Source organism: Gossypium hirsutum, chromosome D07 (assembly GCF_007990345.1).
Source record: "Gossypium hirsutum isolate 1008001.06 chromosome D07, Gossypium_hirsutum_v2.1, whole genome shotgun sequence".
Taxonomy (NCBI): domain Eukaryota; kingdom Viridiplantae; phylum Streptophyta; class Magnoliopsida; order Malvales; family Malvaceae; genus Gossypium; species Gossypium hirsutum.
Window position 1 is genome coordinate 47,903,720 of NC_053443.1, and position 72,089 is coordinate 47,975,808.

Below are 72,089 nucleotides of genomic sequence, written 5' to 3' on the forward strand. Positions count from 1 at the left end.
TTTTAAACAATTACATATTAACTTACCTTTTTTGAAGCTCTTTCACAGATGCCCAAATATGCAAAAGTTTTAGCTGTAAATGAATAAAATGAAGTTAGAAGAGCTATCTACTATGGCACTAAATAAGGAGTGTTCGACCATTCTCCAAAATAAACTGGTCATTAAGTTGAAAGATCCGTGAAGTTTTACTATCCTTTGTTTTATTGGTAGTTTAAACGTTGAAAAAGCATTGGCTGATTTGAATGCTAATATAAATTTAATGTCTTATAAAATGTTAAAGCAACTTAGTCTCGGGGAACCAAAACCTACTAGGATGAGTATTCAATTAGCTAACAGATCTATTAAGTATCCTAAGGGCATTGTTGAAGATGTACTTGTGAAAGTAGATAAATTCATATTCTCTGTTGATTTTATTAAACTTGACATGGATGAGGATATTGAGGTGCCTTCAATTTTAGATCAACCCTATTTAGTCACTACTAGAGCTACTATTAATGTAGGTAATAGTAAACTTGTGCTTAGGGTAGGTGATGATGAGATCATTTTTCAAATATTTGATGCCATGCGAGTTTCTAGTGAGCAAGATGATTCCTATTATTTTATCGATTGTATTGGTCATGCTATTCAAGATTCATTGTAGGAAATTATTCATAGGAACACATTGGAATCGTGTATTGTTCGATGTGAGGAGTTAGATGGAAATAACTTGCAGGAAATTAATCTGGATGCTAATGCGTCTCCATTGAGACAAAAAGATTTTGAGACCACTGAAGTAAATAAAAAATTAAAAGTAAAACCCTCTATTGAAGAACCTTCCAAACTGGAGTTGAAGCAATTATCGAATAACTTGGAATACGCATTCCTAGGAGACAATACTACACTACCAGTGATTATCACTTTAGATTTAAAACTGAATGAGAAAGATGAGTTATTGCAAGTCCTGAAGGAACATAAAAGAGCTATAGCCTGGAGAATTTCTAACATAAGAGGGACCAGTCCTTCTTTTCGCACCGATAAGATTTTAATGGAAGACGAGTATAAGACATGTGTTCAAGCTCAAAGGAGGTTAAATCCTAACATGAAGGAAGTTGTCAAAGTTGAGGTAATTAAACTTCTAGATCCTAGAGTTATTTACCCTGTAATAGCCCATTTTTAGTAGTGTTGAAAATAGTGGTTTCAGGACTACGATTCTGACAAGTGAGTCAATATTTTATTATTTATTTAATTTTTATAGAGTTATTATAAAGTCGTGTTAAAATATATTTAAGAAATTTTAATGTTTAGTTAGTTAATTAAATAAAAGGGATTAAATCGTAAAAGCTGCAAAAGTTAGTTTCTATTAATTAAATGTGCTAAATAGCTATTGAAAGGTGAGTTAATGGACTTATTTAGTAAATAAACCATGTAGATAGATAGTGGACAATTATGGACAATGTTTTGTTAATGATTAAGTTAAGTTTAAAATGGTAAATTAGTAATATAAAAATAGTAAACAAAATATGAATTAGCTATCATCTTTTCCAAAATTTCCTCCCACCACCAAAACACCATGGTTATGCATGCTTAAGGTTCAACCAAGCTCTTAAGTGTGCATGTAAGTGACATTTTAGTCCGTTTTAGTGATTTTTATGTTTTTGAGCTCGTATTAGCTTAATGTAGCTACATCGGGAGTTAATTCCTAAAACTGTTAAATGTTTTAGATTATGCCATTGATGATTTTTGGTGTTTGTGAAGTTTTATGGTAGATTATTCAGCTTGGTTGATAAATATGACTGTTTTGTTTAGTGGTTTTTAGTAATTTTAACGTTAAAGGATTAAATTGTTAAAAGAGTAAAACTTCTTGGATTTATTGTAAAATTTTGATAAATGTGGGCTGATTAGGGACTATATAGAAATTGGCTAGCTTTTATTTTTCTTAAATGTGGTTAATTCGTACGTTTCGGGATTATGTACTAAATTGCATAAAGAGTAAAACATTGGGGGTAATTTTGTAAATTTACAATAGAAGGATTTATTAGCTTAAGTTTAATTATTTGAGATATTTGAATAGATTAATTGAATGTAAACTATTATTTAGATCAATAAACAAATCAACCGGACATTAATCGTGGAAAGACGAAGTTAGTGGAATAGCTGTCGGCATTGTGTCTGTAACCATTTTTGTTCAGGTAAGTTCGTAATTTGGTTAAATTAATTAGTTTTTCTTTTGTGATTTAATAAGTATCTATGTATGTGGTGATTGGGTTCATTGGCTTGGAACACGAGTAAAACCATAGTTGAAAGACGCTATGGCATCATGATGGAAATGAATAAGACCATAGTTGAAAGACACTATGGCAACATGACGAAAATGAATAAGACCATAGTTGAAAGACACTATGGCATCATGTCAGAAATAAATAAGACTGTAGTTGAAAGAAACTATAACATCATTTCTGAAGTGAGTAAGACCGTGGCCAAAAGACGCTATGGCATCCTTTGAACAATTGTTTATTAGGTAATATGTATTGGATGATAAATGTGTTTTAAAATATGAACATGAGATGAATGTTTTGAATTTCATATGTTATTGATGAATGTTAAATGACATGGTGTGATTACAAGTGTTATATATATATGAACTCACTAACTTGTGAGATTTGTGGTGTGTATAGGAATTGAATGAATTCATGAACTTATTAATAAAAATTATGCATGATTTGTATAAATTGATTCTTATTTGGTAAGTTACGTTTAAGTTTTATTTGAACTTACTAAGCATTAATTGCTTATGTTAGTTGCATTCTTTTCTTGTAGATTATCGGAAAGCTCGGTCGGTTGGAAGTTTAAGTCGGAACACATACACTATTCATCCCTCATCTTGGTAAAAGTTTGGTCATTTTGATGTTGAGTTATAGATGGCATGTACTAGGAGGTTTTAAGTTCTTTTGTTATACTGATGATGTTTAAACTTGGTTTAAGCATACTTGTGTATAAATCTTGATTTTGGCTTGAATATGTCTATATATGTTTGTGACTTTAGATGTTTGGTTGGTACTTCTTGAAAGTGGTTGAATTATGGTAGAAATGAATATGAATGGGATGGATGAATTAGTATGTTTGGCGTGTGTCTTAGGTAAACACTTATGATATTTGTATGTGAGTTAGATTTGTGTATAAAATGTGGTGCCAATGTAGGCATATTGGTTAGACACTTAGGTTGAATATTTGGTATGTTTTAATCTTGTTTGAACGTGTTTTGAAGGTATGAGAATGATTGATTTTGGTTTTGCTTGGCACCTAAGAAATGGGTATTGATTTGGCTTGTTTTGAAAGTCAATTTAGGTGCACACGGTCGTGTGCCACACACAGTTGCTCCACATGGCCATGCGGCTTATTTAATTTTGGTCCAAGTTTGTCCCACATGGTCACAGTTTGTTACATGACCTGAAGATACAGCCATGTGACCTTATTTCAAATTGCATATGGTCTGTGACACGCCGTGTGACCCTATTTTCTAACTGTACACCGTTTGGCCACATAGCCACATGGCCGTGTGACCCCTATTTTTAATTTTTCTTACATTTTTCTGTTTTGTTTCAAATGAGTCCCTGATTGTTTCTAAATTGGTTTTTAGGTTTCGTAAACTCGACATAAGGATTGTAATCATACTTATGCTATGAATGATAATTGGTTTTTAATATTGGATATTTTAATTATTAATTGAAAGGTTTTATGTTGTCATTTGATTTGATATGTGTCGTAATACTCCGTAACCCTAATCTGATGATGGATATAGGTTAGGGTTGTTACATACCCTATATTTGATAGTACTTGGGTGAGTCCTGTGTAGGTTGTTCCTAAGAAAGGAGGCATGACTGTTGTGGCTAATGAGAAAAATGAGTTGATTCCAACAAAAACAGTAATGGGATAGAGAGTTTGTATTAACTACAGGAAGCTAAATGATGCTACAAGGAAAGACCATTTTTCCTTGTCGTTCGTGGATCAAATGTTGGAGAGGTTATTTGGCCATATGTACTACTTATTTCTGGATAGACTTTCTGGTTACTTTCAAATCCCGATAGCTCCCAATGATCAAGAAAAGATGACATTTACATGTCCATATGGTATGTTTTCTTATCAAATAATTTTTTTAGATTATGTAATGCCCCTGCCACTTTTCAGCATTGCATGCTAGCCATCTTTGATGAACTCATGGAAGACATTATGAAGATATTTATGGATGACTTCTCGGTATTCGGTAATTATTTTCATCTATGCCTCAAAAATTTAAAATGAGTGTTAATGAGATGTGAGGAAATGAACCTTGTGCTCAATTGGGAAAATGTCACTTCATGGTTTAGTAATAGATTGTTTGGGTCAAAAAAATTCTAGTAAAGCGATTGAGGTTGATAGAGCAAAAATTGAAACTAGAGAGAAATTACCTCCCCCTAATTCAATAAAGGCTATAAGAAGTTTCCAAGGACATGTTGGGTTCTATAGGAGATTTATTAAAGATTTTTCCAAAATAGTGAATCTTTTAACTAATTTACTAGAAAAAGATGTGTTGTTTAATTTTAGTCAGGAATATTTAGAGCCATTTAATATTCTTAAAGAAAAATTAATTAAGGCCCCGATTGTGGTTGCACCTGATTGGAGTTTACCCTTTGAACTAATGTGTAATGCGAGTGATTTTGCAGTAGGTGCAGTTCTTGGACAATGAAGAGATAAGCACTTTTAGTCGATCTATTATGCTAGCAAGAATCTGACAGACGCATAAGAGAATGACACCATTACAAAAAAAAAATTGGTAGCTGTGGTTTTTGCATTTGATAAATTTAGACCTTATTTAATATTGTCTAAAGTTATTGTGTATACTGACCATTCTACTCTTCGCTACCTTCTTACTAAACCAGATGCAAAACCTCGACTTATAAGGTGGATTTTATTCTTGTAGGAATTTGATTTGGAGATTAGAGACAAGAAAAGAGCTAAAAATCTTAGAACAAACCACCTCTCAAGGCTTGAGAATCCACATCTTCAGAAGCTTAATAAAGATGTGATAAGTGACTCATTTCCTGAAGAACCCTGTGCAAGAACTAACTTTGAAGTCCCTTGGTTTGCAAATATTACAAATTACTTGGCTGCTAACATTTTACCAAAACATTTATCTCATCATTAAAAGAAGCGATTCCTTGTTGATGCAAAAAACTATTTTTGGGAAGATCCTTTTCTTTTTCGTGTGTGTGTAGAGGAAGTGATTCGAAGGTGTATTCCGGTACCAGAAGGGAATAGAATATTGGAGCATTGTCACTTTGGATTGACGGGAGGACACTACATTGGGATTATAATTGCACATAAAGTCCTCGAATTAAGTTTTTATTGGCCCACATTGTTCAACTAACAGGTATGTTTCTTCATGTGATAAATGCCAAAGGACATATAATATTTATAAATGTGATGAAATGCCTCAAAATTACATGCTTTCTTATGAAATTTTTGACATTCGGGGTATTGATTTCATGAGACAGTTTCCTAGTTCTTATGGTAATAAATACATACTGGTAGCAGTGGATTACGTGTCGAAGTGGGTTGAAGCTCAAGCTTTACCAACTAATTGTGCTAGGGTGGTAGTTCGATGTCTTAATAAACTTTTCTCTCATTTCGGAGCACCTATAGCAATCATTAGCGATAGGGGTACACATGTTTGTAACACTCAATTTGATAAGATTCTTATGACATACGATGTACATCATAGAAAAGCTACCCCATATCACCCTTAAACTAGTGGTAAAGTTGAAATGTCAAACCGAGAATTGAAACGCATCCTAAAAAAGACCATAGAGACAAATAAAAAGGACAAGACATTAAAACTAGATGTTTTATGGGTTTATAGGACTGCGTATAAAACACCTATAGGAATATCTCCCTACAAACTTGTTTATGGGAAGGGTTGTCACTTACCACTACAACTCGAACACAAAACATGTTGGGCAATAAAATTTTTGAATTGTGATCCTAAACTTACAGGTGTAAAGAGAATGTTGTAACTGAATGAGTTAGATGAAGGGCTAGCAAATGCTTATGAAAGCTCGATAGTGTACAAATAATTGACAAAACGATGCTACAATGCTCGTTTAAAGCAACCCAAGCAATTCACAATTAGAGATCAAGTACTTCTATACAATTCGAGACTTAAACTATTTCCTGGAAAGCTAAAGTCAAGATGGTAGGGCCCATTTGTGGTAAAGACCTCTTTTCCATACGGCACAATAGAGGTAACACATTCTGAATAGGACACGTTCTAGGTAAATGGTCATTGACTCAAATCTTATCTTGGTGGTGATATTAATAATAAGAGAGAGGAGCTTTAGCTCTAAAATTTGAGTTAACTGTGTGACCCATACGCCCCTTAGCACAGGCGTGGGAGAAGCGAAAAATGAGCCCTACACGGCCTGAATGATAGCACACGACCTGGAGATAAGGCCATATTTTCTAGAAGGCCTAGACACATGGGCGTGCCTCAAGCCATGTGACACACGACTGTGTGACTACTAAAGTTAATTTTTTAATTTTTTTTCGTGATGTACACAGTCTAAGTGAGGTTACACGGCTGTGTGTCCCATATACCCATGCACACGGTCGTGGGAGAAGTTAAAAAAATCATCATACATGCCAAATAGACCATATAACCTGGTGACATGGCCGTGTGGGACACATGGCTTGGACACATAGGCGTTTCTTAGGCCATGTGCATACTGGAGGCTATTTTTTAAAAAAATTTTCAAATGACACATGACCTTGGAGGACCTACATTGGTTAGAGACACAGCCGTGTAGCCCAATATGGGACAATACACGATTGTGCCTCTTTTAAAATTAGAAACCCTAATTTTCTATCCGTATCCCCTTTCCCTTGCACGTTCTAGCCAAACCACCCCAAACTCGTCAACACTGTTGCACCCTTCCAGTTTGATCTGTCCACCTCGCCTTCGGTCCCCACCTCCCCTCGTCAATCTGTCTAGTTGCCATCACGTGCCTCTGCCCCTACTCACACCGTTGTTCCTCTCTCACAACCACGAAATTTAACGTTCTCCTTTCCCTCATTTACAATTTGCCGGCATTCACCCCGCACAGCCAATGCCACTAAAGCCACCATCATTCCCTTCCCATTATATCTCTCTCCCCCCGAGCCCACATCCTCTCTCTTTTTTATTTTATTTTTTCTTCTGATTTCAGCCTCCACCTTCCCTTGATCTCCCTTACTCCCCAAACACTTCCAACAGAGACGCCTCAACCCATCTGACCCTTCTCAGTCCCCTCATTCTCATTCTCTCATTGACCATGCCTTTGTCGATCACCGCGATTGTCGCCCCTATACATTGTTTGTCCCTTCCCTTTTATTATTATATTAATTATTTTTAGTAGTTTTGTTATTGTTAGAATTATTATCATTAGATTTAGTTATTATATTATTGTTATTAGCTTTAAAGATAGTATTATTCATACTACTATGCTTATTGTTATTCTGCATGCTTAGATTATTATAGTTTAGATTTTTTTATTTTTTGAATTAGTTAAGTTTTGTTTAGTGAATCGGTTCTTGTTGTGGGATGAATTGCACTTGGTTTATTGTGTTTGTATTTTTATTATTGCATCTGCTCTATTAACCTACTTTGATGCTGAGATAGTTGTTTTGTATTTGTTTTTTCAAGTACTTTATGACAAATACTAGAGGTAAGACCAAGGGTGCCATCCCCATCTCTAAACGGTGGAAGACGCCGGGTTCCACATTGTCCTGGACCCCTCTGAAAATTGCGAGTCATCCATGTCTCCAATTCTCTCCGGGTCTATATGAGGATCAATATCAACACTTAAATGAGCAACCCTTGGGTTTGGAACGTTGCATCTACTGGGAAGCATTATAAAGGTCCATCTAGCTAGTAGAGTTCAAGTTTTGATTGACATGACTTCATGGGACAGATTTTTCACCATCATGGAGCCTATGTACACAGAGCACACACTGGAGTTCTGTTTGACGTTCTTTCTATAGCTAGCGATTTCGTTGTGGGATAACCCACGCACTATATCTTTCAGAGTTAGGAGTATGATGCAGTACTTCAGCATCCCCGTCTTAAAAGCTGCCCTTAGACTTTATTTTGAGGATTTCATGCGCACGCTTGAGTTCTCGACATTGTCCAGGCACATCCATCACTTGGCTCTACTCTTTTGGTCCGAGATCGTTGAGATAGAGGCAAAGTACAACCTAAGCCAGTCAAAAGCGACTTGTCTACCTTCGACACTGCGCTATATTCATGTCATCTTGTCCCATACACTGACTAGTCGAAGGGAGAGTACGAGAGTTTTTGGCACGTTTAACACTTATTTCTTTTAGAGTACAGAGACGTGACACCCCATTGATGTCGCCTATTTCGCGGTCCTCTATTGTCACCACCAGTCTAATCAGATTATTAAGGGCCCTATCTGTATGAGTCCTTACGTGACTCAACTAACGTGGTATTTTGGACTGCTTAACACCCTAGAGCAGACTTCCTCATTCACCTTAGTTGGACAAATGATCCCGCATGGGTTATCTATTATGATTCATATAAGATGATCTAGTGTCACGGGCCACAGTTCAAAGCCTGTGACCATCGCACCAAATGCATCTAGTGGGGGTCTATTGCTTAGATGGGGATCATTTAGCCCACGAGAACTGGCCCGATTCAAAAAGATATTGGAGAAGCCTATCAGATTGAAGCCTGGTTGGCCCAATAATGAAGACATGGCAACTTAGGCTAATTTTAGTGACTAATCTTAGAAGATAGAGAGAATCATATCTTGTAAAGATTAGATTAGATTTGATATGGCAAATCTTGTAAATCCCTAAAATCAAGGGATATAGTGAATCTCGTCCGTCGATGTAAATGTATCTTGACCGTCGGTTTTGGGGGAGCTCAACTATAAATAGAGAGCCTCCCCCTTATTTGTACTCATCCATTGTAACTTGAATCCTTAAGAGTAATAGAATTCTTGAGCATTTACTCAAACACTTTGTGTGCATTCTTTCTTTGGCTTTCTGTTGTTCTTTTGTAGCTTCTTTTGGCACAATCGCTTCCGCTATACAAATTGGTGCATTGGAGGAGTTTTAAGGAATCCTCACTTTTGGGCGTAAAGGTTGACTTAGGTGAGTTTGGAGCAAACGGATTATCTAAGGTCGCACAGTTTACGAGACGAAAGGTCTAGCCCCGTGACAAGTGGTATCCGAGCAGGTTTTGAACCAAGTGTTATTCGAGTTGGTTCAAAGGCATTGTTGGGATGTCAAGAGAAGAGATTGAACAAAGGTGGGCAAGGAAGTCTTTGAGGGAGATGTTGTTGGCTGTTGAGGAACACGTGGGGAAACTTGAGGAGTCCATGGAGGATACAAAAGAGTCGGGCAATGTCCTTGGGGAAAGCATTGATGACTTGAGAGGGCAGTCTAGGGACTTTGTTACCGAGTGTTTCACTTCCCAAAGGGATAACGTGCAAGAGTTGCTAAATTCCCAAAGGAAGAAGCTGACAGAGAGGAACAATGCTCTCGAGGCCATGATGATGGCTTTGAAGGAGGAAACAATGGTCACGACGAGGGCTTTGAGCACAATAATAGAGGAGCTCGAGGGAGAGCTGGCCTTGTGCCGAGCAGCCGTGGGGAAAGGAGTGGTAAATGCAGCACTCAATAACGAATATGTCCCGAAGCTGAAAGAGTTCCTGGGGACAAGGTCTGCATGCGATGTGGACAATTTCTTGTGGAGGATAGAAAACTACTTCCGTACCAAAGGCATCATGGACGATGCGGTTAAGGTAAATACTGCTTCAATGTTTCTTACTGACATTGTACTTTTATGGTGGCGAGGCAGGACCACAGATAAAAGGCAAGGGGAGATTGGGACGTGGCAAGAGTTCCAATACGAGTTGAAGGGACAGTTTTACCCAGAGTTTGCCGAGGAAAAAGCTCGGGCAAAGTTGCAAGGTATATCGCAACGGGGCACAGTGAGGGAGTATGTTCGAGAGTTCAAGGAACTCATGCTCCAAATTTCAGATGTGACCGATGAAGAAGCATTGCTTGCTTTTCAAAAGGGATTGAAGACGTGGGTTAGACAGGAGGTGGAACAAAGAGGTGTCCAAATGCTGTCGGAAGCCATGACGGTAGTCGAGTCCGTAATGAAGCTTGGTCTAGGGAAAGACAAGCTTGGGTCTTCCAAGTCTGATGGAAGGGGCGTATGTGAAATGGATCACAAGGAAGATAGTGTTGATGGCAATGGCAACGCTGATAATGGTGGTAATGGGAAACCACGAGTTGGGAAGAAGAAACCCAAGAGAAAATGGAGCAAGCTAAAATGCTTTCTCTGCGACGGTCCACACATGTTGAAGAAATGTCCGAGGAAATCTGCGCTTAAGGAGAAGCCGGTAGGTAAGGTCTTGGTACTTGGTTCGAGCGCAAGGGGTGTCGAAGCCAAGGAGACCAAAAGTGAGAAGAAGCCAGTGGAGTGCTTCTTGTGTCATGGTCCGCATAGGTTGCGGAAATGTCCGAGGAAGTCTGTCATCGAGGGGAATGATGGAGCAGACAAGGAGCCCAAGAAGCTTGGTTCGAGCAAGGGAAAAGCCGAAGCCAAGAGGGCAAAGAGGAGCAAAAAGAAGCGAGTAAAGTGCTTCTTGTGCTGTGGTCCGCATGAATTGCGGAACTGTCCAAAGCAAGCCGGAGTCAAAAGAAAGGCAACGTCTGAGCTTAGTGAGTCATCAGAGGGGCTTCCACCAAAGGAAGAGGTGAGTTTGTTATCGAACTTGGAAGAAAAAGTTGCGATGAAAACAATGAAGCTGGGACCAATGAGGCTCAAGTTGAGTGAAGCGTCGGAGTTGGCCGAGTCATCGACAATGCTTCCACCTATGAGAGAGGTGGGTGGTGCATCGAACTTCGAAGGAAAGGAAGTGATGCATGAGGGACAGTTGACCAGAATAAATACAGCGAGTAGGACGGCTCGAGTTAAGAAGCGATGTAAGCCGAGGCAAAAATCCTGAAGGAAGGGAAAGGCTAAGGCGTCGAGACGAGACCAAGGTGAATCAAGTCAGTGCCATTCAGAAATCGCAACAAGGGCGTTGCGAGAATGGGTGGGGGAGAATGTCACAGGCCGCAGTTCAAAGCCCGTGACCATCGTACCAAATGCATCTAGTGGGGGTCTATTGCTTAGATGGGGATCATTTGGCCCACGAGAACTGGCCCGATTCAAAGAGATATTGGAGAAGCCTATCAGATTGAAGCCTGGTTGGCCCAATGATGAAGACATGGCAACTTAGGCTAATTTTAGTAACTAATCTTAGAAGATAGAGAGAATCATATCTTGTAAAGATTAGATTAGATTTGATATGGCAAATCTTGTAAATCCCTAAAATCAAGAGATATAGTGAATCTCGTCCGTCGATGTAAATGTATCTTGACCGTCGATTTTGGGGGAGCTCAACTATAAATAGAGAGCCTCCCCCTCATTTGTACTCATCCATTGTAACTTGAATTCTTAAGAGTAATAGAATTCTTGAGCATTTACTCAAACACTTTGTGTGCATTCTTTCTTTGGCTTTCTGTTGTTCTTTTGTAGCTTCTTTTGGCACAATCGCTTCCGCTGTACAAATTGGTGCCTTGGAGGAGTTCTAAGGAATCCTCACTTTTGGGCGTAAAGGCTGACTTAGGCGAGTTTGGAGCAAATGGATCGCCTAAGGCTGCACGGTTTGCGAGACGAAAGGTCTAGCCCCGTGACACCAGGGCCAGCATGGAACGGGTTCCCACTGATACACATTTTTCCATCCGAATCCTCAGGATGAGCACAAAGAGCTCTAAGATGATGATCTTCCTCACCATGCAAACCTGACTCGACCCTCTCCTCCTTTGAGTCACTCCTCTGCTGCATAGTCGGTCACACTCAACAATATCTATCGCATATAGCAGTAACACCTTGATTTGATCGACCTCTTTGAGCAGCGATAGACAGAGTGGATGGACTGCCTCGAGCAGTTACATTTAGAGTACGTTGGGCAACAGTCAGCATGGATCGATAGCATTTAGGTGTATCTGCAACGGAAGTGCCAGCACTTCCATATTTTTCCACTCGATCATGCGCCTCGCTATTATGACTTACCACCTGCCATCAATCACTGAACTATTTTAGTTTTCTGTTTTCTATTTATGTTATTATTAGTTGTTTTTATTTTATTTGTGAGACTTCTTTGTTTTATTTTTTTATTTTGAACTTTTTATTTTATTATTTTATTGGTTGTTTTATTTTAATTTTATTATCTCATTATCTTATTTATTTTTGTCTATTTTCTTATTAGTTTGCTCAGAAAAATGTACTTCATTGGAATCGTCTATGATTTCAGTTTTCACTATTCTAGCGAAATAATTCAAATTTAGGGCAATTTCAATTCTATCCCTCCCTTGTGATATTATGCTTATTTTGTTATTATAATTATTTATACATTGAGGGCAACGTACATCTTAAGTGTGGGAGGTTGTTTATATGTTTATGCGATAAAATCCTTGAATTGTTGTTTGTGTTTAAACAATTTTCTCACACCTACCATTGAAGTTATTTTTTTTTAATTTGGAGTTTTATTGATTTTATTTTGGAATTAATTTGTGATTTTTTGTGCATTGTGTGATTTATACTTTAAGACAAGAGAGAATCAAGCATGATAAGTTGTTTTTCAGAAATTAATATTTTAGGTTGTCTCCCTAAATGAAGAATTATCTTGAAATTTTGAATTTTCAAGTTTGACGTCAAAATCATAATTTTTTTGTGAGCTTTTGAGTCTATAGAGTATTTTTTTTCTCGTGCTTATTTTATTTTTGGTTGTGGGTAAGTCAACTTGATTTATTATTTTAGAATTTGCTTCGGTTATACATGTCGAGACCACATTATTGATTTGATATACTGAAATGATAGAGGCACTTAGGATTTAACCCCTTTTAGCAGTAAAAAGCTTACTTATTGTATTAACCCTTAGTAAACCCCGTTGATCCTAACACATTTTTTTAACTCGTTTTTTATTAACCCGTAACCCATATCTATGTTGTAAACCCTTTTTATTGGTTCCCTTTTTATCGAGATTTGATTTGGTTAGTTGTCTGATTATGTTTCATCGTTTGCATTATTGAATTGTACTTTACTCTTAAGAAAACAATTGATTGAGCTTGAATCGTTAGTTTCATATTATGTTGATAAGCTCGTTTTCATTCTTTATTTCTTCTTGATGTAAATTCTTTTAATTTAGCAACTGATTCTTTTCTAGTTTGGTAACTTATCAATTCAGCTCTCGATTATAACCAAATTTTCTTGTAACAGCCCGGTTTAGACCCTAGTCGGAACAGCGGTTTTGGGACCACAAATTCTAGTCAGAAAAATATTTTAATATTATTTTTTGTGTTTACAGTATGTGAATTAATATGTGTGAAAATTTTATCGTTTGTGTGCTCAATTTGCAAAAAAAAAAGAGACTTAATCGCGTAAAATGCAAAAGTGACTTGCTAATTGTTAAAGTACTATATTGTTATGGCTATTATTATGTGGGGCCTTATATTGAAATTATACCATTGAAATTATGGATGGACACAAAAGCCTAAGGTTAGTGGATTTTAAATGAAATTATAAAGGTTAGTTTTGTAAATTAATTAATTATGATAGTATAATAAAACATAAAATAAAATAGCCATGCATTTTTAGTTCATCTTTGTCGAAATTGAAGAAAGAAAAGCTAGGGCTCATATGTTTTGATATTCGGCTACTTCCAAGCTTGATTAAAGGTCCGTTTTTATTCGATTTTTGATAATTTCTATGTTTTTGAGATCGTTGCTTTGTGTTTTATCAAGCCCATGCTTAAATTTTAGAATTTGATGATGAATTTGAGTTATGCCATTGTTGATTTTGTAAGCTTTGTGATGTTAAAAGATGAAATATGAAAGCTTGATGATAGATAAATATATTTTGTATTGGGATTTTTGATGAATTTGCTAATTATGGACTAAATTGTGAAACTGAGAAATTGAGAGGTTAAAATGTGAAATAAATGAAATATATGGGCTGCTAGGGACCTTAGAAAGATTCGGATAAGGCATGGTTTTGATTAATTTTGTGTATTTGGTGTATTTTTGTATTAAGGACTAAAATGTCAAAAATGTAAAATTTGGGGGCTAAAGTGTAAATGCCCTAATTATGTGTTTATGGATTAAATTAAATGTGATGTGTTATTAAATAGCCAAATTTGAATTTATTTAGATCAAGAAAAGAGGAAATCAGATTTGGATCGAAAAAAGTCAAAGGTTGTCGAATAGTCGTTCCGGTTCATTCATGTCCGTACGAGGTAAGTTCATAAATAAATAAATGTCGTTAAATTCGAATGTATATGTATTATAAATACCGAATTTTTATAAGCATGGGAGATTGTTTGCGAGTTCGATTCGATTGAATTACGACATTCGAAAGTTCGCATGAACCATAGGAATAGTTAGGATACATATGTCATGACATAGGATTCTGATACATGATTTCGTGTAAGACCACGTCTGGGACATTGGCATTGATTTGAGATTTACGTGTAAGAACATGTCTGGAACATTGGCAGCGTATATAATTTCGTGTAAGATCCTGTTTGGGACAGTGGCATCGTTATTTGATTACATGTAAGACCACGTCTAGGACGTTGGCATTGTACGAGCTTTTCAAGCTATCCGAGTATCCTTTTTGATTCCGAATGGTTCAACGGGCAAAGACATGGCAAGATCGAATGAGAGTTCGATTTAAATGATTATGATATGCATTCAGTTTATACAAACTTTGAAAGAAAATGTAAGTGTTGATGATTAAAGTGATCATGTGAGCTTTATGAGAAATGGGATTATATATATGTGTATGGAATTAATTAGATTTGGTTGTTTCAAATTGAATTATGAATGCTCTTGTGTTAATTTATTTGCTTATGGCTTTCTAAGCTTTTTAAGCTTACTTTGTGTGTTTATTCGTTGTTTTATAAATTTTGAAAGCTAGCTCGAGCTCGGGATCGTCGAGGAACATCATCTTACTACCGGTATCTGTTTTGGTATTTTGAAAGAAAACTTGTATTTATGACATATGACATGTATAGTCTAGCTTGTTATGGTTGGATTTGAATTGTGTATATATATAGCCATGCGAAAATGGCTTGATCATGATATTAATGCTTGTGTGTATTCGGTCATGACATAAGTTTAAGTTGGAAGTACATTTCATGATATATATATGCTTGTGGTGTTTGGTTTTATATTTCGGCTTAGTAATGAGGTAAAAGATGAATGCATCTTTGATATATGATATGTGAAATACAGATTAAGTGATGGTATGTCTTTATTTTTATTTGGCTATTTAGGTACGTTTGGTGAAGGCTAGTAATGAATATGTTTCATGATTGTTATGGGTTGATTGTTTTGGTATGGATCCAAATGGTGAAATTGGTATGACTTTTGTGGCTAACTCGTATAGCCAAATAGATAAAGAGGTGAATGGTTTGGTATATGTATTTTGAATTGATTATAGAGCATGCGAATTTGGTATGCTATGAATTGTTCTTTGTGTTCATAAATGTTTAATGTGGATATGGTGAGATGCGTGTGAGTCGGTTATTTGGTAATAATTGTTTATGTTTTTATATTTATGTCTTTTAAGTTGTGTGGATAGCTTGACTTAGATTAATAACCTAATGTGTATAATATGTGGATTGGTATATTCATTAAATAGTTAAAGGAATGGGTTTTGCTATGGTTTGATATTTGTGTTTAGAAATGGCTTTTGCTTTAAAGTGATATACACATGTTATAATAGCACATAAAGTATATTGGGTTGTGTTGTAAAGTTAACTAAAGTTTTATATGTGAAGGAATATTAGACCGTGATTTATGATTTGTCTTGTTTGAAATGTACATGTGTAAGAGCTTAATGGAAGAGGTGTTTAATAATGAGCCAATAAGATAGATGTATACAATTGAGTGTTGCGATGTATATGTTAGGTATATGACAATGTATTGTAATAAGTTTATTTATAACTTGATTATTTGAATACCATGATTATAGGTCTTAAGGTTCGACTATTAAATTTTATAAGACATTTGTAATATGATTTGATATATGTGGTTGGTTCGAATATGAGAATAAATAAATGATACTGATATGATTGAATTTCGAAGCATAGTTTGTTTATGTGATATTATTATTAAAGCTTGTTTGATTTTAAATTAGCTTTATGTTGTATTTATATATGAAATTTACTTGTATGATTATGTGAATGTTCGAAACTATGTTAGGTCCGGTAACGCCTCTTAACCCATTCCAGCGACGTATACAGGTTAGGGGTGTTACATTTTTGACATTTTCTATACCCTTAACCTAACCCCCATTAAAATATTGTAAAGACCTTTTGATTGGTGTGTCATCTCATTCTATAGTGGTGGAGATTTGATTTTCAAGCAAACATATAGTAATAACATTTCTCGTTTGACTATCGAGTGTATATTACTTGAACCTTAAACACTTTGAGTGATTGACTAAACCTTAGTGAGGATGTTAATGCTTGTTGAGTTTGAATTTGAAATAATTATTGAAATAGGGGAGACATCTATATTCTTAATGCCTTAAAAATTTCTCCTTAGACTGATTGTGATTTCTAGTGTCATTATAGTTTGAATTTTCGATGCATGATTATCTGTAAATTATCTTAAGACATTATAGGTGAAAACAATAATTTGAGGGAAGTTAGCTTGAATATGGGTTGAGAATTTTGCTTGAGGATAAGCAAATGTTTAAGTCTAGGGATATCTGATAAGTGCTAAAAGTAACATGTTTAATCCCATTATTAATGCGATTTTGGGTGATTATCTGATGTTAATAGTGAATTTTACGCTCCTAATCCTTTAAATTCATGTTTTTATATTTAGGAGAGCATTTAGGAGCAAAATGAGCGAAAAACGAGCAAAAACTAGAAAATCGAAGTAAGTTACAAGAGCCATATAGGCTAACCCATTCCACACAGCTTGGCCAAACGGTCGTGTGAGCCACACGGCTCTGTGGTAGGTCGTGTCGATTTCACGAATTTGCACACTAAATTGTAGGAAATTGCATTTTTTTTAGGTTTTTTAGGGCATTTTAAGACGTATATATAACAAAAATAAGAAGAGAAAAGTGAGTCGTCATAGAATATTCAAGAAAACAACTCGAAGAACATCTCGAAGAACATCATTGAAGCCAACTCTAAAGCCAACTCTGAAGCAGATTTCCATCAAGATTGAAGACTCCCATTTGATTTCTTTGGAGATTATCATGAGTTCCTTTTTTTCTTGATGTTATATTGTATATTGGATGTTTCTATTTTTTAGCATGAACTAATTTTCTAAATACCTAGGGAGATGAACCTTATGATAGATTCTGATGTTTTATTTTTTATTTTACAGAATAAATTCTTAGTTTCTTGTTCTCGATTATGTGTACTTAATTCTTGGTTTAATATTTATAGATTATTGATCCATATTTGATGTGCTTAAATCAAAGGAGGAATAAACCCTGTTTAAGAGTAGATCTTGCATAGTTGACTGGAGTTGCATGCAATCCTAGAAATAGGACAACATAAATCTATTGGATTAAAGTCAAATCTAATGGGGAAATTCATAAAATGAATTAATGCAATAATAAGAGTTTTAATTAGAAAGAAATTTCAATTAATCGTCCTAGAGTCAGTTGTTTTTATTCTTGAAAGAGATATTAGCATAATTTAGGGATTTCTACGGATCAAGTTACTAAGTACATAAATTGCGTAATTTAGATTGATAATGACAGATGAAATCTAGGTGCATTCTTTCCTGAGTATTGTTTCGCTTCTTGATTGCTAATCATTTATTTTCCTGATTTGTTTTTTGTTGTGTTCGTTAGTTAATTAATTTAGTTAATTTTAGTTTTTAATCAATCACTCCAATTATTCAGTTAAATAATAGAAAGACCGTAATTACTAATACTTTTAATCTTCATGGAAACAATATCTTTGCTCACCATAGCTATACTAATTGATAGGTGCACTTGCCTTACTCGAATTTTTAGTTGGTTTTGTGGACATCAGTTATTTTATATAAAATAATTAAAGTGCTTATTGTACATAAAATTTATTATTCTATGATATATGAATTAATAAAAATATTTTTTATTGTTCATTATTATATTATATTGATAATTGAATAACTTTTTATTTTATTAAATTTATAAACTTAATCTTATATTCTAAAATATTTATTCCGAAACTCAAATATATTATATTAAGTCCAAATCAAATAATATACTCATTATTACCCAAATTTAAAATAGAGTAATAATAGCTCAAATCTCAAGTTTAAAATAAAAAGAAATTAAACTTAATACCCAAATACAATTTGTAAAAATTAAAGCTAAATTCAAATTTTAATTTAATAAAAAATATTTTATTAAGATATTAATTTTTTAATAATATTCTATGCTTTGCAAGTTATTATTTTAATATGCCAAATTAGATGATTTATTGATGCTAATATCCTTGATCCTACAGCATAAAATAATAATAATAGAAAAAAACTAAAATGCTTGACTCACTATTCACCTAGTCAACGGTAACGCGAAAATATACGGTGTCATTTACTCTAGAAAACTATTTATTTGCGACTAGTCTATGGAGGAGGAGTTTCCACAAATGTTGTTTTCAGCTATTCACAAGCTTAGTTGGTTTACATTATTAATCCACCCATCCTTAGCTGGAATTGGCAGACTTCAAAATTGTAGCTTTTGACCACTTTTATCCTCAACTACCTTGAAGAATACAGTGGTATTCAATTTTCCCATTTATTCAGCTATATATAAGTTGTAGCCTTGTAGGCTTTTTCTACACACAACACTACAACCACAATGCTATTCTTAATTACTATCGTCTTCCTCATTCTTTCCATTTCACCTTCTATAACAAGTTCAGTTCCTTATATTCCTACTGACTACATACTTTTGAACTGTGGTGCTTCATCAAACACTACATCCTATGATGGCAGAAACTGGGTTGCCGATGATGACCACCTATATGCTAATACCTCTTCTTTTTCATCCACTGCATCCTATCAAGACCCCTCTGTCACTCAAGTTCCTTACATGACAGCTCGTTTCTTTCGTGGTGAATTCACTTATAAATTCCCCCTTTCACCAGGCCCTAAGTTCCTTCGTCTGTACTTTTATCCAAATCAATACCCTGGCCTTGATATTACCAGTTCCTTCTTTTCCGTTGCCGCTAATAATTACACTCTCTTGAGCAATTTCAGTGCCTATTTAGTTTCTGCCACTAGTCCTCCCCAAGCCTTTATTGTCAAAGAATTTGTCATCACTGTTGGAAAAGAGCAGATGATGGATGTCACCTTCGCCCCTTCACCGAATTCTTTCGCTTTTATCAATGGGATTGAAGTCGTTTCCATGCCTGCAAATCTCTACACAGGCCAGACATATGGCTCTCTCCGCTTAATAGACACTAATTACTTTTTCGAGCTTGAAAACTCCACTGCTCTTGACACTGCTTATCGGCTTAATGTTGGTGGAAGAGATGTTTTAGATGTGCACGATTCAGGAATGTTCCGGACATGGAACCAAGATATTGACTATATCTTTGGAGCAGCATCTGGAGTTACGTATTATGATCAGTCTGAGGCAACAATCAAATACACCGAGGCCACACCAGTGTATACGGCACCGGAAGCTGTGTACAAATCCTACCGTTCAATGGGGCCTAATCCATATATTAACTTCAATTACTATCTTACATGGCTTTTCACAGTTGATTCGGGGTTTTACTATCTCGTTAGGCTCCATTTTTGCGAAAACGATCTACAGAAAGTGAATCAGCGTGTATTCGACATATTTATTAATAATCATGCCGCTGAGATAGCCATGGATGTGATTGCTGTGAGTGAAGGTAATGGTATTCCAATCTACATAGACTATGTTGTGTGGGTGGCACAAAGTGAAAACGAACTATGGGTCGCACTACATCCAAATGCCGAATCTAAGCCAGAGTCTTATGATGCGGTTTTGAATGGTTTAGAGATTTTCAAGTTGAACAACTCGGATGGTAGCCTTGCCGCTCCGAACCCTCGACCAGAGACAAAGCCAATGCTTAAGCAAAAGCATTCAAAGGAGGGAAGATTTTTGAAAACGGGAAAGGTCGTCATTGGAGCTACACTAAGCAGCATAGTATCAATCCTGCTTATATTGTCCCTTGTTTTTTGGCAAAGGAAACTTTTTTTGTGCAGAACGGAATCCATAAACAGAAGAAAAGTTTCCCCCAATCAATGTAGGCACTTTTCAGTTGCCGATATACTCACTGCAACAAATAACTTTGACGATGCTCTCATTATAGGGCGCGGGGGCTTTGGCAACGTGTACAGGGGTCACATTCCGGGTATTCAATACGAGGTGGCAATTAAGCGACTCAATTCAAAGTCTCACCAGGGTGAAAATGAGTTTTGGGCAGAGATTGAGATGCTCTCTCAGCTTCGCTACATTAACCTTGTGTCGCTTATAGGTTATTGTAACGAAAAACAAGAGATGATTCTTGTTTATGATTATATGGTGAATGGAACCCTTCGTGATCACCTCTATAAAAACGATAATATTCCTCTCAAATGGAAGCAAAGGCTGCAAATCTGTATTGGTGCTGCTCGTGGATTAGAGTACCTTCATTCAGGTGCAGTCCAGAGAATCATTCACCGAGATGTGAAGACTACCAACATTTTGTTGGATGAGACATGGGTGGCTAAAGTCTCGGATTTCGGGTTATCGAAAATGGGTCCGGTTCTTATGGAAAATGTTCCAATCACAACTAAGGTGAAAGGTACTTTCGGATACATGGATCCGGAGTATTTTCGAAGGTTACATTTAACAGAGAAGTCCGATGTGTACTCGTTCGGGGTGGTGTTATTCGAAGTCTTGTGTGCTAGACCCGCAGTAGACACAAGTTTGGAAGATGAAGAAATAGGTTTAGCTGGTTGGGCTCTCAAGTGTGTAGAAAATGAAACAATAGAGCAAATCATTGACCCTTACTTGCATGGTAAAATTGCAGCAAAGTGTTTAAAAGTATTCGTTGAGATTGCGAAAAGCTGCCTACATGATGTGGGAGTTGAAAGGCCAAAAATGAGAGATGTGGTGGGAATGCTTGAGTTTTCACTGGAATTGCAAGAAGCTGCTGGAGCAAAACAGGCGGTAGAAGCTGGTGATACAATTAATCATGCCCGGACCATGGATGAACTTGTGTAATCTTTTTGGGTCAATTTGGGATCAAATCAATTCCATAAAATCACTAGCGTTAGCTTTCACATTCATGACGTAGTGTTATAATTTATTACAAATTGAGCTGGAGCTTAGGAGTGGTAAGGAAAATGTCTTGCGGGTAAGCTTAAAATGTCAAAGGTCTTCCTCTAAAGACAAATAAATCAAGCTTAATATGTCAAAGGTCTTCCTCTAAAGACAAATAAATCAACACATCTTCTGGAGCTCTGCGTAGGTAGTGATTGATTTCTACACGCTACCGACACCCAACATGGTCCCTTATCAACTATGCATGGAACATCACTGATCACAGGATTAATTTTTTAAGCATCGCTTTTAAAAAGTGTTGTTTGTGAATTTTTAGAAGTGTTTTTTTGAGAAAGTTTATTTTAATATTTTGATATTTAGTAGTTTTTTAAAAAGTACTTTCGAGAATTAAAATATTCATATTTTGAGTCGAAATCAGGATATTCATTTTTAGTGACTAATTTTTTTGTTGCGGGTGTTTTTGTTACATCCTAAAAATTAAGATAGTAAAATCAGGTAAAGGGCCAGATATTAAAATTGGATATCAAAAATAGGATTAGAGTGTTTAATAATAAAATATTAAAATAATTATCGGGTCTAAAATTAGGTGGTGAAAATTTGGATTAGGTGGTCGATTATTAAATAACTTAAAATGGATTTTAAAAATAAAATCGGGTTTGAAAATAATTGAGAAAAAATGTGTTTTAATTAAACTAATGACTGATTGGAAAAATAAGTGAAAACTGAGAGTTTTTAAAAGATAATTTTATCTTAATTTTAAAAATATGTTCATCTCCTTTCTTTCTTTAAAAGAACCCCAGGTCCCCTTCCCTTTCATTTTAGCTTCACATTCAAAATTTCTCAAATTCAAATATGATATTTTCTCTCAAAATTAACTTATCCTTAGTGATTTCCTAGCTATCCAAACACCTCAATACCTTCCAATTTAAAGAAAAATCATTAAATCCTCATCAAAATTTGTCATTATCCTTCTCACGTTCAACTTCAAATTAGCTCCAAAACTTATTGTTTTCTTTAAATTGAGGTAATTTCTTGACTTATTATGATTAGATCAAGGTTGTTGTTTTTCTAATTCCGAATTTAATTAAGTGTGTTGAGAGTTTTTAAGATTTAAAGCTTTTAATCAAATTTTGGTTCAACAATGGTGAAATCCGAAATAATGAGTAAACCTACTATTTTTATTGATTTTTAAACTATTTTGAACTAAATAGAAGGTATTTGAACTCAACTTGATACATCAATATCCAATTTTAATGAATTTCAAGTTTCCATTTTTTATGTGCTCATACAAGTTTGATTTTCCAGAAATTTTAAATTCATGAGATTAGGTAAAATTAAAGGTTTATATTTGTAATAATTGGTTAAATATGATGTTAAGAAGCTTAATGAAGGTTTAGGAACAAAAATCGAGTATGGAAACCTCATATTTCGACAAAACGAGTTGATTTTTTATATGAGAAAACTAAGCTTAGAGTGGTGATTTGTTGTTATTTGTTTGAGTTTAAGGCTGTTAATAGTGTGTTTGTAATGTATTTAATGTGTATGCAAAGTGTCGGACTCATCGAGAGCTTCAACGAGCAAGGCGAATGGGAAAGAAAAGCTTATTTGAGATTGTTGGGCGGAAGGTGTCGACTAGGTGAGTGATTGGAATTGTAGCTCTTAAGCATGATTCCTATGGTGGAACGGGGGCTTAGGTTGGTCTAAACACCTAATATAAGTTTGAGAGTAAGTAATTCTACTTGACTTATATCCTATTACATATGATGCTTGCATGTGAGGTTGTGAGGTTGTGAAAAATCATGTGAAATATTTAACCGAGTAATATGTGAATATGACAGTGTTTATTAAGTTAATTGCTAAATTTGTGCACACTATTCTATTTTAAAGTGATTATGCCTCTTTTGAGCAAATGTAAAAACACTTGAGAGTGCATAAAAAATTGTTGTGAAAGTGATTGCGAAAGTGTTTTTAATAAGTAAGAGTATGCATAAAACAATGAGTGATTGTGTGTATAAATAGATACAACGACATTGTGATCATGTGGAACCATTGGATACTATAGAATTGTAAGTACTCACCACTTTTGCTTATGATGAGGCAAAATGGCCCAAAGATAGCGATGGAGAGATAAGGGAATGTAGAGCATAAATCCATTCATCGAAGATATCGTGAAGTATTTGGAGAGTGTTAGCATTTGTGCTATACTTGTACGAAGATAGCGCAAGACTCTTTGAGTCATTTGGAGTGTTTGGAGATCTACTTATCCAATGCATTAGTGATTATATATATGTTTCCATGTCACATTATGCCAATATGTTATTGTGTTTGCCTTGTGATATATTTGATGTTATGCTGTAGTTGCATGATTTAGTATGTTTTCTTTCAACTATGTATTATATGCTTAATTGTGACAATTTCTTGTGCTCTCACTAAGTTTGGAAAAGCTCACACTCCCTTATATTTATTTTGCAGAAAAATAGCTAGTGTGAGGAGGGGAAAGTGTGCAAGTGGTGATCCAAAGCAAGGTAATCTTCTGAGTAGGTGAATTGGTTTGATTTGCAAATAATAGAGGCAATGTAGGACTCATATATGAAGGGAATTAGAATTTATTTTGTTTGGATTGTAATCAGACATTATGGACTATTTAATTGGTTTTAGGGACTTTGGATTGTTTTAGAATGTCACTTGAAATGCTTGAATGAGTATGCATGTTAATGTGTGGTATGTATAGTAAATTGGTATGCAAGATATTTGGATAATGTGTTAAATGCAGGTGAAATGACATGCTAGAAATTAAGTTAAATTTTAAATGATTTATTGATATGAAATGGACCTTTGATGCACTTAATAATGCATAGGAGGCAAAATTGGTATGCTGAGTAAATTGGTTGTGGACTTGTAAATGCATGGTAGTATAAAGAATCAGATGAAGTGTTAAATTGTGTTGTTATATGTTTTAATGACTATAAGCATGTTTTGTGTGTTATATGTATGTTATATAATATGTTTGATTAAGAAAATTTGGCATGTCTTGCGGTCATGGCAATTTAGTCCTGACTCTTATACTATGCAATCGAAGCCCTTAAAAATCATAAAATGTTTTGAAAATTTGCATGACCAATTTCTTAATTTTACTGTCAAATTTTATAAAAAGATATTATTCGAATATTTTACCAAAATTATGATTTAGTCCTTAACCTTTGTTTTTAAAATTAAATTAGTTTTTACTTATCGGTTCTAGTCTTTTCATCCAATTAATGTTTTAAATGGTATGCCATAGCATGTATGCATGTTTAAACTTGTTGTTTTATGAATGTTTCGTGTATTGTATGTAAAAAAATATTTTTACCCTTGAATGTTATTTTAATGATTTTCCTAAAAGAGCATATTTTAGGGCGTGCATGTTTAATATGATTTAATTATTGATAATTAAGCATGTACCCATATGGTGTGAATGGTGGCTTCTATGGTATGTTTTGGTGGTCAATAAGACGAGTCATGGAAGTGGCAAATGTGACGTTTCGAATTCGGGTTGAACCCTCCTGGTGGGATTGGGGTGCCACATCTAGTGGTATTAGAGTCAAGTTCGTAAAATATAGGTTTGCCAAGGTTTATTAACTCTCGGTTAAAATTTTTAAAAATTACGTTAATAACTAAGTTTTGAAATAAAACCGAGAATATTTAAACATTGGATGAAAATTGCCTTGTATGAATTGTTTGTTTTGGGGTAGGAATGGGAACACATTGTCTTTTTAAAATGTTTTTCTGTGTAGGATTGCCTTTGATCACTTGTCACTTCACACTAGAGGTGTCCATAAGCCAGGTCGAGCCCAACCAAAATTTTAGGCCCACTTTTGGGCCTAGGTTTGGCCCAGCACGAAAAATGGGCCTAAGATTTTGCCAAAGATTGACCTGGATAAAAATGCTAAAACCCAAACCCGACCGTATTAATTTTTTATATTATTTATTATATAATTTTAAAAAAATATAATAAATTAAAAATACTAAAATCATTAAAATAAATGTTTCCTAACAAATTGAAAATAGATATATATATTTAAGTAACACTAAGATAGATAAAATTTAACAAGCAAATGCCTCTAAAATAGTAACAAAATTAACAATAAAACAAAGAGTTATATAATATCCAAACAATAACAACAAAATAGTACCAACATAATAGTGAAATGGTAGCAAAATAGTGAAAAAAATAACAAGAAAATAAAAAAAAAGGAAAAAAAAGCAAGGAAAAGCAACAATTTTTTCTTTTTTGCATATTCAAGCTGGGCCAGGCTCAAGCCCATTTATTGTGCCTATATTTTACCCAAACCCTCCCATTTTCCCGGCCTAGCCCATGGAAGGGTTTATTTCTCACTCTATTTTATTTTTTATTTTATTGTTATAGTATATACGATATGCTTCCTAGATGAGGGCGGTTAAACATGGATGCCCCTAAGCCTCTTATGAGGCGAGCTATTATGAAAGTTCAAGTAGGGCCCCTAATGTAAGCAATGATCGGGGATTTATAGCCAATAGCCGAAGGAAACCCTACACCTGCGAATAGGTTGCCACTTGAGCGTCTCTGAGCTCTAGGTGGTAAGGAATTTCGAAGAGTGAAATGAGCTGATCCGACCATAGCTGAGTATTGGTTACAAAGTGTGGAGAGAATATTGAAGCAGATGTCCTACTCGAATGAGGAAAACTTAGGTTGCACCGTGTCTTTGCTTAATGGTGAAGTTCATAGATGGTGAAACACAATTAGGAAGGGTATTACAGTTGACCTACTGACTTGGGATTTCTTCTTAGAGGCATTCTAGAAGAAATATATGGGTGAGTACATGAAGGCTTGGAAGAAAGAGTTCATCGACTTGGTTCAAGGGAGTATGACCGTAGTGGAGTATGAGACCGAGTTCTTGAGACTTAGTCAGTAAGCTCTTAAGATTATTTCCACTAAGAATAAATGATGTAAGAGGTTTAGATTCGGGTTGAACAGAGATACCCGTGTGTATTTGATGGCACACAATATAGAGGTATTTGACGATATGGTAGAGAATGCCAAGGCTATGGAGGAGACACTAATCGAGCCATTGAGACCAGTAGTGAATGAGTTCAGTAAGAGGGGCTCTGATCAGTCTGGTGCTTTAGGGTGATCAAGAAAGAGGGGCCCTGATTTGCAAAGATCTGATAGGAGTGTTCAACAAGAGTTTCGATTGGGCCAGACTAGGCAGAAGAGCACTACTATGGTTGCTTCAAGAGGATCCTCTAAGTGGTCAGCATGTGAGCATTGCAGACGTAGGCATGCAGGTGAATGCTGGAAGTTTATGGGGGCATGTCTCTTCTCAAATAAGAGATTTTTCGAAGAGGGCTGATATTGAATAGACTCAGAGTTTTGCACCTACTATAGGTCGTGACTGAGGTCGTAGAGGTAATGGTAGACCGAGTGGGTAGAGGATCATTACTCATACTGTAGTTGTTCAGACAGAGTTTGGAGGACCAACTCATGTTTATGCAGTTAGGGAGTCACGAGATCTCGAGTCGACTGACGTGATTGCAGGTACTTTTACGTTGAAATCTATTTCCTTATTTTCACTGATTGATTTAGGTTCTACTCATTCATATATCGTGAGTGATTTGGCTAGTGAGTTAGAGATTTCGATAGAGACTATTAGGTTGGGTATAACGGTTACAAACTCTTTGGGCGAGAGTGTCATAGTGGACAAAGTGTACCGAAGGTGTCCACTGACTGTTCAAGGACATGTCTTCTCTATGGAATTGATGGAGCTTCCATTTCATGGGTTTGATTTTATTCTTGGCATGGATTGACTGACTGAGCACAAGGTTAAAGTGGACTTTAAGACTAAGTGAAATACTTGCGAGGCAGAGATGACCTAGAGATTGTCGTAGTTGGGGAGAGACCCGAATTTCTCTTTAACATGATTTTAGCAACTAAAACCAAGAAGATGATGGGTAAAGGTTGTAAGGAGTACTTAGCCTATATGCTAATTTTTGGAAGTAAGGAACTGAGAGTTCAAGATATCCACACCATGAAGGATTTTCCTAACATGTTTCTTGAGGATTTTTATGGTATTAAGGTTTTCTCAAGTACCGCACCGATGTCCATTGCACCCTATGGTATGACACTAGGGGAGCTTAAGGAGCTGAAGATTCAGTTGCAAGAGCTACTTGATCAAGGGTTCATCCAACTGAGTGCATTTCCTTAGGGAGCACTAATATTATTTGTGAAGAAGGAGGATGGTACCTTGAGGCTATGTATTGACTACTAACAACTAAACAAGTTAACCATAAAGAAGAAGTACACATTGACCTGGATTGATGACATGTTTGATCAGTTCAGAGGAGCAACAGTGTTCTTGAAATTGATTTAAGGTTCAGATATTATTAGCTCAAGGTGAAAGAGTCTAATATTCTGAAGACTGCGTTCAGGACCCAATATGCTCACTACGAGTTCTTAGTTATGCCGTTCGGGTTGACTAATGCACCTGCAATGTTCATAGATATAATGAACTGAGTCTTTCACTCGTATCTGAATTAGTTCATAGTTGTATTTATAGATGACATTCTCGTATATTCCCAAACCGAAGATGATCATGAGTACATGTACGAATTTTTCTCGTATATTTTGTGATGCTTTTTAGGTATATGGTGTCTTCTAATGGGATCTAAGTTGACCCAAAGAAGATTGAGGCTATTCTAGAGTGGAAACAATAGAAGAGCGTCACTGAGGTTCGGAGCTTCTTCAAGTTGGTTGGTTACTATCATAGATTCGTCGAAGGGTTCTATATCATGGTTGTACCCTTAACGAAGCTACTTCAGAAAAATGTGGTGTTTGAGTGAACAAATGAGAAACAGAGGAGTTTCGAAAGGCTTAAGCCATTTTTGATTAAGGCGTTAGTGTTGATTCAACCAGAGTCTGAAAAGGAGTATGTAGTCTACAATGATGCATCATATATGGGTCTTGGTTGTTTACTAATGCAATATGGTAAGGTGGTAGCTTATGCCTAGAGACAATTGAAATGACATAAGTGTAATTGTCCGACCCATGATTTTGAGTTAGTTGAAGTGGTTTTTGCGCTCAAGATTTGGTGACATTATCTGTATGGTGAGAGGTGTGTCATTTACACTGATCACAAGAGTATTAAGTATCTCCTCATGCAGGAGAAGTTGAACTTGAGACAAAGGCATTTGATTAAGCCATTGAAAGACTACGATTGTGTGATTGAGTATCATTCCGGCAAAGCGAATGTTGTTGCTGATGCCTTAAGCCAAAAATTGATAGTTGAGCTACGAGCGATGTTTGGACGTCTTAGTATGACAGGTGATGGTGGTTTATTGGTTGAAATTCAGGTAAAGCCGATTTTGTTGCTACAAATCAATGAGAGACAGTTGGTTGATGATAGTTTGGGGAAGAGGATTCAACAAGTTGAGGAAGGTAGTGGTGGAGACTTTGAGCTGAATTCTGATGGTATTTTGATTTTTTGAGGGAGAATTTGTGTGTCTATTGATATAGAGTTTAGGTATGAATTTTTATCAAAGTGCATAGTAACCCATATGCTATGTATCCTAGTAGTGATAAGATGTATCGAGATCTTTAAGAGTTGTATTGGTGGCCCGGATTGAAGCGGGATGTGATAGATTTTATAGTTAGATGTTTAGCTTGTCAGAGGGTGAAGGTGGAACATCAATATCCTTCAGGTTTGCTTCAGCCAATTAAGATTCTTGAGTGGAACAGGAAGAGAATCACGATGGACTTTGTTTTGGGCTTGCCTCTAACCCTAACAAAGAAGGATTCGATTTGGGTGATTGTCAATCGATTATCAAAGAGTGCATATTATCTAGTAGTGTGTACTAATTACTCAATGAAGACGATGGCAGACCTGTATATAGCTGAGATTTTCTGACTACATGGTGTGCCTATTTCTATTTGTTTTACAAAGATTTGGTTTTCACTTCGAGATTTTAGAGGAATCTTCAACAAGCTTTAGGTTTGAAGCTTAATTTTAGTATGACTTATCATCCTTAGATAGATGGCCAGTCAGAAAAGGGTGATTCAGATTCTTTAGGACATGTTGCGTAGCTATGTTATCGATTTTAATGGCAGTTGGGCGAGATATTTGTCTTTAGTAGAGTTCTACTACAATAACAACTTTTAGATGAGTATTTAGATGGCACCGTTTGTGGCTTTGTATGGTAAGAAGTGTAGAACTCCTTTATGTTGGGCAGAGTTGGATGAAAAACGGACAGTGTTGGGAAATGTGTTCATATTGTAGTAAACATGTAAATGTTTTCTATTTATTTGAATGATGAATAAGTAATTAAGTTAATTTCACATTTCACATTTCACATTTCACTATTATGTTTTTTGTATTTATGTATTTTATATTTTGCATGCATAGTGAAATTGTGACGAGCAAATATTAGCTCTTTGATTATCTAAAGTTCAAATTGAAGACAAGTGGCATTGTAAAGAACATTTACATTGCGAGAAAGATGACTTACTTCAGTAAAAAATCTAAATCTGTAGTCCTGTAAAAGAATCAAAGTGAGCATTTGATTCAAATACTGAGAAGGATTATTATGTCGTATACAATTCCAATTAGAGATATGGCTAGTCTTGGCTACTGGAGCAGTTGAGTCCATGAGTAGAGACATAGATGTATTCATTGGTAGAATGATGCTTTGGATTGTACCCAATATGAATTAATTTTGAATCCATTTGTGAATTAATTCACTTGTGACATTCATGGTGTGATTTACCTAAATCCTGAGTTAGCCGCTGACCATGCATATGCAACTCATGTGCTTTGATATAACTAGAGGCTTATGCTCTAAAGATGATCGAGCCCATAGCCGGTATGTTGGGTACATGACTTGTGTATGGGATGGTTTTACTAGTAATAGTGGAATTCATAACTCAATTAAAGATTTAATGATAGCCTCTCATTGGCATTGTATGGATTGATAAATATGAAACATGACCACGAGTTTCTAGTTCTCGAATGAGCAATTTATCACAGACATTTGTTGACAGTGATCATATTAATCATTAAGATACAATGGTGATAATGAGATAAAATAGGACTGTATTGAGTTAACTCAAAGGAATCAAGGATATCATATGAGGTAACACACATATGACGAGGTTATTGGACAAAACAATTAGATGAATTGCTTTCGTAAAAAGTATAAAATAAGGAGTTTTCAATCATGGTACTTCTTGTGGACTAACTCCATGATTAAGTAATTGTGAATTATTGGAACGATGCTTCTAGACACGATTACAATCAGTAGAGCCTAATTGTATATGTCTGATTAGTCCCTCTACTAGATCAACAAAAGCTCGATCAGACTGCATTTGAATCAGAAGAAAATTCTATGACTTTGGGAATAATTTAATTGAGTCAATTTATTCAATGTGGAATTAAATAGGTGGTCATAAGAATTATTCAACTAGAGAATTTGATTAAATAATTTTCTTAAAAAATTAATTTGGAAAATCTAAGTGATTTTTAAAAAAATTAATTTTAATAAAGTAAAATTAAATTAATCAAATCAATTAAAATTAATATGATATTTTGGAAATTAATTTTCAAGTTAGACAATTTGCTCAATGGGTAATTGAACTTGAAAATTGGACCCAGGAGCCCAAAACTGAGACTAAGACCCAAAAACTGGTTGAATTAGGCCCGGCATGTGAAATCAGACCGACGGTCCAATCAGTGGCTAGACCAGACCAGTCGGGTCGTCATTGATCCAGACCGGTAGCAGCCAAACTGACTCAGGGTGCTGTAAGGGTGTCGGACCTGCATCACTGAACACGAAGATGCCGGCGAGAGCGACAACAGTGTCCCGGTGGCTGCCAGCGGTTGTTCATTAGTGGTTGAGTAGTGGAAGAGTTACACTCCTACTATGACTCTACCAGAGAATTTAATATTTATCTAAATAGTATTTTATTAATTTAATATTAAAGTGATTATCTTAATATTAAATTTAATTTAATATTTATCTTGTAGATAAACATTCTATTATTTTAATAAGATTTAATATTAAATTTAATCTAATATTTATCTTGAAAAATATTATATTAATTTAATATTAAAGTGATTAAGTTTAATCATAGTTGAACTCTGTAAATTATCCCTATATAAAAAGAGTCTTGAGTCATTATTTACACACACTTGAATTCAAGATAAAGTTGTAGAAAGAAGATTCTTTGAAGAGATTATTCTAGAATATTTCTAGAGATGTTTTTCTAATTTACAACTTGACCTAAAATTTTAGAGAAATTGCAAAATTACCCCATCGGTAATTTTTGTGAATTTTTTTTATTTGAAGCGAGTCAACACTCGACAGATGCGAGCTTGAGGATAGTGGAGAAGACTACTCAGTTAAATTGCTCATCCTAGATGAATCGAAAAGGTACAATTTTGATTAAGTGTTTATTATTTTAGATATCACAACCAAGATCTTATTTTGGAAAAAATTTTAAAACTCTAGTTTTTCCCTAAATTTATTTTCTGTTATGCTTTCCAAACCCATTTTTTCCAACAGACTGTTGGGCTAGATCTGATTAGGGAGACTGAGGAGAAGGTGAAATTGATTTGTGAGAGATTAAAGGCTACTTCAGGTAGGCAGAAATCTTATATAGATTTTAAATGTCGTGATATCAAGTTTCAAGTCGGGGATCGAGTGTTTCTGAAGGTTTCACCTTGGAAAAAGGTTTTGGGATTTGGACGGAAAGGTAAGCATAATTTACGACTTATTGGACCTTGTAAAGTTATCGAGAGGATTGGGCTGGTGGCATATCAACTCAGGTTGCCGACCGAACCTGAGTGTATTCATGATGTATTCCATGTGTTGATGTTGCGAATGTATAGATTGAACCCATCCCATATTATGTCGGTTGAGGTGATCGAGGTTCGATTTGATCTCACATATGATGTGGAGCCAGTTGAGATCTTAGCTTGTAAGGTTAAGGTACTACATAATAAGAACGTACCATTGGTTAAGGTTTTATGGCGAATCCACAAAATTGAAGAGGCCATTTAGGAGGTCGAGGATGCGATGAGATGCCAATATCCTTATTTGTTCAGTTTAGGTAAATTTCAAGGACGAAATTCTTTTTAGAGTAGGAGAATTGTCATATTCTAAAAACTAGATTAGTAGAATTGGGTAAAGGACCAGATATTAGAACTAGGTACCAAAAATAAGATTAGATTGTTTAATAATAAAATATTAAAATAATTATTAAGTTTAAAATTAGATGGTGGAAATTAAGATTAGGTGGTCGATTATTAAATAACATGAAATAGATTTTAAAAATAAAATCAGGTTTGAAAATAATTGAGAAAAAAATGTGTTTTAATTAAACTAAGGACTAATTTGAAAAATAAGAGAAAACTAAGAGTTTTTAAAAGGCAACTTTCCCTTAATTTAAAAATCTGTTCATCTCCCTTGTTTCTTTAAAAGAACCCTACATCGCATTCCCTCTCATTTTAGCTTCACATTCAAAATTTCTCAAATTCAAATATGATATTTTCTCTCAAAATTAATTCGTCCTTAGTGATTTCTTAGCTATCCAAACACCTCAACACCTTTCAATTTTAAAGAAAAATCATTAAATCCTCATCAAATTTGTCATTACCTTCTCACATTCAACTTCAAATTAACTTCAAAACTTTTATTTTCTTTACATTGAGGTAATGTTTTGACTTATTATGATTAGATTAAGATTGTTTTTTTTTTCTAATTCAGAATTTAATTAAGTGTGTTGAAAGTTTTTAAGATTTAAAGCTTTTTAATCAAATTTTGGTTCAACAATGGTAAAATCTGAACTAATGAGTAAAGCTACTATTTTTTATTTATTTCTAACTTATTTCGAACTAAATAGAAGGTATTTGAACTCAACTTGATAGATCAATATCCAATTTTAATGAATTTTGAGTTTCCCCTTTTTGTGTGTTTAAACAATCTTAATCTTTTTGGAAATTTTAAATTCATGAGATTAGGTAAAATAAAAGGTTTATATTTGTAATAATAGGTTAAATAGGATGTTCAAAAACTTAATTAAGGTTTAGGAACAAAAATCGAGTGTGGAAACCTTATATTTCGAAAAAACGAGTTGATTTTCGGTATGAGAAAACTGAGCTTAGAGTGGTGACTTTGTTGTTGTTTGTTTGAGTTTAAGGCTGTTAATAATGTGTTTGTAATGTGTTTAATGTGTATGAAAAGTGTTAGACTCGTCGAGAGCTTCTACGACCAAGGCGAAAGGGGAAGAAAAGCTCGTTTAAAATGGTTGGGCTAATGGCATCGATAAGGTGAGTGGTTGCAATTGTAGCTCTTAGGCACGATTCCTAAGGTTGAATGAGGGCTTAGGTTGGTTTAAACACCTAACCTAAGTCCATGAGTAAGTAATTCAACTTGTACTATATCTTATTACTTATGATGCTTGTATGTGAGGTTGTGAAAAATCATTTGAAATATTTAAGGAGTAATATGTGAATATGACAGTGCTTGTTAAGTGAACTGCTAAATTTATGCACACTATTATGTTTTAAAGTGATTATGGCTCTTTTAAGCAAATGTAAAAGCACTTGAGTGCATAAAAAATGTTGTGAAAATGATTGCGAAAGTGTTTTTAATAAGTAAAAGTGGGTAAAAAGCAGTGAGTGATTGTGTGTATAAATAGATATATCGACATTGTGATCATGTGGAACCATTGGATATCATTGGCATGCTATAGGATTGTGAGTACTCACCACTTTTGCTTATGATGGGGAGAAATGGCTTGAAGATAGCAATGGAGAGGTAAGGGAATGTAAAGCATAGCTCCATTCACCGAAGATAGCGTGGAGTGTTATCATTCGTGCTATACTTATATGGAGATAGTGAAGGACTCCTTCAGTCATTTGCAGTGTTTGGAGATTCGCTTATCCAATGAATTACTGAATATATATATGTTTCCATGTCACATTATGCCAATATATCATTGTGTTTTCCTTATGATATATTTGATGTTATGCCGTAGTTGCATGATTTGGTATGTTTTCTTTCAACTATGGATTTTATGCTTAATTGTGGCAATTTCTTGTGCACTCACTGGGCTTGGAAAAGCTCACGCTCCCTTATATTTACTTTGCAGAAAAATAGCTTGCGTAATGAGGGGAAAATGTGCAAATGGTGATCCATAACAAGGCAATCTTTTAAGTAGGTGACTTGGTTTGATTTTGCAAATAATAGAGACAATGTGGGACTCATACATATAGGCAATGTGGTACTCATACATAGAGGGAATTAGACTTTATTTTGTTTGGATTGTAATCAGACATTATAGATTGTTTAATTGGTTTTTGGGACTTTGGATTGTTTTAGAATGTCACTTGAAATGCTTGAATGAGTATGCATGTTAATGGGTGGTATGTATGGTAATTTGGTATGCAAGATATTTGCATAATATGTGAAATGAATGTGAAATGACATGCTGGACATTGAGATAAATTTTAAATGATTTATTGGTATGAAATGAACCTTTGATACACTTAAAAATGCATGGGAGGCCAAACTGGTATGCTAAGTAAATTGGTTATGGATCGGTGCTAGTATAGAGAATCGGATGAAGTGTTAAACTGTGTTGTTGTATGTTTTAATGATTGTAAACATGTTTTGTGTGTTCTATGTATGCTATATAATATGTTAGATTAAGGAAATTTGGCATGTTTTGTAGTCATGACAATTTAGTCCTTACTATTATACTATGCAATCGAAGCCCTTAAAAATCATAAAAAGTTTTGAAAATTTGCATGACCAAGTTTTATAAGATTAATTTCATAATTTTACTGTCAAATTTTATAAAAAAAGATATTTTTCAGATATTTTACCAAAATTATGATTTAGTCCTTAACCTTCGTTTTCAAAATTAAATGAGTTTTACTTAGTGGTTCTAGTCTTTTCTTCCATTTAATGTTTTAAATGGTATACCATAGCATTTATGCATGTTTAAACTTGTTTTTTTTTATGAATGTTTCGTGTATCGTATGTAAAAAGACGTTTTTATCTTTGAATGTTATTTTAATGGTTTTGCTAGAAGAGCATGATTTTAGGGTTTGCGTGTTTAATTTCATTTATTTATTGATAATTAAGCGTGTACCCATATGGTGTGAATAGTGGCTTCTGTGGTTTGTTTTGGTGGTTAATAAGGAGAGTCATGTAAATGACTAATATAACGCTTCGAATTCGGGTTGGACCTTCCCCGCTGGGTTTGGGGTGCCACATTTTCCAAAGAGGTAAATAACTGGTCATGAAATGTCCTAGCCATTTAACTCTTCGGAGAGCATTTGCGGCAAATATATTAGTTACTGTTACTAGCAGTGGATATCCTAATTTCGACCCAAAAAATGAATATTTAATTTCTCAAATGTATTTTTTAAAATTAAAATATATTCATTTTAGATATTATGTTAGTAAATTAAAAAATATGTATTGAAATTATATTCAAATTCGTTAATATTATAATATTTTAATAAAAATATAAAAACAATTTATTTTAAATCATTACTAATATTTTGATATGTAAAATATGATGAAAGGCTCTGACCAATCCATCTAATATTAAAAAGTAAGTAAATAAGTCCTCTATTAAAAAAGGGCCAATCAAGACCCTATAATAAAATTGTTAATGGTGTTAACGAAAATTATACAAAATATTAATTACATTGATGACCACGAATAAAATATAATAAAATAATGATTATTTAATTTGATGTAGATTTTAGTTAATAAAAAAAAGACACGTCACAAATATTAATTTGCTATAGAAGCTGACATGTCACTTTTAAAAGAAATATTTTAATTTAATAATTATTTAATTAATTAACTAAAAACAAAATTTAAAAAAATCCGACTGAAGTGTTTCTTTGTTTTCAATGGAATAAACTTTTATTCACTTTTTTTGGTTAATTTTATTAAATATAATCAATCATATTTTATTTATTTGCCAAAGTAATTAGTAAATTGAAATAAATAAATGCAATTTAGTTTTTATAATAAATTAATAAGTGAATTTTTTAACTATTTTCTTATTATATCCTAAATATTATCATCAATATGATGTTAAATTTGTACTAACATACATGTAATTTTGGATGATTTCTATTACCACTGTTATTAATTTTATCAACTTGCTTCTTATAATTGAGAAAAGAACACTTACATGCACTTACTTAGCATCATATTTATTCGTTCGCAACACTATCAAACTCCTTCAATAAATTTATGCCTGCAACTTGTAACTTCACACCGCAAAGTTTATAAATTTACATTACATCCAGACTAAATCTCCTGAAAAGGAAGATGATACATAAATAAAAGTACAATAACAAAATGTGAAAACTATATGCCACTGGGCCTAGGAGCTTCAGCAGTACAGCACATTCTAAGCTTTCAAAACATGTGACAATGGCATGATCTGTATATGTTGCATATTTTCTAACCTGTTTTGCCATTCGAGAAAGAAGCAGAAGTGGGGTTGAGACCATCCCAAGCTTGAATCCATGTGACCATGGCGTCGGCCAGCTTGTCAAAGTAAGGGTCAATTTTGCCAAGCTTCTCCTTGACCTGCTTAGCCAGTTCAATGTAGCATTTTTGAACAGTGGTGCAGTCTTTTGGAAGAACAACTTGTTGGAAAAATGGGATGATATCTTCTTGCCAGTAGATGCCTTTGTACTCCTTCCTTAGGTTCACAAATGGGTTGCTTGCTTTGCTGTGGTAGATGTACGGTAGACCCGTTTTCACCCCCAATCCCAAATGATCACATATCACCTAATCATTGACCATCAACCAGGCAATGGACATTAATCTCTATAAACTTTTATGTAAAATCGTTATGCAAAATACAAAAAGTACACCAACGTACCTTAATGCACCAGCCAGCCCACATATCGTCGTAGCGTCCAATAGGCTGACCCTCACCCATGAGTCAAATATAATTTAAAAATCAGCATTTTTTAGAAAAGATATATATTTATTGAAAACTTTATATTTTTTTAAAAGGGTTAAATATAAAATTAGTACCTCAACTTGTCCACTCCTCCCAGATTTGTACTTATGATTTTTTTTGTCCCGAATTGGTACCCGAACTTTTTTTCCATCCACTATATTGGTACCTGACACTAACGACGTTAATTTTTTGTTGGCATGACAGCGTTGGCCAGTCGTATGCCGCCACGTGGCGTATTCTTATACCTCTTTTTTCTTTTTCTTTTTATTTTTTTATCTCTAATTTTCCCTCATTTTTCACCATCCAATCACCACCAAAATTTCTTCTTTCTTTCTTCTATCAAATTTTATACTTCATCTCTCTTCTTCTTCTTTATTCTGTCAAACTCCCCCCCCCCAAATTTCCCTCACTTTCTCACCACCCAACAAAATAATCCCCACTCCAAAACTATGAAACAAAAAAAAATCCCTACAATGCAAATCTCCATTCTTTTTCTTCTCACTCTTCCTCATTTCCGCCCTCTTTCTCTTCTTCCTTAAATTCACTTCCGTCCCCAAATCCCTCTTCTCATCATCCTCTTCAAAAACCACAGACCTTTCCATTCAATTCCCACATTGCGAAATTTGAATCTTAGGGGGAAAATTCTTCAATCGGGTGAAACAAAACAGGTGGCAATGATCCTTCAAAGTACCAAAATGTGAAGGTCTCATTTTAAGAATTCCATTCTAGAATCAGTGTTGTTCGATGAAGAGCAATAGCATACCCAAAAAAAATTTTAAAATTTCAATACTCGTCTAAAGACGAAAATGGAAAAGAAAGGATTTGGAGGGAAACCAACCTTCTAAGTTACTGACTACTTCATTATTTGTAGCCAATACTTATAACACTCCTAACCCGTATCCTTCATCAGAATAAGGTTACGGAGCATGACCAGAGTTTACATTTCAAAACAATCAAAAATTTTAATCATTTAATAACTCAACATCAATCATAGAAAAGTCAACCAATAACATACATATTGTCCCTTATACAAGCCCTTGAGGCCCTAAAAACACTAGAAACAAATCAGGACTAAATTGGAAATATATAGAAACTTCAGGGAAAAGATGAAAATTTTCAAAATGCAAGGGTAACGTCCGTGTGGTCAAGCCGTGTGGACATTTGAAGTAGGGATACACGGTCGTGTCCCAGCCCGTGTCCGTGCCCGTGTAACTCACTGACTTGGGTCACATGGCCAAGCCACACGCCCGTGTGCCAGGCCATGTAACAGTCTGACTTGTAACCCTTTGAAAGCTACAAGGGACACGCAGCCGTGTCGCATGGCCGCTTGTCACACACAGCTGAGACACACGCCTATGTCTCTACCCATGTGGACGAAAAATAGGCCACTCTCAAGCCATTTTTCTCACCCAAACATGCATCCACCTACCACCAATTTTCCACATATAATCAAGCACCCAAAATGCAACAAACCATACTATAACAAGCTATCCAATTAAAGTACATAAGTATACAACCTATGTGCCCAAAAGACACCTCAGTCACAACCATTAAACATGTATATCCATATACATAAATTGGCCAAAAGTTCAACTAACTTATAACTAAACTTATGTCATAACTTACCACTTTGTTCACATATCAAATTCACATTTAAATATACCAAATTTACCATTTAACAATTAGCATCAATAATCATATATGACTACATTTTTCATACCAATATGAACATATTCAACTTCCATCATAATACATAGTCCAGTTCATACGAACTTATCTGGCTAAATTGTAGAAATACTAAAGTTTAGGGGCATTTTGGTAATTTTCAATTTTTTCAATTTTTCACCCGATCTTGATCTAAAATAATAATTTCATTCAGTATATTAATTTAGACAATAAAAATTCATTTCATGCAATTTGGTCATCTTTGACACTTTTACAAAATTACCCCTAAAGTTTTACTTTTATTCAATTTAGTCACTGAGCCCAAAACATGCAAATTAACCATTTTTATCCAAAATTGAGAGTCGAATGTTCATGGTACCCAAAATATCCTATTCATACAACCATTTCACAAAAAATCCTTGTACTTTTACTATTTTAACAATTTAGTCCTTAATCGAAAAATTCATTAAAAATCACTTAACAAAATAGTTTTAATTATCAATCAACATTCCAAATTCATCGTCTAACATAAAAAATCACAAGATTCATCAATGGAAACATTCAAAACCTTTAACAGTTTCAAAATCGAAGGTACAGGCTAGCTGGACCTAGTTGCAACGATCTTAAAAACATAAAAATTATTAGAAATGGGGCTAAATTGGACTTACATGCACACAATGAAGTTTGGCCGAAGCTTTCAAGCCTTTAACAATGGCTTTCTCCTTTCTCAAATCTATGAAAGAAATGAATTAGAAAAGATGATACAAACTTTATTAATTTAATTTAATTTAATTATGAAATTACTATTTTACCATTGGTTAATAAATAAATAAAACACCAAAGTCATGTCAATATTTGTCCATCACATGAATATATGACATAATTACCATCAAAGGAATGTTTAATTTCACAATTGGTCCTTCAATTAAATTAAATTCTAACTAAATAAACTTATTTACAATTTAATCCTAAACTAATTAGGACAAAAAGAATAATTAATCCAAAAGCTAGTGGGTTCAATCATAACACCACCACTTGGAAACTTTGACTATGGTTTAATTTCCATTTAAGTCTCTTTTCCTTTATTCAATTAATCATTTAATCACTCAAATCAAATAGTGATGAAATTTTACATTTTTTACAATTTAGATCTTTTTAATTAATTAACCATTGAAATGTTAAAATTTTTCAACGAAACTTTAATAACACCTTAATGATACTTTGTAAATATTTATAAAAATATTTATGACTCGGTTTATAGAAACTAGGTCCCTATACCTTGTTTCTTAAAACCACTTGACCTTAAGGTCTTACCTCTTAAACTTAATAAATCACTTATATAATATAAATTATCAATTCAAAAACCTTTTTAAAATAATATTTGACTCGTAAATATTAGATAATAATATTTACAAACTTACTCGTCAGATTTGGTGGCCCCAAAACTACTGTTTCTAACACCACAAAAAAGCGAGCTATTACAGTACTAATGTCTTCTTCTTCTTCTTCTTCTCCTTCTTCTCCTTCTTCTTCTTCTTCTCCTTCTTTTTCTTCTTCTTCTTCTTCTTCTTCTTCTTCTTCTTCTTCTTCTTCTTCAGATTTACTTTATTTGAGTTCCAAGTTCAAAAGCTTACTTATTTATGGGTTAATGGATATGACAATAATATAGATATTGTTGGAAGGGATGGACTTCGGTGAGATGGAGATAAGCAAGATGAATAACTAAAAATGGTGAATCAAAAGGTGAAAGGGACCAAAATCAGATTTAAAAATGGAAAATAGGGTTGTTGGATTTTGAGATTAGTCGTTGGAATTTGGAAATTTATGAATTTTCCTACAAAGCCATGAATTTTCCGATTGAAGGAGTTAATAATCAGTTGTGCAAAGAAAATAAAAATGGAAGAAGAACGAAAAGAAAAAAGAAAAAAAGAGGTATAAAAGGACGCCACGTGGCGGCATGTGATTGCCCAACGCTGCCACGTTAGTAAAAAATTAACGCTATTAGTGTCAGGTGCCAATAGTGGACAAAAAAAAGTTCGAGTACCAGTTTGGGATAAAAAAAACTATAAGTACTAATCTGAGAGAAGTAGATAAGTTCAGGTACTAATATTATATTTAACGTTTTTTAGAGTCAAATGGTTGGTAGCTTTTTTAACCTTTTCGAATAAATAGATATTTTTTAAAAAATAACATGTGAAGAGTGGATGTAATTGTTGAAAATAATTTTTTTATTTAAATTTTTTTTGAAGAAAAAAATAAAATATTTCAATGTTTTTGTTAATTCATATTCTTTGTAAGATGCATTTATCTGTATTATTTTTTAATTTCATACTATTTTAATTATTTTTTTATTTTATTTTTTTACATGTATAAATATATCATTCTATTATTAATTTCAAATTATATGTTTTATTATTTTTACACATAAATGTACATACATTTGGTTAAATTAGTCTTATATGCAATTTTTTTATTTGGTCTTTTAGGTTTTTTTTTAATTTAGAGAAATAAGTTGTTTTTAAAGAGTGTGTAAAAGCGTGCGCTTTCCATTAATAGTCATTTTTTTAACATTGGCAACGGTGAATTTTTTGAAGGGCCGCAATGGTAATTTTATTTTTCCTATAAATACCAGATCATTTTTCATTCTTTTTATTCAAATCCAACTCTCTCAATTCTTTCTAAACTCTCAACTCTCTCAATTTTCTCAAGTTTGTTCTAAATTTCTCGATACGCTTGTTTAAAAATATTATAGATTTATTTGATTATTTCGTTTATTATTCATTTCGATTAAGTTTTTACAAATGATAACAATTTTTATTCGTTTTGGAGACAAGCACATTTTCAACTTTCAAGCGATAATGGTAAGACGAAATTTTAAATTTCGTTATTTTCAATTAAGTGAATTTTAAAGTATTTTATTTTTTAAAAAATTTTTAAAAAAAATTTATTGATATAAATAGACAGATGATTGTTTTTTTGGAAGAGTTTATACATAATTGTCAAAGGGCCCAATCACCGAAATTTGTGGTTACTTGCAAGACACAGGATTCTTGCATGCGTCTTGTATGCTTGGGGGTTGCAAACTCGATCCTACACTCATCAACACGTTGGTGGAAAGATGGAGGCTCGAGAAATACACTTTCTATCTTCCATGCGGCGAGTGTACAATCACACTCGAGGACGTAGCTTTACAACTTAGTTAACCGGTGGATGGGCCATTCGTCATGGGGTCAATAGTCATTCCCAATAAAGAGGACCTTTGTGAGTCATTTTTGAAGAAGGTGTCGAATAAGTTTTACGGTGGCCGGATAGATATGAAGTGGTTGAAAACCAATTTCAAAGAGTTTCCTACAGACACGCCTGACGTCGTCAAAGAACAATATGCTTGAGATTTCATCCTGAGGTTAATCAAGGGCATTCTAATACCTGATAAATCTTGAAATTTGGAACATATAAGGTGGCTACTACACCTAGTCGACTTCAAAGAAAGTAGACGAATAAGTCAGGGATTAGTTGTGTTGGTCAAATTGTACCGAGAGTTGTGTCAGACGATGGAACCGGATAAAATATCAATTGGTGGTTGTCTGCTCCTACTACAGTTGTAATACCCAATTTTGCCCCAGGCCGATATACTAATAGAATAAAACAAAAAAATAGCCCATTTACAAATAAAATAAATCCAAACCCAATTAGCCCAAATACAAAAAACCCTAGTGGCCCAATATGGCCCAAAAATTAACCATTTTTTCAGCAACAAAAAAGGAAGGAAAGCCCTAGCCGCCGCCCTAACTGCAGCCAAGTCCTCCTCCGCGCGTGCCGAGCCCCTACGCGCGTGTGCCTCCTCCACGGCCTCCGTACCTACGGAAAAAAAGGATCCAAATAGCAAGCAAACCGCAAAAATCACTAACAATAGTGAGGCAATAGCAAATAAGATAACAAAAAAATGGGATAACAGACGAGATTTTTGGGGATTCATTTTCTTTTATTTTGTATTTTCGGCTATAAAAAGAGCCGATTCATTCATTATACGGGGGAGGGGCTTCCTTTTTTTTACGAATATTTCAGAAAATAAAAAATGAAAAAACGTTTAAGGTGATTTTTTATTTTTTTGTTTTAGATCTATTTTATTTTTTTGTGTTTTTTCTCTGTGTATATAAACAAAAACGAAAAAGAAAAAGAAGGTACCTGGCAGATCCCTCGGCCGTCGTTGGGAGTCACTTCGGTCACCGAAATCAGGCTGAGAGAGGGCGCTGGGATCTTTCCCTTTGGCCCTCGGTTCATGAAGGCCCGGCCTTTATTTGATTTTTGAAGCAGGGTTAAAAAACCCATTTCTTCGGTGGCTACGACCACCGTCTGCGGTGGAGCCATGGTGGCCGACATGACGGGGCCGATGGCCGGAACCCCTAGGCCGAAAAGGGGATTCGGGAGAAAAAGGGGAGGTTTTTAATTTTTTTTAAAAGAGGATGGCAGCAAATGAGTTTTTTTTTAAAAAAAATTTGGTTTAAATAGGGATGCAAAACGGCGCTGTTTTGGGCTAGGGTTAATAGGCTTCAAAATAACGCCGTTTAACTCTGACCCGCGCATGACCCGACCCGTTCCAGGAGGATCCGCGTGTTTTTTGCGGAAGGGTAAATTGCGCTTTTAGCCCCTCCGCTTCTTAATGTTTTAGCAATCAGGTTTTTCTTACTTTTTAAATTTACCCCTTTAAATTATTTTCGATTTCAATTTAGCCTAACTGGGATGACGCCATTTTGGAGGGTGAGAGATTATTGCCCATTTAGTCCCTCCTCATTATCAACGCGTTCATTTTGGCCCCTTCTCTTTTATTCATTTGCGATTTGACCCCGAATTTTAGTTTTTGACTTCAATTTAGCCTTTTGTTTGCATTTTTGTTATTTTATTATTAAAACTAATATATTATTATTATTATTACTATTCATATTATTGTTATTATCATTATATCTCCATTTATATTTACTTATGTAAATTTTAAATATATGTGTCTTATTATATTATTATTATAATTATATATATATCTTTTCTTGTTAAAACTTTAGATTATTTGTTATTCCACTATTAATATTAATATTATTATTTACTTATTTATATCTTTTCTTTCATTTTAAACTTTGTTATATATAAATATACATACATAGATTTTTACTTTTATAATTTTATTTATTTTTGTATTGTTATTATTTTTTTATCTTTTATTTATTTATTTATTTATTTATGTGTTCATCATTATTTTTATGAAATGTTTTAGCCCTAGTTGTTTATTATTTCATGTATGATTGTTTTGTCCCTTTCATTTATTTATTTTCATTGATATTGCTCGTATTATTTTTACTCCATCATATTTATTGTTGTTTTGTTATGAGTATCCACAATGCAATTTGTTTTCTCATTTTTATTACGACATCGTGTTTCGTTTTAGTCGATATATCAAAATTTATTTTTCGTATTTTGAGATTTGAAAAATCGTACCCTAACTTACGGGGTTTCGTTTTTCTTGATAAATCCAAATACACAAATCATTTCAAACAAAGTTTTTAAATATTCTTGGGAATTAACAAAAGATCGTGTTCTAACTCACGGGACATGATCTTGTTCCTAAACCCGAGATAATCAAATATCTTTCAAAATGAATAAATTTTTGGCATTTATTCTCGTGTCGAGAATTTGAGACATTGTGTCCTAACTTACTGGATATAATTCTCTTTCTTGATTAATGTAAAATATGTCATTTTCCCGAAAATTTTTAACATTTCAATAAAGGATCGTATTTTAAATCTTTTTAAAGTTTTCAATCTTCGACACTAAGACATTAATTAATCAACTAGGTACCAATTTTGGGGTTACAAGGGTGCTAATCCTTCCTCATACGTAACCGACTCCCGAACCTGTTTTTCTGAATTTTGTGGACCAAAATCGTTGTTTTAATAAAATCAAATCGTTTATTAGAAATAACTACTTTTCGAGGTGATTCGATCACACCTCATCAAAAAAGATTGGTGGCGACTCTCGTTTTCGTTTTCTTTTTCAAAATCCAAGTCGACCCCGTTTGTCAAAAAATGGTGTCAACAACAGTCATTAGCCTAGTGGTGACTACCATTTTTACGTCCTCGGGTGAACAACCCATAATGTTTTCATTAGTGATAAGATAAAATAATTTCTTAATAAATATGTAGTTTATATAATAAATGTTGTTTATTTATTATAAGTTTAAATTAACATATCGCTTGTATAGATGAAATCATGGGCCGAGTTACGTGGGAATACTCGAGTAGTTCGAGGATATAGTAAAAAAGTTTGTGTCAGAGAATTTCAATAACCATTAGAGAATATGAAAGGTGGGACTGAATATAACGTCATCTTCTTGTTGTCAAGCAGGCGACGATAAGAGAGGGGAGCACCTGTTATTCCTTTGTTAACATCGGTCGCAACTTTGCATGTCTCCAATGGCGATTTCTCAAGGAAAGCTTTACATTCTGCAAGCTTTAGCTTGTTATGATTGAGCTCGTTGGGGTACAATGTTGCAAAGTAATATCCCTTTGAATCTACCGGTTTGCTTAAGATGGAGAAAGGTGCTGTTTGATAACCATTTTCATCAACAGCTAGACATGTTATCCTAGCAACACCTCCTGCACTCATATTGTTAAACATATTGTTGTGATAATATAAAAGAAATTTATAGATATATGCAACGTTTGTTAGTTAGGGATTATACCTTTAATTGGGATTGTTTTTGGGGCCTGATTTACATAGAATAAAGCCTTCAATAGCAATGGGGAGTGGCTTTTCCTTCACATGAAACATGGGTGTGTGAAATAGATGTGGTTTTGAACCATATCCATAATCACCAGAAGCAGAAGCAAAATCAACCATAAATGAGCATAGAATCAAAGATATGGGGAAGCAGAAAGTGGTGAGAGCCATTGACATGTGACCAAGGCAAAAAGAACAATCCTAAAGCTTAGGGGTGGGGTGAAGAGCTATTGCAATATTCCCACTTATATAAATACATGCATAGATCATTCCATAATCAATAAAAGAAAAGTTATTGATAACCAAATAATAAAATATATGCATAGATAATGAGCTGCTGGCACGATGGAAATTTTCATTTTTTTTAATAATAAACTTGGTATCAATTAATTCATTGAACTAACACCATAACATTGAAATAACTTTTTCTTAGTGATATTATTTAGGTTGATGGTAGTGGGTTTGGGGGATCAATTCATGATGAAAATTTCACAACCAGCATTATTAGGATTATATAAGGAAAAAAATGGAAATCTTATATCTAGAAATTTAAAACCCAACGGAAAATCCCATCTAAACTGGCAGCAAAAACAAGAGTCTCTCGCTCTCTCTGCCCGATGCTTTGCTTTAGCAGGGGGAAGTCCTGTACCAAAACTGTGGTCGTGATAACTCCAACAAGGCAGACACCAGAGGCGAAAGCTAAACACCGTCGAAGCTGAGTTCGACTGGTTTAAAAAAAGTATTTTTGACTTGAAAAATATATATTTTTAAAAAAGTTATGCTAAATAAACAATTTTTAACTAAAAGGGAGACTTTCCGTACTTTTACTCATAAACTAAAACTTTTAATTACTTTTTTATCTTTCATTTTTTCTCTCATTTTCTATTCACTTTAAATTACAAAAATATCCATATAAAAATTTTAATATTTATATTTGGTATATAAATATTATCTTTTTTGAAACTTTAATCCAAATACATGTAATATTTTAATTTTTTATGTTTTTTATTTATGTTAATATTTAATATGTGTTATATATTCAAATTATATTTTAAAATAAAATTATTAATTAAAAAACATTTCTTAAAATAATAGTTATATTTAAAATATTTAATACTTATATTAAAATATTTAAAATATAGTTTATATATTCTAATTAAATTTTATAAACAAATAATATTAATTACTTTAGAATATTTAAAATTTATATTTCATATATTAAAAAAATTAACAAGTTATAACAAATTATTTTTCTATATTCTTATTAAAATACCATAATATTAACTAATTCGAATATTATTTAAATGTTTATCTATTACTTTATAACGGTATGTCTAAAATGTGTATTTTATTTCTCAAAAGTGCTTTTTGAGAACAATACTAAATACTTAAATATTAAACCAAACTTTTCAAAAGTACTTCTCAAAATTACTTTTCTAAAACATTTTTCAAAAACACTCTCAAAAGCAATGCTAAATTAACCCTAAGAAGTCGGAGGAGTATTTTTGCATCTAGGTTTTATTGGTTTTTAGGGTAAAAGTAAAAGTTTTACATGATTTGGGTTTAATTTTAAGATGAATTCAAAGTTTTTATTCTAGACACCTTAAACTTAGGGTAAACTACCAAAATAATCACTTTTGTTTCATTCAAGTTACATTTTAGTCACTTATGTAACACCTCTTACCCGTATTCGTCGCCGGAATAGGGTGTGAGGCATTACCAGAACACATACACTTGTAAACGTATTTAACCGTATTATAAAATTTAATCCAAATTAAAACTTTCAAATTTTTAACAAGCTTTTATAATTCTTCACAATATATCCTCTAAATATTATATTCATAATAAATAGGGTCTGCGAGACCCGATTTATATTCATGCAATTCACAAGTCTTAACAATTCAATGCTTCATTTCCATTTCATTCAATTCATAATTTCTCATGTTCACAATTCAAATTAATTTCTCAATCCAATATACATTTCAATATCACAATAATTCTTTTAATTCAAATCATATCACTAGCAATAGAAATTTCCATTTACTTCTCATACAATTCAATATCATTAAGTTCAATACTAATACGTATTTACCATTTAACTCAACGTTTATCGATTATGCCATTCATTAACACATTTATGAAATTCTTAATTTTGCAATAAAAACATTGCTTTAGCTTTTAATTTAGCTAAAATCAGATCATCATCAATCTCATAGTAACTATTTGAAATAAAACATTACATCATTTCTAATTCAACATTTATCGATTATGATTGAATATATAACTGATTTATACACAAGTCATTCATACATTTTCCAATTTTTCTCCTCCTCCTCTCCATTCCATATCCTTAATGTATATAACACGCTTAAATAACATTAACTATATTTTCACTATTTACTTATAAGTAAATTCAAATATGTCTATCCGAGTCAGAGTCGCTAAATTATTTATATCTTGAGTTACAAAACTCCAAATTAAGCTCCGTTAATTTTATTTGAAACTAGACTGACATATCTTCTCACCATAAAATTTTCAGAATTTTTGGCTTAGCCAATAAGTACATTTTATTCTTTAAAGTCTCCCCTATTTTACTGCTAGACAGTTTCGACCCTTCTTCACTAAAAATTAATTATCTCCTCGTACGAGATTCGGATGATGTTTTCGTTTATTTCTCTTGAAAATAGACTCATTAAGAATTTTAAATATATAAACTTAAGTCCCTAATTATTTTTCTTCAATTTTTTTATGATTTTCCAAAGTCAGAACAGGGGAACTCGAAATCATTCTGACCTTGTCTCACAAAATTTATTATATATCATAATTTACAATTCTATTACTTACACCGTTTTTTCTATAAGAAACTAGACTCAATAATCATTAATTTCATATTTTATTCATTCTCTAATTCGATTCCCACAATTTTTGGTGATTTTTCAAAGTTAAACTATTGTTACTGTCCAAAACTGTTTTAGTGCAAAATGTTGATTTCCATTTTGCCCCAAATTTCACAGTCCATACAATTCAGTCCTTGCTCAATTAATCCCTCAATTAAGCTAATTTTTCTCAATTACTACTTTACCTAGACATTATAAGTTATTCATAATTATTGAAATTCAGAATTTCCTTATAAAACCCTAACTTGTTTTACTATTAGGTCCCAAACATTCACTTTCTATTTAATTCTTTCAATAAAATCAACATATAAACAATTTAAAGCTCTAATTCAATGCTAAATCATCATATACTTGCAGCACATATTCATAGCAACTTTCAACTTCTTTCATAGAATCAAAAACTAATGAATTCAACAAGTGGGCCTAGTTGTAAAAGTCACAAAAACACAAAAATTTCAAGAAATAATCAAGAATTGAGCTTACTTGCAGTAAAAATATGAAAAACCAGCTTAAGGAAACCCTTCTATGGTGTTTTTTCTGATGAGAATGCAGAAAAATAAAGAGAAATCTAGATAATTCCACTTGGATCCTAGCTTTATTAAGTAATTTTGCAATATTCCAATTTTGCCCTTAATTCTCCTTAATTTCTTGCTGATTTCATGCCTTTGCCGTCCAGCCCAAATAGGCATTGGGTCTATTTTCCTTTTAAGCCCTATTCCTTTTATCATTTAAGCTATTTAATCATTTCCCATAATTTTGCATTTGTTACAATTTAGTCCTTTTTATTCAATTAATTATCAGAACTTTAAAATTTCTTAACAAAACTTTAATACTAACTTTCTAACACTCCATAAATATTTTTAAAAATATTTATGGCTCGGTTTAAAATCTCCGAGGTCTCGATACCTCGTTTTTTCTAATTATTTTAATATTTATTTCTAGTGCACTATTCACTATTTCAAAAATTTTCTTAACTTCACATTTAACTTATACTCACTAAATTAATAATATTTTCTACTCATTTGTTGGATTTAGTGATCACGAATCACCGTTCCTACACCCCTGAAAATTCAGGCCATTCCATTTTTCCTTGTCGGATTTGTGGTCCCAAAACCACTGTTCCGACTAGACCCAAAATTGGGCTGTTACAACTTATGTTTGAAATGTTACATTTTAGTCACTTATGTTATCGCGTTGTAACATTTTAGTTACTGAGCCGTTAATTGTAGTTAACAGTGTAAAGATAAGCTGAAGTTGCACGTTAAATCATCATTTCAAACAAAAATTTTAAGTTAATTTATACAATCGATCTCCATATTTTTTCATTTTAAGTAATTTATTTTTTTTCTTTTATGTTTTTTTAACTTTTTTTTATTTTTTTATTTTCCATTCTCTTCTGTTTCTCCCTCTATTTTCCTCCCTTCTCCATTTCTTTTAATGTAGTTTTTCTATGTTTTTCATTTGTTAAAACTAGTCCCTATACTCTTTTTTTAACAATTTAAATTTTTTTCGAGTGAGGCGAGCTTGTAGACTATTTTTAACAAATGGAAAATATAGAAAAAAAATTACGATAAAAAATGAAAAAGGGAGGAAAGCAGAGGGAGAAGCAAAAAAGAAAGGAAGAAAAAGGAAAGTTAAAAGAACATAAAAGAAAAAAAAATAAATTGTTCAAAATGAGAAAAAATATAAAGATCAATTGTAGGATTTAACCTAAAATTTTTATTTGAAATGATAATTTAACGTGTCACGTTAGTTTACCATTATACTATTAACAGTAATTAATAACTTGGTGATTAAAATGTTATAATACGATAATGTAAATTACTAAAACATAACATTTCAAATATAAGTGACTAAAATATAACTTGAGACAAACAAATGTAATTATTTTAATAGTTTACCTTTAAACTTATAATTATTTTAGAAAGCATGTGCAGGATATGAAAGAGTTGAAAAAGTTGTAAAGATAAATTATTTGGGTTGAAAAATTGGAGATTTTGTCTGAAATGATGGGTTTGGCGGTGAGAATGGAAGAAGCAGTACAGTACAGTGGTTGAAGATGGGTTTCATTTAATTTTTTACTTATATATTTTTAAATATATATTTTAAGGGTAGGCAAGAATTTTTTTTACAATTTTTTTTATAAATTTTAAAATATTTTTTTTGTAATTTTTACTTTTTTTATTTTTTATAAATTTAATATTAAATGCGACAACAGCACAAGCAATAGTGAGGTGTCATGCCACGTCGAGCAAAAATGTTAACAATTAGTTGACCAACAGATTCTGCTAATTTTAGTTTTATTAAAAAAAAGTTGTAACTTTGTAGGTGAGAATGAGAAAAAAAAATTAAGGGATAAATTGAAAAACCCAAAAATGTTAAGGGTGAATTTTACAGTTATATCTTTATAATTATATCATATTTAAAGGATTAAACATAATTTTTCATAAAGGTCAAACTGTATTTACCATGAGTTAACTTGTAAGTTTATTATTTCTAAAAGGATTACTTTAAAAAATTTCATTTTTAGAGAGGCCTTTATTATTCTCCGCGTCGCCTTTGTAACAAAGTTAATATTTTTAAAGACTTTATTATTTTACAAATAAAATCTTTTTCTATTTGAAGTTAAAATACAAATGAAAAATATAACTTTCATATATTTTTTAAATAATAATTACTAATTTTGTTAAAATTTAACATTATTTAAAAATAAAATTAATTTATTTAATAGTAGAAGATGTTATTTAATTTTTGTTCACACATATGTTATCTGTTTGGAAACAAAATGTGTTGAACTTATGATTGAGATTAGAGATGCTCATAGGTCAGGTCGAGTTAGAATTTAGATCTAAACGTGATATTAATATATTCTATACTTGCCCAAGTTTGGTCCCGTCCAGAATATGGGCCTAAAAGTTTGTCCAAACCCGTTTATATTTTTAAAAGGCTAATCCAAGTCCATTTAGACCAGCCTATATGTTTTTTTATTATTATTTTTTAAATATTTATATTATATTATTTTAATATTTTATAATTTTATACATTTTTTGTTTATTGAAATTTTTTATATAGTCATCTTAAATTATTTTAGTATTTACATTAGAGTAGTATTATATATTTAGTATAAATTTATTTTTTTAGTATGTTCTAAATTACATGATATATATAAAAAAACATAATATAAAGTATTATAAACTTTAAAACGGGTCAAGCTCAAGTCTTGAATGTTTAAGTCTGAGCCTAATTCATATTTTAAATAAACCTATTTTTTTTTGCTCAAACCCATTTTTCGGGTCTAATATTTTTATCTAAACCCTTTAAAATTTCAGACAGGCCTTCGGACATGAACAAATAGCCCAACACATGAATAATTGAGATGTTAAGTCCCAACATTGGCTAAATGAGTTGAGCCCATCAATTTCGCCAAGGAAAGAAATGGCAGATTGCTTGCACAGTAACTCTAATAAATATAGTAATGGGTCCAATTTCTCTTTCCATGACATCCTTGAAAGGTAGTCCAATTGAAGGACTTCTAAAAGGTCCCAAACTCAGATCCTTGAAAACTGAAATTTCTCTGCAGCTGTTGGGATTTTTATGACTTCCATACATAAAACATATTTGTATTTCCCAATTTCTCTCACTTTGATTATTAACATGCTGTAATCCTAGTTAGAACAAAGGGAAATAGAGTCACAAAATTCAGAAATTCTTATTCACAGTCTACACTAGAGCCTGAAAACAGGAAAAATCAATCATTTTCTACCCTTGTTAGAACATATTTTTAGTTGTACAAAATACCCACCCCTTCCCTTTTGATTAGTCTATATATCTCTTTATGTACATACATCTGTTAGTCAGTAAGATGAAACTCTAATGTGTAGCCCATTTGGTGCTTCAACTCTTGGAAATTTCATCAATTTTTCTCCCCCAACTTCTTCCCATCTGCACTCACAAATAAAGGGATTTCATTCTCTTTCTTTTAATGGCTTTTAGAATGATTTAATGCTAAATGTTTAAATTACCTGTATCTAGTTACAAAATAGTGAAGGAAAGTAGAAATTTCTGCAATTCCAAGTTCCTTTCCTGGACATTGCCTGGTGCCTCCTCCAAATATCAAGAAATAATTTTGAGATTCCAAGCCCTTAACCTGTATTCATCAATCATTTTAAATTTCATGGAATTTAAAAAAAAAAAGAAAAGAAAAGAAAAAGAAATTGATGGAAAAATTAGGGGTCACTAACCATCCATCTCCATGGATTGAAGGCTAATGGATCTGGATATAGGAATGGATCATAGTTTATTTCTCTTGTATAAACATAAATTCTCCAGCCTTTAGGAATCACATATCCTGAAAGGAAGACGAGCCATTGGTGAAAATTCAATCATTTCACAAATTATAATAAAAAAAATTTAAGAGAATGAATCTTCCAGGGAATTGCCTAGCTGGATTGGTAGGTATGCCATTGTAAATCATGATAGGGTAAGGTCCACCGAAGGAAGATGATCTCACCTCCTTTACATCTTATTTTCCATTCTTTTTATTATTGTTATAAAAAACCTTGGGATTTAAAGTTAATAAAAACTTAAACAATGTAAGTGATTTAAGGGAAACTTTTTATTTATTTATGTTTTTGGGGTTTGAAAAGAGCAGCTAACTGCAAACTAAGCTTCTTGAGGCCATAAAATTGATGTTAGAAAAGTAAGAATCAAAAAGAAATATTTCAATACCACTTTTTGAATATTTTAATGTTGAGCTCACCATTTAGCTCCATATCTTGAGTAGTTTTCCTCAAAACTCCATTAACAATTGTAGCTAATCTTGATGTCTCAAAAATCACCTGCATAGCCCACCAAATCATTGTACCTTTTTCTTTGTAAAGTTTTCTTTTTTTGAATAAAAAAATTTGCAAAGTGCTTACTGCTCTTGTAAATCTCATTGACTTAAGATCATTCCATTCAATTGGTTCATCTGCCCTTTTTCTTTCTCTGATTCCCATATGTTCTTTCTGGAGGGAAAAATAACAGTGAATCAAAACCAGAGACAAAAAAAAAATGAAACAGTGATAGTAAAGAGGTCAAAGTTGGAAGGTAAATGTGAACATACTCTTAGCTCTTCAAGAACTGTTGGATGATCATGGAGATACTTGACAGCCATCATTGATGTAGTGGAAACAGTCTCATAACCAGAATACAAGATTGTGATTATTTGGTCAATGATCTCATCATCACTTAGTTTATGTCGATTATTGTCATCATTTCTCATCAAGTACCCAAGCATGTCCTTGTGGGATTCTTCACTATCTCTTCTCTTTTCTATCAATTGTCCCAATATTTTCAAAATGTTCTGTCTTGCCTGCAACATAAACATGCTACTTGCTTGAGACTGTAAAACATGGAACTGCAATGACAAGACAATGATATATGAGTTGCTTGTCAAATTACCTGAAATCCTCGACGATAATTGGTACCAGGGAGATCAATAGGAAGTGATAAGGTGCCTAAAACCAGTTTAAAGAACTCAGGCATGAATTGTTGAGCTACTGAACTGGATTCAGCACTGGCGATTTGCTTAAGTGATGATAAAAAAGCCATCTGTAAGGAAAGCAGATTAGAAACAGAGGAAAGCATGAAAAGCTTTGAATGCGATATTAACATATACAAATACAAAAAAAAGACCTCTTTGGTCCTGTCTTGGATGTTAATGACTTGGTTGTCCCAATTAGAGAGGAAAGCTCTCATGAATTCATCGATTTTGGGCAAAAGTTGTTGTCTGATCATAGTGGGGCTAATGAGGGCAAGGAGGGCTCCTCTCATTTGCTTATGGGTGGAGCCGTGGACGGCTGCAATATTGCATTTTCCCAAGATATCAAGCATGGACTGTGGGTATCCAGGAACAAGCCCCTTGGCTTCATTCATTAGTATATATCTGTTCAGCTCTGGATCCATGGAAACAACTGTAGGACATCCTAGAATATGGGATTTGAAGAAGCTGCCATACCTGCTTTTGTAATAAACGAAACAAATTATATTAAATTACCTGAATGATTTACTGTTTGGAAGCTACATTTACAAGAAAACCCTCTTGCAACTGTTTTTAAGTGACAACAACCATGAGATGGTGAAATAAAAACATCATTTACTTCCATAAAAGGAAAAAAGAGAAAGCAAAGAGGAAGCTATTTTATCAACCAGCTTTCAAATCGAGGACAGATAAGCAAGAAATAACAAAGATTTGGGGGTTTCAAATCACCTTGCTCTTTGGTTTTTCATGAAGTTAGGGCCTTGTTTGAGAAACTCAGTGGTTTCTCCAAAGACAGGCCAACCCATAGTACCAGGGGGCAGACCTTTCTTCCTGTATCTCATCTCGTTCCATCTCAAAACTGCAGTGCACATACACAGCACCATTACAAACACCCCAAAAATCACCATTAAAACACCCATTGTTTCTCCCAAGAAGCTCTCTAAATGGTTAAAGGGGCTTCTTCCTCCTAACTCTAAACGAGCTCATGGGTATATATATATATAAACGGCCCCTACCTCAATGGTCACAAGTCATTGAAAGATAAAAAGACATAGGCCAAACCATGCAGCTCTAGGAAGGGACCCTACCCTTAAAAGACCTCAAAAGTAATCAGCAGTCCAATAAAAATTATTATATATTCTTTTACTAAGCTAACCCCTCTTAATTAACTAATTATAGATTTGAATCTTAAAACTCTTTCACACTTAACTATGATTTTTTTTAAATAAATTGCAGATTAAGACACGATTCATTCTTCAAGATTTTGAGCATGAATGCTTGTTTGATAGTCAAGGTCAGAGATACCATCATCGATACAGTAACCATATAATTTCTTTAATTTCACAGGTCAAAATAAAAATCTAACAAATATTCAGCTTTGGTTTTATTTTTTTAATTTCTCATTCAGAATAAATCAAATCAACTTTCTGCTCCAATTTTAATATATATAATAAATTTTTTAATGATGAAGAAAGGGTTTTTATAAAGAAATGATTTGGATTTTTATAAAGAAATGATTTGGATATAAGTGGTATGAAAACTAGATAAATGAAAAAAGAAACATAGTTGGGAAGTGTTTGAAGAGGCACATGCAGACCACCCTATTGGACCTAAAATTAAGTTAAAATAAAAATTAAAAAAAAATAATAAAGCACACTTCCAAAGCCCAGTCCTTCACATGTCTGTCAATGAGATCTGCTCATGGAATTACAAAATAACAAAAGAAGATGCATAATACCATATAAAAATGATCACAAATTATGTGTCAAAATTTATGTTATTAACTCTAGAATATTTTAAATATGATACAACAGGTACATGGATTGTTCATCAAGTGAATAGGGGAGCTTTGATTTCATTTCCAACAGCAAGTTTATGGCACTGTATTTCCCAGAAAACTATATTATTGTGATGTTTATCTAATGGACTTTCAATTTGATATTCATTTCCAACTCCTCCTATTTTCAAGGTTTTTTTTTTCAACAAAGATGAAACTTGAAACCGATACAATTTTCGATGAGATCACATGAACAATTAGCAACTATTATTATTATTATTATTATAAGATTTTCGGAACAAGATAAATTAATATGGGTTCTACCTCGTATTTATCAGACAGTTTGCATGCACTTATCAATGTCAATCAACGATGTTACGACGACAAACGACGAGAATGAAGACGTTGCGACATGGTGATGTGTTTCCCACAAACACTGAGTTTTTTCTCATAATTAAATTTTGCTATCTTTTCCTACTCGAACTCTAATTACTTCAGAGATATTTTAGTCGTTTTAGCCCTTTAAACTTAACCATGGGTCTTAGATCCCTGTTTCAATAAGGCAATTAAAGATGTAGTACTATAGGGCTTTTCTTTTGGGGGTGACAAGCTGTAGTAGCAGATGAGTTTTCGTGGTGATTATAGAAAGAAATTGGTACCCATTTCGAGTTTACTCAATGAGAGTTAGGGCTTTGTTTTCGAGGTTTGAGTTTGTATGTTTAGTACATTTAAGTTTATTTTCTCCATAATGTACTCTCGTTTGTTTATTTAAGTAGTGAAAAGTCGAAGCCTCCTTTGCCCGTGATTTTTATCCTCTTCGAAGGAGTTTTACACGTAAAATTTGTGTTCGATCTTTTCTATTTCGTTATACGTGTCAATATCCAACAATTATTTTAAAGTTTTGTTTGAATTTAATATTTTTAAGGTTAAAAATGTAGAGCGTGATACTAATAATTAAAATAAGAAAAATTATATGACCGACCTATTATCGTTTTTTATCTTTTAATATTTCATATATAATAGTTACAACGTTTGTAAGAAGTGCAATAACAATAAAAGAAAACAAGAAGAAAGCAACAAATATTTGTCAGGATTAAAAAAAACTCTGAATTTCAGTATCAAGAATTATATATCATTCAACAATCTTTTCATTAACCTTAGTAAACATCTTTGGCTATTAGTAGGAGAAGAAAAGATTAGGGTTATCCAAATTTCAACTTGCATCACAAAATATTTTATCATTATTCGGTTGTACAAATTAAAATATGCAATCTCTAAGAAAATCTCAAATTAAAACAAATAACTATTTTAAATATTTTAAAAAAAATTAATTGTTTCAAGTTCAATTTTTGTTTAATTAGTTTATATATAAAATATTTCCTTTTATTAATTCAAAGATTGGAGCAAATGGTGGTACATTGGCAAGTGTGCAGCTACAATGGTCCTTTTGCTGTTGAAAAGTGCTGGGTATAAAAGTCCCTTTGGCTTTAATTAGTACTTAATGCCTCCTGCCAATGATCCAGCTGAGGTTGGTATCAGCCACATTACAGAATATATAGGGTTAATTCCATCATAGGTCTCTCAACTATGGTTTAATTGTAAATTAGTCTTTAGTATTTTAAAATTTTTTAATTGCATCATCAAAATATCAGTATTAATTCAATTAAATCATTTTGTCAGCATGGTTGTCAAATTGAGTGTTAAATTTCAACTCCAATATGATGTGAAGCATATTTAAAATGTGTAAATAAAATTTTAGATACATTTCTACTTAATGCATGAACAATTTGGATATTACATGTTATAAAAAATACACGTCATTAAAATTTAATAAGGTTATTTCATTTTTTAACGAGTCAAATCTCAATTATCCATGTGATAGTTATACACATATCTAAATTTTGATTCATTTATTTTAAATATACTCTTCATTAGATTTGATCAAACACTTAAAATTTTTAATTTTTTTTATCGAATTTGATCATATAAATACCCGAGAGAAATTTTAATCACTACTCTAAACAAGTGTAACTTATTTTTATCTCTTAGAATAATATCATTAGCAATTATATTTATATTACTTAACATTAAAATCAATTTTATTATTTTTAACGCTTGCTATCTCTACCTTGGTAAAGTTTTTGTTTTTTAACTTTGTTTTAACCACTTTAGCGATGGGTTAAGGTAAGTGCGCAATTAAACCTGTTGAGAATTGTTATTGGAGAACTTTATCAATATAGAGCAACAAGATAATGAACACAAACTTATACTTTGAGATAATTAAAGGAGGATAGGCCATTTGGGATTTGGTTTTCGTGCATTGTTGATGTAATGAGGCCTATTGAATGATTTTGGTAGTGCCAATTGGTTGACCAAATTTTACCGTCAAAGCGGCTTGATGGTAGTAGGGTTAAGATTAGGGACGGGGCTAGAATTTCTTTTTTAAGATGAGTCAGAATCAAGTTGTATAATTTTATGAGAGTTAAAATATAATTTTATCATTTTAATATTTTATATCTTTATAATTTTTGAAAAATTAAATTAAAATTTTATCATTTTAGGAGCCAAAGTACAAATTTATCATTTACCAATTTAAAACTATATAAATTTTAAAGGGTCAAAATCTAATTTTTTTTATAGGAGAGTAGGGCCTGTGCCAATCCCCTCTATCGTTCTTGGTTAAGATACAATGATTGACAGTTTATCAAAGTGATGTATATCTGACTAAATTTTTATGCTTCTACTATGTTGTAATCTATAATAATTTATTCTTCATCTATAATTTATACCATGGTTGTATATTAACCCTCATTATGATTCTTAACAATGGAATTATTTTTAATTAAAAAATTCAAAATAATTTTAAAATAATTAAAAAAATTAATAGTCAACAGGTTATTAGTCTAATGAAAATTATTTGTAAATGTTTCATATTTAAAGTTGACATTAAAGTGTAGTAAACTCACTTCTTTGCAAATGTAATAAAAGCTTTAATTATAGCAGTGGGGAAGAACTTTACCAAACTACTGTATCTGATTGGTTGAACTAGTTGCATAGAAAACAGAAGATCTACTATGTTTGACCTTCAGTTTGCTTTTTAACCTTGAACTTTCTTTTTGGGTAAACTATTTAGTTGGTCACCCAACGTTTAGGCTACTTTCATTTTGGTCATCTAAAATGAAATTTTTATAATTTCGTCACTTAATTTTTAGGGCATTTTTATTTTAGTCACTCAATTGTTAAATCTCTAACAATATTTAACTTGTACTCGTCACATCATGTTCACACTTTCATTTTGGTCACCCAAAAAATATTTTTTTAATATTGATCGGGGTAAAAAAATTAAGGATTAAAGTGAAAAAGTGATAAAAACAAAATAATGTTTTAAAAATTGTCAAATTGTACTTATTTACCTCTTGCTGAAAGTTCTAATTTTTTCAATATTGAAAATTTAAATTTCAAAACATCAAAATCAATTATGTTTTTTTTACCTCAATCAATACTTTGAAAAAAAAATTTTTGGGTGATCAAAATGAAAGCGACCTAAAAGTTGAGACCAAAATAAAAGTGTGAACATGATATGGCATGTGCAGTTAAATGTTGCTAGAGATTTAACAAAATTGCAAAAAAAACATTTTGGATGCTCTTTTTTCATAAAATCTGAAGTAAAAAAAGAATTAAATTCATTTTTTAAAGAAAGATTCCACAATTTAAAAACATTTACTTAATTAAGCTAACATATATTTTATAGTTGAAGACCAAAATTTCTTGGTAAATTACAAAGGAACTAAAGTTCGACCTTTTGGCCCAATTCTAAACATGTGAAGAGGGTTAAAGGGTGTATTGATGTAATTTCGATCACATCATGTAACTTCACAAAAGGGACTTAAGATTTGCTCAAGCATGAGGGGCCCAAAACTAAAATGAGATTCTTCAAACGAGTGTTTTGTTTGATAATTTCATGTTTTGTTGTTTTTAACATGTTAGGTGTCAAGTTAATTGTTATTTAATCTATTCCACAGATTTTTGTTATGCATGTGTTCGTATGTCTCTTATCTTTATGTTGCTACGTTAATGATATTATTATTATTTGTTTGCATATGCGAATTGGTTCATTTTGTGTTTGCTTATTCATGTGAGTCTAGAGTCTAGTTTCTAGGGTTTTGATCGAATTCATGCTAAAGTGTGTCACTTGTGTTGTGGGCATAGTTCTAAATTAGTAAGTTCACAATTTGTGATATACATGAGTTTTTTGTATGCTAGCACATTTGGGATCATGTGGAGCTTCAATTGTGGGTTGTCTGAAATGAACTAACACCTATTTATATGTGATTGTAGGGACTAAATGATTGGCCAACTTAAGTGCATATTAATGCTCATCATAAAGTCGAATTCATGCATAGGTTCTTTCTAGCATATTCAAGAATTAGCCATCAATGAGGATGCATGTGACCAATCATATGGTGTGTTAAATACATGTCTTCATACATTTCTTAAAGAAGAAAGATTCATAGGAATAATGCAATATGCATTGACGATGGCAACATGGGAGATTGATTTGTCCAATCAGTTTCTATTCATGCATGATAGCATACATGAACGTCCAAGGGAGAGGATCCAACATAAATGGCGACCATTGAACAAGCACATACATGAACCGAGTTGGGAGATGTACCTTTAAGATGCATGCTGCCTATTCAAGTGTTCAAGGTTCATTTAATGTGTCAATTAAGTTGTGCATGAGCCATGCATTGAACATTTGGCCAAGGGGGATTAGAGAAGAATTAAAGCTGGTCATTCATGGAACATGGAGTTTCTTCTTGGCTAAGGAAGCATGAACGAATTTAAGATGGGAATATGTTTATTCGGCTGATACATGCATTTACCTATGTTCATGAACATCATTTTAATGCCTTGAGTGTGAACCTTTTAATTGTAGTGTGAACACTTCTCTATGCCGAATGTAACACCCCAAACCTGACCTAGACATTATGGCTGGATCTGGAATGTTACGAAAAAAGGTTAATAATTTGATTTTATAATATTAAAACCTCGTATAATTTATTACTAAAAGAGTCCACATTTTAGAAAAACATATTATTATGCTTATTAATGAATCCATCAATTGTTTGCTCTTTCAAGTAAAACGATAAGTTGTAGCGAAAGTTTAAAAGTCGTTACATTTTGAAAACTGAGTTTGTGTTGAAAAAAACATTTGTTTTCGTAAATTGTTTTGCTGAGCGTCACAAGAAACTTAAATAAAATCCAAAACCAACAACAAAACCAGAAAGTCCAGAGAGTCCTATATTTAAAAAACTTTCAAAAGTAACTAGAAATTTATATAAACTTTTTAAATAATTGAAATTTACGGACGTGTGGACACCTCTGAGCTTTCGTCGCACTGACCTGCCTAAGCTTGAGGATTACCTAAACAAAACAGACAAACAGAAAGTGAGTTTTAAAAACTCAGTGTGTAACGCAACAGAAACATGATAATACTCAGGTTTTCCGCATAATAGAATAGATACGGGCATAAGTCCCTAATAGAATCAGATTAACAACAGACTCATACGGATATGCAAGGTCTTACCCCTATCCTCTACACACCAACTCCGACCATCCTAACACACCTTGTGGGGTATAAAACACCTACCTAGCCTTACACACCACATAGTGTCCGTACGACACTTATCAGAATAATCACGGTCATGCTGCCAGAATAATGGCGAAATATCGCCTAACAGAATACTTCCTCCACATATATATATCCCACCCAAACATAGATACAGGTATACAGAATAACATATAATATGCATGCTTATACATAACAGACATAATACATGCATATGCGTGACAGAGCAGATCATACATATCTTGTCTCATTAATCTCGTACAAACCTTATTTAAGCCATTTTCAATCTAACAAAATAACAGGTTTCATGTTTAAAGGTCTATTTTGCCCATGTCGACCCTACGGAAGGCCCACGGTCGATCAAATGACACGTGCGATCCTAAGGAAAAATTTTACAATTTGGGCCTACATACCTGTGTGGTCCCACACACTCATGTGACCCGTACGCCCAAATTAGCCCTACCCATGTGGCCCACACGACCTGGCCCACACGCCTGAATTGGCCTAGGTCATGTGACCCATACGACACACACACACACACTCATCACACGGCTGTGTGTCACACACGGCCTACCACACGGCTGGGCACCCGACTGTGTGGTGTTGACAAGCCAAATTTTTGGCTTTCGTCGAATGTCATTTCCTCGCGTTTTCGTTACACACCTAGCTCAATTTTGATGTGAAAGCAATCCCGAGACCTTCGTGACCTGAAAACAGTATCCCAAAACATCGTTTTAGCAACTAATATACGAATTCAACAACAAAAATTCGAACAACGCACACAACTTACCGCCAACGAAAACAACCACTATCACGGATTAGGCCGTTGGAGCGTAATTCACTACTTCATAGTCTTCTCCTACGCAACATACATTTGCAGAAAATTAACTTCCCTAACCACACCATTACGCCAATTCAAAAGGAAAGAAAACCAAACTAAATGAACTTACAAACTTACCAAGATGAACGAAAAACAACCAGAATACCAAACCCAACGAGTAGAATAATTGATTTGTTTAATAGAATAGAAAGAAAAAAGTCAAAAAGGAAATCGCAGAGAAAAGAAAAGGGAGAGAAAAAACTAACGTCAGAAAAGATAATTGAGAAAAGAAGAATAAAATTAAAAATAATAAAATAAAATAAAATAATATCCTAACACCCCATTATCCTACTATCTAAAAAATCTCACTAAACTGATCCACTAACTCTCAACCACCACCACAGACTTTCACTCCTACCGAACTTCTACTACAGAATCGGCACACACTTACAGAAGCAAAAATAACACCCTTTGCTCACACAGGGGTTTAAACACAAGACCCTAAGGCAAGTTAACAACTTACCATTTGAACCAGCAAGCTCATTCTAATATGAGTTGGTTGAAAATATAACATAAGCCCACCCAAAAGAGATGAGGCTAGGATAAAAAAATAGTAGAATTTCTAATAGTGGGACTTAAACCCAAGACCTCAAACACACTCCAACATCACATAACCACTAAAGCAAATACTCAATTATAATAGAATTCACAAAAAAATTATTTAAATAATTCATGGCGTTACACCAAATTTGATTAGCCAATTAAGAGTCTATATAAGCTATGTAAATGGTCATTTGTAAGGTTACATTATCACCTTTATAAAAATTATACTTTGTGAGATTTTATTCTATCTAGTTCTTAATTGAACTTACCGAACTTATCAAGCTTTTCAAAGTTTGTGGCGTTCATTGTCTTATCATCCCGTAACCCATCTCAGGGTGTGGCGACTTTTACTATACCAAGGTTCATGTATTTGTCAAGTTTAAGTGAGTCGAGTTCTATTATAACTTTGGTTCCTTAAAGAATTCAAGTGCTTTTGGTCAAGGTTTCCACCATTGTTTGAACCATTCAAGACGATCCTTCGCATTCAAGCAATTATCTGAACATTCCAAGTATCAAGAAATTGCATCATGTATCAATAATAAAACATGAGTACGAACTTTATAAATCATTGATAAAAACTAATAATTAAATATAAAAAAATTAATAAATGAAAAAAAGCACTATATCAAGTTAGAAGTATTAGACCAAACATGTCGATTGAGTCTTAGCTCGATTGACATGGACATTGTTGCCAATGTAGGAGGATGTGGGTTCAAGTGCGCTGGAATGCATTATCCTCCTATTTATAGTTTGGGAAGGGGCTATAGGTAGTTCTAAGCATTGTGTAAAAAAGAGCGATATAATCAGAACCTATAAAAATGATTAAAAACTTGAAAATAAGATAAATATCATTATAAATATTTTATATTTAGTAAGATTAATCTAAAAATTTCAAATTTATTAAAAGACAAATATATATTTTTAATTTTAGATTAAATTACCTTTTTTTTTCAATTTTTAAAATTTTCATTACCCTCAAAATGCATATGAATTTATTTAATAAAAATAGTTAAAATTTATATTGATTCTTTTAATTATTTTAAACTAAAAATAATAAATTTATAATTTTGAAAGATGAACAAGCATTACATGTTAATGCATTTATTTTAATTATCTATACAATATAGAACTACATTATTTTAAAATAAACAAAGCAACAAGTATTAATGTAGACCATTCATACCAATAAATATTAGTATGTATAGAAGTTTGAAATCTGGGCCAATGAGATTTTGGTTGTGTTAGCAAGGTTTAATGTCGAAATTCAAGTCTTATCCTATATAGATTATGCGTGAGTTCTCTTCTAAATTTTTTATGGTTAGTTCATTAATTTGATTGTAGTTATTGAGTTAATTATTTAATTCAATGCTTATAACAATGAATTTTTTCTATACTCTTTAGTGCATGGGCAGGTGATGGCAAGATCTTGTACTAGTGAAGCGATTATTAATACTCTTAAAATTGTTTGGAGACTTGCAAAGATTTACAAGTTGTGTGGCTCGTACAAATCTCTTTCTCTCTCGTTTTAGAAAAAAAAAGATAAGAATAAAGTATTGAATGATTTGCCTTGAACTTCTGATGAATACTGTGGAAATTGGAAAGCATATGGTTATTTGTTTAATAAAATGTTGTTTTAGGTTAAGTTTTAGGATCTAGCGAATGAATAGATAGCGAAGATAATTGGAAGTAAAATAAGAGAGATTGTTGGGTTTGATGAAATAGTGTGCAAAATGGCTTGCCTGAGACTAAGTGTTTGGATTGATACTCAAACCATTGTGTAGATGTGTTACCATAATAAATAGAAGCAATAGAAAGCCTATGAGGAGAACCATTGCATAGATCTTTTCTTGTATGTATGCAATTTTGTAAGGTGTAGAGAAGGTGATTGCGATAGAGTTGACGATGAAGATAAAGGAATTTAATTTCAATGTTGAGGTTGGCTCCAAGCATCACTATGTACGGTTGTAGCAAAAGTTTTAAAATTTTCAAAATCTAGTCCCCTTATGATATTTATAGTAGTAATAAATGTTAATTGAATAGTACATGTGCTTTGTGAAAGACGAATTTAAATTGACCCTAACTTTTAACCGAGCAATCTTCTTTGCTATCCTCATACCACGAATTGTGTCGAGTATGAGCTTGAGCAACACGAGCTACATCACAGAAAAGAAAACGATTTACTTACTTTCAGTGTGAAAATAAGTCCTCTATATAAAAAGTAAGTAAATATCGCAATTCCTGAAAAATAGAATTTATTCTAAGTAAATAAAATTTCACTACCAATAACTCAATAATCTATGAAGTGTATTTTTTAGGTCAACTGGTTCTCTCTATTTATAGAGGGAAGTACAAGAATCTTGATTGAATAAGCTATTGATAAATACCATTTAAATAGAAAGCATACTCCCAATCTAATTGAGAAGGGGGGCACACTCTTAATTTCCACTAGGGTTGTCGCCTTTCACATGTTGTATCAGGGGAAATTGGGTCTCTCATGTATTGGGTCTAATTATATGTGCTTCCTGAAATTTATAATTTATAACAACCCAATATTTTTTCTATTTCCCAAAATAAATATTATTTAATCAATTAATTTAATTAAATAATTGAACTAAATTAATTTCTTAATTAAATAATTTTCTCAACCCAATTCTATTTCTATTAAAGTCATAACAACTTTATCGTAATAGAATCTATGATGAAATATATTTAATTTTCGTATTCAATAGATTCATAATGAATAATTAATTTCATTTCATTTTTTTAACTTCAATTATTTAATTATAATTACTTAAATAATAATTCAAAAAACCTTAAATTAATTCTCAAGCCATTTTTATATTTAGCGAGAACGCGTTCACTGTGAATGCGATCTATTTCTCTTACTTCATCATTTTCATTCATTTCTATTCATTTGGTTATATAAGCAATTCATTTCTAGTTTCAACAAGTTAGTTGAGGGACCTATTATATATATAATTAGGGTTCAAATAATTTACAATTAAATTTCAGCTTTTCACCTATTAATTATAAACTTATTTAGTCATGAAGTCATTCAACTAAAATATAGTGACTGAGCTCTCCCTTTTTATATACCATTATGAAAATTACTTAATAAGTGCTCATCCGATAACCTTGTCATAAGTGTGTTACCCTCATAGGATATCCTTAATCTTTTTGGGATAAATCCGTTCTCCTAATATGATCTTGTTTTATCTCATGGTAACCATTACATTTTCCTTCATGAAAAATCAATTACTATCAACTAGTACTAAATTCATTAATTATTATCTATCATGTAATATCGATGAGAGGATATCCTTTACCCATTAGTTGGACTATGAATTCCACTATTGTGGAATGATGCTACATACTGCAAAAGTTGTATACCCAATATATCAGCTTTTGGTTCCTTATTTATTTGAACTCAGGCTTTCACTTACATCAAAGTATAACAGTCACGCATACATAGTCCATCATCCACTCAGGATTAAGGTATGTCACATTATGAACGTCATAAGTGAATAAATTCATAAATGGATCTAGGATCTATTATACTTGGGTCTTGTCCGATGTACTATCAGTCACATCTATGTCTCTATCTTCCGGGAGTCATCTGCTCGATGTTTAAGATAGAACATCTCCTTAGTTGGACTTGATTGATAAAATATTAGTCTTTCAATCTATTTGTTCATTTCCAATTAGACTAATGACATGCTTAGATTATCTACTAATGCAAGTTGTCTTTCCATATTACGATCCGAACATGTAGTACTGCTTAGTATTAGTTAAATATTAAATAATCAGTGAGCCAATATTTTCTTCCATTTTGCTTTGTATGTAAAAACTGTTGAGGACAATATACAAAGAAACTTAATGTAATAAATGGATATTTTATTAAACCAATTAGTTTAAAAATATAAGTATACATTAATGAAAATACTACACTAAGGGCACTAGTTCCAACACACTGATGACAAGAGGGTTAGTTAGTATGGTCGAGCATAATCATATAAATTAAAAGGAAAAGTGTGCAAATACTAAGATGGATATTAGGAATTTTATGGTTAAAAAATTAAATTTAGAGAATAAGAATCTTGTGGCTAGCCTATCAGAAAAATGGAGGATAAATTTAAAACTCATAATCAAGAGGATATAGGAGAGCCATTGTAAGGGGTCATTGTAAATATAACAACCATTTCCCAATAGGTTTGATAATATGATACTATTGATTTAAACAATGTGATATGAGAAGAAAAAGCATATGGGGTTTATTGGAATAAAACTTAATTGACTAATAGATGTCAGTAATGGTGGTTAATTTCAAGATGAAGTAGAAACTTTGAAAGCTTTGAGGTTAACACAATTAAAAGGAACAATATTTTCTAAGGCTAATTTAGAGTTGTGGGATTTAGCAACTAAGGCTTTGTATAGCATGGAATTGTCATAAGTTTAAGAACTCACGAGCAGTTAAGAGCCTTAAGAACCTTATCATAACAAAAGATCTTTGGATTGTTTTTCTTCTTGAGACAAAGCTACATGAGCGAATACTTGAAATGATCAAGCATACTTACGGTATGACAGGGTGGGAGCTAGTGTTAAAGGGACTAGAGAAGTGTAACACCCCAAACCCGGCCTAGATGTTACGGTCAGATCTGGCGTGTCACATTGAAGTGTCTTTTAAAAGATTAGACTTGTTGGTAAAAGTTTGTTTCTAGGTTTAAAAACCCCGTAATTATTATTTAACAATTCATCTAGCCAGAAAGTTTTCCTTGTTGTCTGCTTTTGATATAAAAGGTTTATCTAAAATCCTGGAAGCTTTTGAAAACTCTAATGTTTAAATTTCGTGTCTTTAAAAACAATAATTATTTTGAAAATTTGTCATCTCCTAAACTAGCAGTTTAAAATAAGTACGCAACAGCCCAATTAAAAATTTAAACAAACTTAAAGGCTTTATTACATAAACAAAAACCAACATAAACATTAAATTTAAATGAAAGCAAATATAGAACAACTGCAGTTGTGTGGCCACCTTCGAGTCCCTCGCAGCACCAAATTGCCTAAGACTGAGGTACCCGTACGGTTAAAAGGAAAGAGTGAGTTTACGAAACTCAGTGTGTAATCCCCTATCAGTCAATCAGTATACAACAAGCAGTGATATACTGGGCCTGAGCCCCATTCAGTAACAGTACAGTGTAGGCCTTAGGCCAATACAGTAACAATGTGGGCCTTAGCCTAATACAGTAACAATGTGGGCCTTAGCCCAATACAGTATCGGTACAGTACAATAATGCAACCCATCCCAATCTAGCCAACACACCACTCCATACCACCAACACACCATGTGGGGATAAAATTGACCCACCCAGCCAACACACCAATATCGCAGCAAAGCTGCCAGTAAAATAAATGACATATAACCATCAGTAGGTCCACAGTCGTCTTGGGAAACCCATGCAACCTTATCAGTACGGTACACTTCCTCCAAATATAACAACCCATCCCCATGCAATATGTCGTGACATAATATCGTATGTGTATGCAAAATGTCATGCTCAATCACAGTCATACATATCATAGAGTATATTAGTCATAATATAAGGCCATAACAGTCATTTCATCTCCTAGGGGTATAATAGTCATTTTACCCTATGGGGGTAATTTAGTCATTTTACCTTATGGGGGTAATTCGGTCATTTTACCCTGTAGGGGTAATTCGGTCATTTTACCCTGTGGGGTAATTCAGTCATTTATTGACCTCTCGAAAGGTCCATAGTCGCCTCGAGTGACTCAGGTAACCTAAATGGTCATAACAGTGTAAATGGGCCCAAGGCCCAGTACTCGGCCCAAGTGGGCCCACACGCTCGTGCGGCCCGCTCAGCCCAGATTTTGCCATGGCTACAGAATCTACATAGCCCAGTGCAATATTTGCCTTAAATCGTGGATTTGTCCATGTGGGGCCCACAAGCCCACCGAGCCCACACGGCCCATTTCGACCCAACGTGGCCCATTACGACCCAAGCCCATGAATTTGCTCATAAAGGCCTCTATAGTCAAACGCCTATGTGGTCTCAAACACCGTATTTTTTGGCTTTTCGGCTATGTGGTCTCAAGCGCCGTATCTACAATCAAAAGATGTGGGTAAAAAAAAGACAGAATTCGGCTATGAAGGAATAGGAAAAAAAACAAAAAGGAAAGATGGTAGAGGAGGAAGAGAGTAACGTCAGACTTGTTGGAGGGATTCTGGGAAAAAAATGAAACCGAATTTGGGAAAACAATTAATTAAAATCAGATATTCACTCAATCCCACATTTTTCTCCTAAAATCTCTCCAAATATCTCTCCTCAATTCTCTCTATGACCAGTTCAAACTCCATTTAGCAGTATTTCAATCCAACTCTACCACCTACACGAATTAGGCAGCAAAATAAATACTCCTTTTTTTTATGCACCACCACTCAAACCTTAGACCCCACCATGTACACTCCACACACCCCTTACCACTAGACCAACAACTCCTTTGTATCATATTTTAACAACAATACTTTAAGAACCTACTATCTAGATCTAAGGATTTTATTCACTTAAAATATTTTTTTTTTGCATAAGCCAAGGCTTGAACCCCTGACTTTTCAGACACTTCCAAACACTCTTAAATCTCTTAACCACTGAAGTAGACATTCATTTATGTCACTTCCTTGCACAACTAAAAATTTATGTGCAGTCTCCTATCTGTTCCCTTGTTTAAAACCTATTTCGTCTAAGCCCAAAATTCGAGATGTTAAAGAAGGACTAGGTACGTGGCAAAAGGATTTGGTTAAGATCACTTTCTTGAGCTATTTTATGAACCATGTAGATATGAAGGTTGGTGGAGATAGACTAGAAGCTTGATAGTTAACTAACATTTTTGGAGAACTGTAAGTAAAACAAAAGGAAAGAACCTAAAAAGCTTCTCCGAGAGTTAAAATTTAGGATCGAAAAATCATGGATGTGTTTTGGAGATTTTAATGAAATGTTATGCACATTTAAAAAGGAAGGAAAAATATGAGTTTATAGATATTAAATTTACAACAAGCGATTTACTTGGAGAGAATAAGATAATGGATAATTTAATTGGAGAAACGCTTGATCAAGTAGTGGTATCGAAGGAAAGGTGAACCCTATTTCCAAATTACACACTTAAATATCTGACATGAAATTTTTCAAATCATTGTCCAGTTAGTTTGGATACTAAGGTAGATTCATAAGAAGATGCATGGGGAAAATAAAAAGATGCTAGAGATTAGAAGCAATATGTGCTCAAGAACTGGGTATTGCAAATTGTCTTAGAAAGTGTGGGTGAAAATGGGACAATGTAAGGAATAAGGTTTATATTGTGAATCAAGATTTGCATAAAAGGTAAGTGAATGGTATAGAAAAGCATAAAGAAACGATAATGTAACTAAATAAGAAACTAAATTAGGTTGTATCGCTACCTTTTTTAACTACTACCATCAATATCAACATTGGATTAAATGAATAGTAGTCTAAGCAATTGGTGAATGCAAAGGTCTTTTTAGAGTAAGAGGATAAAAGCTAATTGTCTATGGAATAAAGATCAATGTATAACTTTCTTTCATTCAAAAGCTAATTAAAGGGGAAAGACCAATTTGATTTTTGGGTTATAGGATACAAGGAAATGATGAAATAAGTATGAGTAAAATTTTAAGATAGCTAATATGTACTTTAAAAAGTTATTTTAGCTTAGTGCTTCTGATTCCTATGAAGATATTCTAGAATGTGTACCTTGTAGGGTCATGGAAGAACAATTGGTGCAACGAAAAATTATTTTCAACATTCCCATACCATAGATCCATGTGCAAGATAACGATATAGGATGGTAGAAGATTCAGAATATAACTTCTTTTCAATTTGAGTAGACAAGATTCAGTCTGATAGGGTATTCTCAATGAAAGAATGAACTACAATTGTAACCTTCCTATTTTGACATTTACTATATCCACCCAGTCGAAACGAATAAAATACTTTCCATTGAACTTTTTAGAGATAGTTTTGAATTCTCTTTTACAACTAGCCCAAGAATTTCAGTCACATAAGAAAAATGGGATGATAAAATTTTGTTTTATTCTAACTTTTTTAAATAATTGAAGACAAAATTTTAAGAGGATTAATGAAGGTTTCAAAATAAACGTGATCTTTTTTATTTTAAAATATCATAAAATCTCTTTTAACTAATTTTGTTAGACACTCTACTTAATAAAATTAATGAAATGGATCTTACTCCAATTTAAAATGTGTGAAACATATTTCACGTTATTTTAATTGGACCTACTATATATGTGTCAAACACACACATGTCTTGTCTAAATTTTAATCCTGTGAAATTAAATTAATTATGTGAACATTTTTATTAATTAATTTAACTCACTCAACAGGTTAAACAAAATCCTAAAATTTTCAAATTCCAACTGTTCTGACTATGGTGTGTGACCTTATAAGATTCTCTAACATTGACTGTAAACACTTATAATATTAGAAATAATGAATGGCATCTAGATATGCATCACTTCTAGCTAAGTTATAGGAAGTTGTGGTTCAAAATAATCTTTTTGAGATTGAACACATGTTGTGGAACAATCACACTTGTATAGCTCAATCTTTTATTTTCTAAATCTTGAATAAACTACAATATACAAATGAGTCTAATATCTCATATTGACTCATTTGAGCACAACCATGCATTTTAGTCTAATTTTATTAATGGGTATAATAGACAAATCCTATCTTGGTCACTCACACAGTTTGTTGTGTATCCAACAATAGTATTTTACAATACATCAAATTACGAAAGACGTTTGATTGCATCAAAATATACAACTCCCAATGTTGAAAACTATGGGGACATGAAATCTAAAGATGACATACACCATTATCACTATGAGAATTATTGTGACAATTACATAATAATACAAGAAGCGTGCTTATGGTGGGTGATGGG

General features: G+C 33.0%; 3 protein-coding genes and 1 long non-coding RNA gene across 7 annotated transcripts; 1 reads left to right on the forward strand and 3 right to left on the reverse strand.

Annotated features, from left to right (window-relative positions):
* Positions 1–18,941: 18,941 nt before the first annotated feature.
* On the forward strand, positions 18,942–21,573 carry LOC107954897 (receptor-like protein kinase FERONIA). Its single transcript, XM_016890581.2, has one exon. It carries the CDS (start codon positions 18,953–18,955, stop codon positions 21,335–21,337), a length of 2,385 nt encoding a protein of 794 aa, XP_016746070.1. The 5' UTR covers positions 18,942–18,952; the 3' UTR covers positions 21,338–21,573.
* Positions 21,574–36,898: 15,325 nt separating this feature from the next.
* Positions 36,899–37,385, reverse strand: LOC107956781 (UDP-arabinopyranose mutase 1-like). The gene is made up of 2 exons (XM_016892304.2): positions 37,326–37,385; positions 36,899–37,231 (listed from the first exon to the last, which is right to left on the reverse strand). The coding sequence occupies exons 1-2, from the start codon at positions 37,383–37,385 to the stop codon at positions 36,899–36,901; spliced, it is 393 nt and encodes a 130-aa protein (XP_016747793.1).
* Positions 37,386–45,342: 7,957 nt separating this feature from the next.
* Positions 45,343–49,281, reverse strand: LOC121219504 (uncharacterized). The gene is made up of 3 exons (XR_005916307.1): positions 49,223–49,281; positions 45,805–45,878; positions 45,343–45,718 (listed from the first exon to the last, which is right to left on the reverse strand). It is a non-coding gene; the product is annotated as an uncharacterized lncRNA (long non-coding RNA).
* A 3,143-nt stretch (positions 49,282–52,424) lies between these two features.
* LOC107954898 (cytochrome P450 85A-like) lies at positions 52,425–55,320 on the reverse strand. Of its 4 annotated transcripts, none has more exons than XM_041096444.1 (9): positions 54,990–55,280; positions 54,416–54,740; positions 54,182–54,331; positions 53,844–54,092; positions 53,659–53,745; positions 53,499–53,577; positions 52,981–53,087; positions 52,762–52,886; positions 52,425–52,681 (listed from the first exon to the last, which is right to left on the reverse strand). In XM_041096444.1, the coding sequence occupies exons 1-9, from the start codon at positions 55,178–55,180 to the stop codon at positions 52,594–52,596; spliced, it is 1,401 nt and encodes a 466-aa protein (XP_040952378.1). In that variant the 5' UTR covers positions 55,181–55,280; the 3' UTR covers positions 52,425–52,593.
* Between the last annotated feature and the right edge of the window lie 16,769 nt (positions 55,321–72,089).

Bases quoted from the DNA above. Each gene is read 5' to 3' on its own strand.
- LOC107954897 (XM_016890581.2), top strand. From the start codon at position 18,953: ATGCTATTCTTAATTACTATCGTCTTCCTCATTCTTTCCATTTCACCT.
- LOC107956781 (XM_016892304.2), bottom strand. From the start codon at position 37,385: ATGGGTGAGGGTCAGCCTATTGGACGCTACGACGATATGTGGGCTGGC. The intron at 37,232-37,325 runs GTACGTTGGTGT...GTCAATGATTAG, and splicing joins GGGCTGGCTGGTGCATTAAG to GTGATATGTGATCATTTGGG.
- LOC107954898 (XM_041096444.1), bottom strand. From the start codon at position 55,180: ATGGGTGTTTTAATGGTGATTTTTGGGGTGTTTGTAATGGTGCTGTGT. The intron at 53,746-53,843 runs GTATGTTCACAT...TTTTCCCTCCAG, and splicing joins CAGTTCTTGAAGAGCTAAGA to AAAGAACATATGGGAATCAG. The intron at 52,682-52,761 runs GTAATTTAAACA...TTGTGAGTGCAG, and splicing joins TATTTTGTAACTAGATACAG to ATGGGAAGAAGTTGGGGGAG.